A 71,703-nucleotide genomic window follows, 5' to 3' on the forward strand; every position below is an offset into this window, starting at 1 on the left:
TTGAAAAATGAAAAAGTATATACCTTCAATTCCTCGTAAAATTCTACTCTAAAACCAACATGGTTATTAATATTGCATAATTATTACCCCACCTTAAACACAAGGATTTCCCTTGAGCCACCAACGAAATTTGGCAGCGTGTTGAGGACATGAAGACAAATAACATTCTGTAATTAATAACTTTTCGCTACTTCAGGACCTGTTTCGGCTTTCTATCAGTCCTCGAAAAAACACATTTTATCCTGTATGTATGTAGCCATGCACTACAGATTCATCGTTGCAAACATACATAAGAGCCGCGGTAGTCTATTCGTAGAGCGTCTGACTGCCACGCGATAGACCCGGTTTCGATTCCCAGGGTGGGTGATCTAAGGTTGGAATTTTTCTGGTCTTGTCCTCGCAAAAAGCCGCTCTGGGGCTCCACCCATCCTGAAATAAATGGGAACCCCTGGGGACAACCCCCGGAGGTAAAGGCAGCTGGAGCATTGTGCTGATCACATCACATCCAAAATGGCTGAGATGGAGAATGTGTAAGATTGATTGATTGATTTGGTGTTTTAAGTCCACTTTATGCGCAGTAAGGCTAATCTGGACTGGACCTATATCCGAACCACTATGTGCTTCCACCGGGTATCGAACCAGGGAATCCTTTATTACAAGGCGACGATGATACCACTGCGTCATCGGGGAGGCCCAGAATGTGTAAGAGCCTACCCCCACATCTCCTAAATGTGCCTTCATGACACGGTGCTATATGCACGGGGAACTTTACCTTTACCAACATAGAGATATTATTAGTACTCTATGGAAGCGGGATTGTGCTGGCAGAAAGACATTCCTGATTTTAACTTACGCTCAATTCACTTACTGTTGGTTATCGTTCTTTAGTGACTCGCTAAGTTATATTAATATCCTGAGGGCGGCCCTTTCCTATCTATCTGTAGCATACTAAAAATTTCTTAGTTTTCCGGTAAAAATGAAACCTTATCGACTTTACATCAAGAAAAGTCGTTCACATTGATGTCCTCTTCATGCTGTGAAAGGTTGTCGGTGGTTCGCAGCAACAGCCCATGTACGTACGTATATATCCATACACGAAAATAAATATTTGTGTGTTACTTAAAATCTTTACCAATGCTCTACGTGCAGTGAGGAGGTATTCTCCAGCTAAATCCCTTTGCTTATGCAAAGAATCCCCCCAACTACCCCCAAGACTCGAACAAAATCCCCCACCTATCACTTTCTACTACAAACGCTATTCTTTACACATGTGTGTGGAAGTATAAATATTTGGTATGATATAATTGAGGGAAATTCTTTTAGAGAACACAATGTAGATTACCTCTCAGATAAAATGTATCCCTCACGTCGTCAATTCCATGTGTCGCCAAGGCCAATGACGTTCACCCACATCATGTCATAATCCTCATAAAGCATTTAATAAGACTGCGTAACTATCTCATAACTGAAATCACTTAGCTTTACACTTTAAAGAAATTCATCATTCCGTTCACCTAACGAACTAAATATGTTTGCACCTGGATTCCCTTCTCCCCCACATCATTGCACATATTGCATCATGGTGCCAACTTGTAATTTTTTTTACATATTACAATATTAGAGATTACATATATTAAAGAAAAATGTGTACTGTTGAATTTTATATTATTTTAAGAAAAAAAATCACCCCCAAATTCGCGTATTTGACATGCGGTGCTCACCATTATCATAGAATGAACCCACATCTGTGTGCGCCCTGGTCAATCCCATAGTTAAAGTCAAATTTTGACGCCACGTAAGTTTCTGTCAATAATCTGGCGAAGGAGGAGAGAACATTGTGCTATTTGAAAATTTTCCAATGTGAGGAATTTCAGTTAACTGCTCCTGAAGCATTGGGACATTATAAAAAATAGAAATACATTTGCTCCCCTAAGAGCAAAACATTAGCAAACAAAGGACAAGGTTCTTCGACCTTTACTTTCCCGCGAAGTGGGCGAAAATCAGGTCAACTTTGACTACAGGGGGATAGAGAAACCAGAGGGGCAATTCACCCTCATCCACTCTTCAAATACCACTTGGGGGTTAGCCATTTTTGGTTCATTGGCATAGTGGTAAAATCCGCGATATCTACAAATCCCCGCCACTTCCTTGGGTTCCAAGGAAGTAGAAATAAAATTATCTTCAAATCTTTATTTCTATTTAGCTGCGGATCCGTTCACACAAAAGGCAAAATGCCGACCGGGACAAATTCCCCATCCTCTAATTTGGGGCCTGGGCGCATAGAATTTTCAACGGAAAGAATCACAACGATGCCCCGATGCCTGCACTCTATCGAACAATAGGGTTTATGACAGGGAATCGGTACAAGGTTGGGACCACAAACAAGGAACTCCACTGCATAGACTGCATACATAGACACTGTTAGCTGTTAGCATAGCTGTTAGTACTGAACTTTTCTTTTCACAGCGGGCTCGCTGTCCCCGTTTTCTACTAATGTAGCTTCTTCTCTTTTATTTTATCTTTCTAATGTGATAAATTTTTCACGTGAAATGAATGTGAATAATAGAGTCAATAATATTAAATATCTCGAAGTGCAAGGCCCTGTGTGGTGGCACGGTGGCACGCTTCGCACACCCCTAACGGCGGCCCTGACGTGGGCATTCCTCGTCTGACACCAGAAGAGTGTTTCTCTAGTGTTGTGCGATAAAGGAGACTCAACTGAGCATAATACTCGCAACAAGTGAGCAACGAAACAATTGACAAGTACCAACATTTTTAGATGGCGGTGATGGAATCTAATGTAAATGTTACCACAATTTGTTTCCTTGGATGAAAAGATGAGAAAGTTTATTTTCCAAATGAAGTATAGTTGTGTCTTTATGTGATTTTCGTTCTTCATGATCGTAGAAATAAGGTAAGGTTACAAACAGAGTTAGTACCGGTAGCCTGGGTGCGAAATGATTGAAGACTGGTGGGGTGAGGAAGATCTTAAACACACGCAAATGTAGAATTATTCTAAATTATTTATCATATTCATATTTATAATAATATTAAATGTAAAAGTAAGGGCAACAGTTCCGTATATCGGAAACACGTTAAAATCTGATATATTGTGTTTCGAATGGTTCGTACTTACCACTTGTGGGTAAGTTTCTCTTATCGGACAAACTGATTAAATTGGTAATTGTTTACTATCCTTCGAACATCTATAACTACTAAGTTTCTTCATTTTTTGACATTCGTACTTACGTATCTGCTTCGCGGAACATTCCTGAATGTGTATCAACATTCCTGAATGTGTATCAACGTTGTTTTGATGAAATTAATTGCAATTTTTCACATTACCAGTAAGTCTTTCTGATAGGCCTTTTTGCTTGCCTGAGACGAACTAACCTAACCACGCGCCAATGGTTCGTGGGGCTAGCGCCAATGGTTCGCAATTATTTCCAATTTCTAGATCCTGATACTAACACGACACCAAATTTTAACTATGTTTCCTAACCTAACCACGTAGCCCCACATACCATTCTCTCTTTACTAACGGATAAAGATGTCAGATATTACACAATAGTTGAAATAGTTTTATTTTGTATAACTGCTTATTTAGTTTTTGAGTTCTATTAATATAAATTAATTAGAATATTACCGTTTTAATCTCAGAGAAACTTCTCAAATTCGTTTTTCTTATTTTTCACATTGGTACTTAAATATTCGGCATTGGTGAGGATTTGTGAAGGTGGGATTTTGCTTTTTTCATGCAAATAATCTCAATTTTCCACATATCGAGTAATTTTTGTTCATTTGTTTCTTGCTTGCTTTACACACAATATGGCAGAGAAATGTTGACTAACGTTGTCGATGATCAGTGGCCATGCAGTGTTTCCAACCTTCTTCACTGAAAAATACCTACTTTCGTGTTACTGATTTTGTATTTTTTTCCAGGTTCAAAAACCCCACGAACCATGCACGGATAGCCCCACACACCATTTATTGATAGCTCCATGAACCATGTATGTAGCCTCAAACACCATTTACGGATAGCCCCACGAACCATGCATGGCAAGGTTAGGTTAGGTAAGCATAGTTCAAATTGTTACTCAACATCAGAAAAACTCAAGATAATTCATAGTTACAAAATTGTATGGTTGGAAACACTGCCCGGGGTTTACGTCATGAAACGCACGCAACATTTGTTTTACGTAGTGGAAGGACATAGAGGCAGTGATCAGAACGCTACATTTTAAAAGTAGCTTCGCTACAGCTACGGCTACTCTTCCAAAATGTAGCTTCGCTACAGCTACAGCTACATTTACCAAAATGTAGCTCGCTACGCTACTCGTTCGATACTCGCTACTATATGCGCTACTTCTGCATAAAAAAAATAAAAACAACCATATGGGTATTAAAAAATCTCCTACTACTGGTAAATAGATTCTGATATTTATTATCATGATTCCAGTCATTCAATAATTTTGATAGCAGTGTTACTTCAGTTACTTATTTTTACTATAGTTTTTGAGAATACCATATCTATGCAAGTGGCATATCAATTCAAATTTGATATATGAATATTGCAATTAGGGTGTTACCCAAATTAATGATTACAATTATACATAAATCAAATTTGGTAGGATTATGTATTTATGTTCACATCTACATATTTTTCTTGAGAATAAATATTTCATTTTTATAGACTGATATGAAGGCAGCATTTTGAATGAAAAATACCTGAAGCCCTTCGACTACAAAAGGGCCCAAGTTTCGATTCCCAGTGGAGGCACATAGTGGTTCGGATTCAGTCTCGATCAGCTTATCTATGCATAAAATGGACTCAAAACAAAAAGTAGGAAAGATGCCAAGTTTGGAGGATGGGATCCTCCTGCTCCTCCATTCCCCGCATTGCTCATCATTCATCATTCTTCCTCGTTCTCACAATTAGCCGAAAGTGGCAGAAAGCGACTATAGGTAAGAGAATATTTAAATAAACCATTCATCCCCATTGTCATGATTGTGAGAAGTGGAAGAATAGATGAGGAGGTAAACAGAAGAAGGCAAATGGGTGGTGGACTATATCAAAGCGTTCGAAGATTAATATGGAACAGGGATGTACCTATGAAATGCAAGAAGGTAATGTATAGCACATACTATGTGCCAATAATTACGTAAGGAGCAGAGACTTGGACAATGACAGAGAGAGACAAAAGAAAGATGCAGGCAGTAGAGATAAAATTTTTAAGGAGTATATTGGGGAAGACTCTAGGGGATAGAATAAGGAATGAGGAGATCTGACAGACAGTGGGTGTAGTGAAGCTTCAGGACAGTATAGATAAGGCACAGATGACATGGTTCGGACACATGAAGAGGATGGATGCAGAAAGACTACCAATAAGAGCTTAGAATGCACAAAGAGTGGGAATAAGGTCAAGGGGGAGACCAAGATGTTGGTGGAAAGAGCAGATAGTGGAGAGTGTTAGGAAAAGAGGACAAGATTGGAACTCCGTGGAAAGAGAGGAGTGGTGGAAGACCAGGAAGAAATGGAGAGGCTTGACTTGTATGCTGACCCAGCCAGAGGCAGGAAATGGCAAGGGATGATGATGTCATGATTAGCAAAAGTTACAGAAAAGTGACGCAAAAGTAGGAGAAATACATAAATTTGAAAACTATGTATATGTATTAACTAAAGATTCTGTAGGAAAGTCAATAACTCGTACATACTTTTTGCAATATGATAAAATTATTGAGGAAACTGTCGTGTAAACCTGACTGTTCTAAACGTATTGTAATTTTAAAATTTGTGAACAAATACTATCGTGAAAATGATTGTAATTCCAGAAACTCTATCATTCTTGTAACAATAATTTCCTGCTGGTGAGATCCTATATACTGACGATGATCAATGCTGTTACCGTACTGAGCCATTTATTGCTGGCACTATTCCCTTGTCAGTGCAGTGGAAAATCCATCACTTGTTTTTGCACTGCAAAGTTGTGTCTCACACAGCAATTAATGACATTTTGGTGTCTTTTACACCATGAATATCCACAGGATTTGTTCTGGGGGTGACACAAACGAGGCACTTTTTTCCAGTGGTGCAGCAAACGAGGCATGTTTATCCCCAAAATAGCGATGCAGCTAAAAAGACGTAGCTGTTAGCAGGAATATATTCATATATGTCAGTTAGTTATCTGGATATCTGAATTATTCAGCTACTAATTAAATAAATATGCAGATATCTATAATCTACAATCTAGATAATCTGTACCTTCATGTAATAGACTGTCTTTATGAACCTCCTGCAAAATTAAGGGTTATTGTCGATTTTCTTCTGACACTGTTGCCACATTCAAAATTCACTTCAAAATGCTGAGAAAAATGTAGCTGTAGCGAAATTTCCGCTACAACTACAGGAATTTTGTAGCTTCGCTACCGCTACAACTACAATTTTCAAAATGTAGCATCGCTACAGCTACAGCTACAAATTTTGTAGGTAGCTACAGTAGCGACGCTACAAGTAGCTCGCTACTTCTGACCACTGCATAGAGGCAACAGCTTTTGTGCATCGGAGAGACATTGATCTTGAAAAATACATGATTTACCGGCCAAATAAATTAAACAATGGGAAAAAAAACACTTTGATGACCTTTCAAAAGTGCACGGAAAGTCAGTTCGGTAAATACTTTCTCCTGTAAATTTGAAGAAATATGTTTCTCGGAGATATAAACAATAAATGAAATATGGGTATAATTTAACAATACAGGGAAAATCTCCAATTTGTTTGAAATTTCGGATACTTACTAATTTGGGTCTCCTAATCACGAATCTGCACTTAAAATTTGGCGCTCACGTATAGAAATTCCTGAATTATGGCTAGCCCCACGGACCATTGGCGCTAGCCCCACGAACCATTGGCACGTAGTTAGGTTAGGTTAGGAAACAGTTAAATTTTAGGGTCGTAGTAATATCAGGAATATATATATTTCGTTCTTTAAGTATTCGAAACTGAAAATCTTGCGATAAATATTGAGCAATTGTGCATTGTCGGTTGCGATGACTGACCCTCTTATTTTGCAAGTTCGACACGTGAGCGCCAAATTTTAACTTCAGATTCGTGATTAGGAGCCCTAATTTAGTGAGTATGCCGAATTTCAAACAAAATGGAGAAATTCCCTGTATTGTAAAATCGCTCCGAAATATGATTCCTACTATCAAAAGGTATTAATTATAATTATAAGCCCAGTATGACTTCCTGAACAAAGTTGAAAATGGAAATGGTTCGTGGGGCTATGTAGGTATTTTTGGTTGGAGTGGGTTGGAAGCACTGCATGCCGACTACAGTAATGAAACTATGACCGCCATTTAGCGTGTTACCGAAGGGAAAAAGAAACTTAGAAAACTTACCTGATATGTTGCAAATAAAGCTTATTTCCGTGAAATAAGCAAAATGCCACCTTCAACAATGTTTCTCAATGCAGAATACGTAAGTACGAATATTGAAATTAAATGAACTAGCAAATTTCAGCCGTTTTCCGGATATGTGAAATTTACCTAAGATTTTTCATCTGTCCTCATATTGTTCATGAATGTAAAAACATGCCCAATGGGGGTGGATGTACCAGGCAAACAGAACATCATTTCACTGCTTTCACAAGGACATCATACTTTAAACAACATGCCAAGAATCTACCCATTTATCCGACAAGTAAACCTATTTTTTTCCAGTTTTTTTTGGAGATATATTAAGATTTCTCATGCACATTGTCACTGATCATACATCACAACAGATCGAACAATTTTGTTTCTTCTTCTGAAGTAGAAAATACTCTTATCTGATTAGAAGTATCCAGACACCCACCTGTAAATGAAGTAAAAGATTGGGTCGCCCTCCATCGAGAATACTGGCAGTCAATACGGTGTTGGCCCAAACCTTAGCCTTGATGACAGCCTTCACTCTCGCAGGCATACTTTCCATCAGGTGGCAGAATTTCTCGTAGAGCTCCGAAATGAGAAGAGGTATTGATGTGGGTTGGTGTAGTCTAGCACGAAGTCGGCATTCCAAAACATCCCAGAGATGTTCTATGGGATTCAAATCAGGACTCTGCACAGACCAGTCCATTAGTGGGACGTTGTTGTCATCAAACCACTCCCCTACAAGCCCTACAGGCTGGTAGATATCGTTCACCAGGAATTCGTCACACCCACACCTTACCATGAGATTGGCACATTGTGTACCTTGATTCAACACTCCACACAACAGTTTTCCACTGTTCTATGGTCCAGTTTCGTGCTCCTTGCACTATGCGAAGCAGCATTTGGCATTTGCCTGTGTGATGTTTGGGTTGTGGGCAGCTGCTTGCCCATGGAAGCCAAATTGCAGCACGTTGCCCCAAACAGTCATGGTGCTTGGTGTAGATCCTGATGCAGTTGGGAATTCCTGTGTGATGGTGGCGATGGATGATGGACGATTACGCTGTACAACCAACCCTCTTCAACACTTGAAGGTCTCTAGAGGTCAACATGGGAGATCGGGCTGCATGCTTTTGGGTTCTACACATGCCTTCACGTTTCCACTTCACTATAACATCGGAAACAGTGGACCTAGGGATGTTTAACTTATTAGTACTTGTGGAAATACTGTTGTGAGTATCAGACCAACTATGTGTACTCTGGAGCAGAACCCCTTAAATTTCTCTGTTCCACTATATCTAGTTTCCCATTTTTCAAGATATTCGAAGCAAGTGCTGTAAAAAGGTATCAACAATGCCTAGCATGAAATGTCTCTCAACTGTAGACTTGGTTTCTTGGTTTTCAAGCTATGTCCTAGACTAATATAAAATGGGACAAATTGTTTTTTATAATAGTGACGGGACAGCCGGGACATGACTTTGAAACAAGACTTTCTTCTTATAAGGCGCTACAGCTCTCTATGGGCTTTGGCCTGCTCAATTACATCCTTCCACTCTTCTCTACTCAACGCACATTTCTTCCAGTTCTGTGTCTTCAGTTTTCTTATGTCATTTCTGACATCGTCTATCCATCTGGTTTTGGGCCTTCCTTGTGATCTTGTACCAATAGGTCTCCAATTGTAAATTTGTTTCACAATTCATTCTTCGGGCATTCTTTCAATATGACCCAACCAGCTCAATCTTTGTGTTTTGATAAATGTTCTTATATTCTTACTCTTTATTAATATTTCGAGCTCTTCGTTTGTTTTTATTCGCCATATATTATTAGATTGTCTCGTTGGGTCATATATTTTCCTTAATATCTTTCTTTCAAATATCATTAGTTTTCGAATTATATCTTCTTTCAGCACCCAGGTTTCACAGCCATATGTAACCACAGGTCTTATTATGGATTTATACAGTTTTAATTTTATTTTTCTGGTAACTAGTTTGGATTGGAATATCCTCTTATTCGCATAAAATGCTCTGTTTCCAGCTGCAATCCTAATTACTATGTCGTCTGCATATGCACAGACCTGTCTTATTCTTGTTGAAATGTTTCCTCTGATTTCCAACTTCTGAATTATTTCATCCATGACTATGCTAAATAAAATTACTGATAATGGGTCTCCTTGTTTTACTCCTCTATTTATTGGAAATTTCTGACTAAAATCATTGTTTCCTTTTACTACTGCTGTAGTGTTTTGTAATGTCATCTTTATTAATCTTATTAGTTTGTTTGGAACATTAATTTTCTTTAGACATGTAGGAATTATATTTCTATTTACTGAGTCAAATGCTTGCATAAAATCTATAAATATGTTATGCAGTTCAATATTATATTCATAACATTTTTCATATATTTGTCGCAGTATGAATATATTGTCAACTGTAGATCTATTTGGTCTAAATCCCATTTGATATTCGCCCAATATGTTTTCTGTAATTTTGGAGATTCTATTTTGTAGAAGAATTGCAAAAATTTTGTATGCGACATTCAAAAGCGTAATTGGTCTGTAGTTATTACACTGCAACCTGTCTCCTTTTTTTAAAAATTGGGCAAATGATACCATGTAGCCATTCTTGTGGCATTTCCTCTTTATTCCATATGTTGAGTATCAAATTATAAATTTTATTCCTTATCATATAACCTCCATGTCTTATCAGTTCTGCTGTGATATTATCTGAACCAGATGACTTATTCATTTTTAAGGATTTTATGATTTTATTTACCTCCTCATATGTTGGTATTGGAGTTTCAGTATCATTTTCCAATTTTTCGGATATTTCATCTTCAGACGGTAAGTGTTCCCAATTTAATAGTTCCTGAAAGTACTCTTTCCAACGGAGTAATACTTTTTTCTTTCTCAGATATTATTTCTCCAGATGCATCTTTACATAATGAAGTTGCATGAGTGTAGTTCCCTACATGAGATGTCACAGCCTTAAAAAAATTTCTTGAATCCTTTCTTCTATGGTATTCCTCAATCTCTCTGATTCTATCATTTATCCATTCTTTTTCTTCTTTCTGGATACATTGTTGGCAATTCTCCTTTTTTTCTCATATTCTTCACAATTTGCCCTTGTGTGTCTCTGTAAACATCTTTGTCGTGCAGCATTTTTCTGATTTATTACCATTTTACATTCATCATCCCACCATTCATTCCTTTGTTTTCCATCTTGCTTTTGTATTATTTCAGTTGCTGTTTTCAGAATGACTTCTTTGAGTTGTTTCCAATCTTCATTTATATCTTGGGTATCAATAAAGTTTTCCAAATTTTGGCTCATTTTTTTTCTATATTGTTTCAGAATTGCTTTACTATGCATATTGCTTTTATTCCATTTTATCTGTTGTCTTGGAATACTTTTTCGTACAGGTATTAATTTCTGTTTAATTACTGCCTTGACCATTAAATGATCCGAATCACAATTCAGACCCCTCATTGTTTTTACATCCTGCACCATTTCCTTTTTATGTTCGTTTACTAAAACATGGTCAATTTGGTTGGTAGTTTTCCCATCTGGGGACACCCAGGTACCTTTATGTATCTTTTTATGTTCATACTGTGTACTCATTACAGTCATATTATTTGCAATAGCATAGTTGCATACTAATTCTCCATTATTATTGGTTATCTCATGCAATGTATGTTTACCTGTTACTTCTTTATATGCATCCTCTTTTCCTATTTTTGCATTTAAATCTCCCAACAGGACTATCAGGTCATGTCTCGGGGTTTTATCTTGCACTACTTGTAGTTCTTCATAAAACTTATCTTTAATGTCATCATCTTTCTCTTCTGTTGGAGCATACACGTTTATAAATGTCACATTACAGAACCTTCCCTTCACTCTAAGTTTAGATATTCTTTCACTACACGGTTCAAACCCTAGTACATGTTTTACCATTTCTCTCTCTACTAGGAATCCAGTTCCGTGCTGACCCGTAGTTTCTTTACAACTGTAATACGCAGAGTATTTGTCTTTCTTGATTTCTCCTTGCCCTTTCCATCTTACTTCGTGTAATGCGACTATCTGCAACTTTGTTGCTAAGACTTGATCAGCTATTTCTTGCATTTTTCCCGGTTTTAGCATAGTCATGATATTCCATGTTCCTACACATATTATATCTTTCTTATTCCTTTTCATATGCCTAGGTCGTTTTCCATTAATCCATCCGGCTTTCTGTAATTGAGCTCTTTTAGCGGAAGGTTATTTTTATGAGACCAGGGTGCTGGCCTAGTGCTCAACCCCCATTTCTTTGGAGGACCAGGATTTTCTGTTAGGGTTTACTCCCTTAGCTGATAACACCCAGTTTAGGTGCTGGATACTCGCCTTCACCCTCCTCCATCTGCTACAGCATCGGCCCGCCAAAGCGGGCCATATGAACTTTTTTGCTGCATTGCCCAGGGGTCACGCAGCTAACAGCCTTCGGGGACGTGGAGGTACGATTTGTTGGTAGTATTGGTAGTTGTTATACCCAATGGCGCTCCTCAGTATTTATAGAGTGCTCATATCAGCATCCAAACACTCCATGAGACCATACCAACCTTTGACCCCCTTGAAACAAGCCTGTTGTGGTCAAAATGGAACGTTTGGTCACCCTATTTATGCACAAACCACAAATGTGCTTATTTTGTTGTAATTTAGAATTTTATTGACTGAAAATGAGATCACCTGTGTAGATTTTTAGTGTCTAGATCAGGGATGAGCAGTATATGTGAAAATGGAGAAAAATAAACCTTTTTTTATTTTAAGGAGCCAAATTTGTGGTAATCTTAGGTGATTTTCTAAATTTGATCTTCTTATTGGTGCTGGGAAAACTGTTACATATAATAGAATTTATACCAGAAGATTTCAGAATATTGTCTATTATGGTGATTTGTTCACAGGTATTGATGAATAAAAGAAAATTGTTTACAATGGCTGCTCGTGACACAAGGAATAAAGGGACCAACAGGAATTTGGAGCCACATGAAATTGAAGAAGAATTGATGGACAGGGAGTTAGAAGGTAACTTATGTATATTGGTAATATAGCAAATATGCTGCTGGACAAAAAAAACCGGACACCTTAATATTTGACATCTGAATTGCAATTACTTATGAATTACGCTCTCAGTTAAGTATTGAACAATTGAACATTCATTATTGAACATTTTCCACAGTTTTCCGTTTATTATTTATCTATTTATTTATTTATTTACTCGTATTTACTTATTTGGAACACTTAGTAGGCTCAAAATTTATTTCGTGCAATTTTGTTTTAATTTATTGATTTTCAATTCCTGTTGATGTTATTTTGTTTAATGTCTAGAGAGGCATGAATTTTGGTTCATAGTAACCATGGTAACATATATTATTGACATTGTCATTGCTGGTATTTTTCTTGCAAGTGTATTGTAAGTTTGCTGCTAGCTTGAAAATGAGACGTGAAGAGGTAGTGTAAAAGCAGTAGCTCTTCGCGATGATGGTCGTAGTGTACACTATATTGCTAGGGTGCTAAATATAGCACGAAGTACTATCCATGAAGGTCTCAGACGGTATGACGCAACCGGTTCCTATGGTAGAAGACCGGGTTCTGGTCAGAAACGATGCACAACAGCACGGGAAGATCGTTTAATGCGTATCATAGTCTTAAGAGACCGTCGTACGACTTCAAATATTGTGGCACAGCATTTGAGAAATGTTCATAGAGCTGTGGTTTCTTCACGAACAGTTCATAGAAGACTGAATGAAAGTGGTTTATCATCTCGGAGGCCGGCTGCAGGTCCCAGGTTGTTAGCACGTCACCGGAAGCGAAGACTGGAATTTTCTACAAAACACTTACGTTGGAATGTGGAGCAGTGGGAAAAGGTTTTATTCTCTGATGAGTCAGAATTCAACCTACGTTCATGAGACGGGCTTGAACATGTGTATAGAAGACCTAATGAGCGTTATGCACAATGTTGTTTCGTTGAAATAACACCCTTTGGAGGCGGTGGTGTCATGGTCTGGGGAGGTATCTCTTTACAAGGACGTACAGAGTTGGTTCTTGTAGATAATGAGGCAATGGCAGCTTGCAGGTATATTACAGAATGTGTGGCAGATCATGTAGTACCATATGCACCATTCATAGGCCCGGACTTTGTTTTTATGCATGACAATGCGCGTCCTCACATTGCAAATATTGTCACGGAGTACCTGGAAAAGTTGGGATTACGCGATTAGAATGACCACCACAAAGTCCGGACTTAAATCCGATAGAGCACGTCTGGGATCAACTGAAACGACATATCAGAAACCGCGCAATAGTTCCAGAAACAATTGAAGAGCTAAGACTTGCTATTCAAGAAGAATGGGAGCAATTGGACCAAGAATTTATTGCCAACCTTATTCGAAGTATGCCACGGCGGTTACAAGCTGTAATTGATGGCAGGGGAGGTAACACCCGCTATTAGACCCCACCAGTACCAGTTAACAATATTAAAAAAAAATATTGCTAAGATTTTTTTTGGTAGTTTTCTGTAACTTTCGTTTATGTTCTAATTTAACTTATTAACAATAAATTTTAATTTGCTTTCTGTTGAATATATTCAGGATTTCTTATTTCCAATAATTTCTGCAACATTTACTTAGCCTTCGAATCAGAATTTATGCGTTATCACAAAAAATACAAGTGTCCGGTTTTTTTTGTCCAGCAGTATAGAAATAATGGAACTGGAGTTACATTGTTAGTCTGCTTCTGCAGCATATGCATCTTTCTTTAGTATAGAGAGAGTAGTCTGCTTTTTTCTGTTTCGTCGCTAGGATTTATGGGCAGTTTAAATTTAAGTAAATAAAAGGTAACGGTTCTGATTGTTGTATGATTTTTTTGAAATTCTCCTAGCAGGAAAACTAATTATCGGAGAATTTTGGCAATCATTGTCACACAAAAGTTCAACCTTGCGTAAAGTAATGAGCACTGTTTGGATTTCAAAAAATGTTATTTATGTTGAAAAAAAAACTTAAAAATTACCTTAACATGGACAATGTATTTTTTCAATGATAAGCGACTGTAAGTATCGTAGGCTAGTGGGAATTAATGTAGAAGTAAATCGGAACCTCAGGGGAATGCATTTAGGCACTTTATTTTAATGCTAAGAGAACCAAATCTTGCCTCCCTAACCTAACTACGAAGCATATATTGAACAAAATCTTAAGTAATCGCTAAAACTCCTCCATCTGTGTTAACAGACATAAATCAAAATCGAACCATGTTCAAATTGCATTTGTAGCATGATGAAATCGCAATAAAACAAAAGGAACTTTGGCCAGAGAAAATAACAATTAGGTTAAATGCATTTTTTATTTAGTGACTGAGTTGTAATTGGATTATTACCTGATGTTTGGGCAATGACTTTCTGAATACTAATTTAATTTTTTGTCAGGATAATACATCTCTCTCTTTCTCTCCTGTGCAGCTCATGGATTGCTGGAAGATGGTATGACATTGGAGGATAAGAAAAACTACCTACGTGTTATCAAAGAATCCAAAGATACAGCAGAAATTGAAGAGAAGAACAGAGCCAAGAGAAAGAAAGGTGTGGAATGTACAATAACTTCAGGAGATGGAGATTCTGAGGTATATTATTATGTTTTTCTTCTGCGATGTAGCTGGAGTGTGTATTTATTACAACTGATAGTAATAGTTTTGCATTGAGTGAAATATTCTTGAATAGAAGTACTTAGGATGTTAATGTAAGTGCATGGTAAAGGGGGAAAACAGGCAACTCAATGCTCGTCAAATTCCATAAAATTAAATTTTATTTGCAAAAAATTACAATTTGACAAATGAAGTTTCAAATGCATGAAACGAAGGATCAAATGTAAATTCCAGCAGAGCATCAACATGGCAGGAAAAAGAAAGGCCCATGGATTGTGTGATTCTTAATGAGTTGGGGACCAAGGGAATTTCACAGTTGCATAATTTTACCTACTTTAAAAATTTTTGGTCAAATATTTTAATGCAGTTTATTTGTGTTTTTTTCCCTAAAACATCACATCATGGAAGAGTGCAACTAGCATTTGAGAAGTTGAGAATATAAAATAATCATGTATATTTTGTGATTTTAGATGCAAAGAACAAGACAGAATTTATTATTTTGTTATGTGAGCATGCAATATTTGTATAGTAATTGTATGTTTTTATTACAGACTCTTTCATCCTCCAATCAACTGAATCAGAAAAATGTTGACAATACAGAGGAGAATCCTAGTAATCAGAATGTGAAACATGATTCTGAAGACAATTTGAAAATCAGTTCGCCAAAGGGAGGTGCAATTGATGACAGTACACCAGATTTAGATATGTTTTTTGTGGAGTCATCAAGTAAGAAAAGTGACTTGGCAGAATGTGACAGACGGTCTGTAGCATCTAGTGAAGATGATTCTGTGCCTTTAAATAATATTGTTAGTGTTGGAGACAATTGTGATAGTGAAGTTGATAAGAATGAGATTGAAAAGGATGGGGATTGTCAAGAAATAGAAAAGGCTTGTGATACCAGTGGGAACAATACAGAAAGCCTGTTGTGGCTAGATAAAGGGGTTGTTGATAACAAGATCATTGCTCGTAGTGTACGTGCTTCTGCAAAAAATAAACTGTCACTAAAACGGAAATCATATAAGGGAACTTTATTTGAATCTTGTGAAATAGAAGAAGAGGAAGAAGATAGAAACAATCATGAAAATACAGAAGTATCAGATAATAGTCAGTGTATAGGTGATGGTCAAGAAGAGGGAGAAGTGCAAAAGTCTCCAACAAACTCAACTTCCATCTTCCAAAATAGCCCTCTAAGGAAGGAGCAACAAAAGCGTGATCTCAAAAGGAACATAAATGCATTTTTTCTAGACAAAGGTTTTGTCGATAGACCATTGCAATGCAATCGAGCCCAGAGAGCATTAGAAAGGAAGCCATATTATTTTGCCCCCAAGGGGAAAAATATAAAGAACTATTCTGAAGTCATATGTAAGGACATTGAAAGCTATTTAGAGAAGTTAAGTGGAATTCAAAAACTAAGTATTGAAAGATTACCCTGGGGGAATCCAATAGTTGTAGGAAGAAACAATGGAACTCTAGATAAGGTCAAGAAACGGTTTGTGAATGAGACATATGACATTGAGGATGACCAGGAAGGTGATGAGACTAATAGCAAATCTTATGGCAAACGCCGACATGCAAGCAATAAATCTGAAGTTGAAAGTGAGAGTGATAATGATATATTTGACAAGAAGAGGCCAAAAAGGAACATAAAAGGTAAAAAGGAAGATGCTCTATCTGCAAGTGAAGATGATGTGCAATTTCTTGATGATTTGGAGAAGAGGTGCGTTTCTCTCTCAAAGCCCAAACCTGTTAACTCCGAACTTGTAGAACTGAATGATTCGGATGAGGATTTTGAACTCTCGGTATCCGCATTACGGTCTGTTAGACGCAAGCAGTATAATAGAAAGCAGGATAATGCGTGTGCTTCCACCTCTGTTTCACAAGATAATGAAGCCGAGATGCTTAGCGAGAAAGAAGAGGAAAAAGTTAAAATAGTGGAGGAATCAGATTCTGAATCGATCTTTGGTGAGGATGCTGCTAAGCCGTGTGCACCTAATGCAAAGTCACCACCTTCGCCAGAGCAGAAATCTTCTGGGCCATCACCAAACAAACAGTCCATGTCTAGTGTTGAATCTACTGTACCTGAGAATGCTGTTCCATGTGAATCACCTAATAATTTGGCTAAAAATGTTGTAGTTAGTAATAGTGCAAGTATTAGTGATGAGCAGCAAGCCAATTTGCCAAGTACTAGTTTAGGTGAGAAATGTAGGAGAGACTCAACAGGTTCACCTAACAAGGCTCCCCAAGCTTCCAGCTCAAGAGGACCAAAGGAACATATCATTCCAATTATAATCGAAGGAAATGAAGATGATCTGTTAGAGGTTAGTTCCAGTGCTAATATACAAAATGTTCATGGTTGATAAGGTAAATACGATTTAAGTGTTGCATAGTTAAAGTTCCATGTTCTTCCTCCTAGATGCTGTGACCAACTAAGGCAGTAGACCTTCAAAATTAATCGAAAAATGCACAACACCTGCAATGTGGAAATATGGAACTTTCCTATGCAATACAAAATGTGGTTGGGTATGCAGTTTGTCTAACTTTGTTATGCACAGATAGTCTAATGAAGTCAGGATTTCACTTAAAATTTATTGATGCTAATGTTTGAGATGCTACAAAATGAAATATCTCTTATTAATCTAATATAAAATTCGTAAGTAGGGAAAATCAAAAATATAATTGCTTAATAATTTAATGCAGATCTTCTGAATGTTTTTGTTCAGAAATGAATTAAGTAGTACAGTGGCAACCATTCTAATTCCCTGACGACTGGGAGGGAAGCTTGTCCTTCCAGACAGCTGTGGCTGTGAGGCTGTTGCTGGGGACAAGCCGAGACAGGTGGTTTCTACCTGTCTGTTACGTCACAATGGGCATCGTGCTACGACGAGCTCACAAGCCCCAACTGCGAAGTTGCAGGAAAGAAATGAAAAGATGTTTTAGATGCATAGCATATTATGTTTGCACATTTTGGCAAGGGGATAAAGACCGCGCCAATACATACTGCATTTAGGGCATTTTAGGTGTTCGTTTCTGATTAAGACTAAATTAGTATTATCAAAATAGAGGGTCAGTCTTCTCAAGTAATCCTGAGTTCGAAACTCGACACTTTTTTTTATTTTTTTTTATTTTATATATTATTAACCTGTATTGACTATTGAAGTGATAACAAAAGCAAACAAAGAATCTTGCAAGGGATGGCTTAAAAGCATGAGAATAGTGAAGTTAGTGGATATTTTTTAACATTTTCGCCCATCTCACTCTATATACACCTACATACGAAATCATTTCTCAATTTGGTTCCTGCCTTTCCCTATTCATTTCAATTTTGATAAGTGTAAGTTTTATTAGCACATAATATTGACTTAGGGGTAAAGATATCTGAAAAACCTGTAAATATTTCTTCTTCTTGTTTTGGTGACTTTTGATTCCTATCTGCGCTGTGAGTTGAATGGAAAAATCGAAATGTTATTCAAACTGGTACAATATGTTCAAATTATGGCCATTCTTAAACACTTTGACATTTACTCTGAGGTAATAATTTTCCCAGAAGCAGACGTTTCTGGGAATATTATTAAGTTCTGTTTGTGTACTCTGAAATACACATTATAGAAAATGAAAAACTACTAATTCCCTAAAAAATATGTATGTAACCGGTTCCGTCTTTCTCATAACACTGATGATGCAGCGATAGAGTGTGAAAATTCGAGTTTTTTCACTGTGTGGTGAGTGTTTCCTTTCTCCTTTGCTTTGTATTTAGCCCTTTTGACCATCCTTGCTTTTATTTATATATAATAAATCTGGGTTTGGTTAGACTTGAATTTTATCACTCATTCTAATGGCTTGAACACACAGGTAGGAAAAGACAAAGAATTTGTATACATGAAGGCTAAACATAATATTATACCTTTGTTGCTTATTCTAATCAGTGTCTTTCCTGATGTGTAAGAGAGAGGGGTTTAGTTTGTCATTGTTATTCCTAATCAATACAAGTGCAGGGCCTCCCCAATAATGGCATAGCAGTAACATCGTCATCTTGAGTTCGATACCTAGTGGGGACACATAGTGGTTCGGATCTCACTTTAAACTGTAAATCAAGTCCGTGATTAGTAGCAAATTACACACACGTATTCATATTAATTTTGCAGAAGTCATAGTAATTTATTTCAATATTTTGAAAAAGAAAAGGATTATGTCTCTGGAAACACCGATCCTTCCAAAAAAAAATTTATCACTCTGAAATGCCACCTAATATATGAATTTCAGTAATTCTTTGTTCTGTATCAGTGGACTTCGAATCTTACTTTTATTGCCTTTTCAGACAAAGTGAAGGAATGCTACGGAAGAGAATCTGGAAGATAAAAACAAGTACAACGTTGGGAAGGCTTAATTAAGGTCCATGTGAGGAGGGAGACATTCCCCCACCTAACTATGGGATAGGCTCTTTCCCTGTTTCGATTTTTCACTAAGGATGGCAATTTATACTTTGATATGATGACAGGGAAGAAGAATTGATAAGGCCCAAATGGGAGAGATTTATTAGAATAATTCGTAAATGACAAGAACATGTTGCTTTCTATTTTCTCTACATTGCTTCAAATAAATGATATTATCAGCTAGGAGAGGCATTCAAGTCAAACCGGAAGGTTTGATTTTTCAGAATAACTGAACACATTTGGATGTATAGAAAATACTTTTTTTTCTCATGTGATCCTCCTCTAAACTAATGCACTCATTCCACCGTTGCACCGGTGCTTGGATACCAACAGTGTAGAAAGATTTGTCGCTATCTCTGGGCCTTGATGGGGCAAAGACGTGAAGTGTATTTTCCAAAATTCTGTTAGTTAGGCTTTAAAGTGTGCCAATAGCAAACCATCCTTCGAGTATCCAACTGCTATAACAATTCCAGCTAAAAGTATCTACATTTGTTGCACTTATCGTGGACACAAAATTGGTGATGTCATAGCTTCAGGCTAAACTACACACTAAACATGACATTTTTAATTGCAATCACGAGTGGTATTATAACACTCTTGTGTGCTCCTTCTGTAAGCTCCCAAGAATGTAATGTAGGCAGTGATTCAAAATGTCCAAACTGACCAAAATTTATAGGTGTGTGTGTGTGTGTGCAGGTTTGTTAGTAGAAATTTTGCTCTCATCAAAGCAAATTCAGTCAGGGTTTGAAAGTAACAAGTTGCATATAACAGTTACTTTCTGCTGTACGTAGTTTCTTTGTGAAACTGTGCCTCGGTTATGTTTTCAGGTAAGGAGCATGGGCGTCGTGAGGGAGGATCGAACAGGTATGAATGCCCCCTGGAATTTGGCTTTATTCACACAAAGTTACATGAAGTTTGCTATTGTAAATGACAGAAATAAAGTTCAGTTAGTTAGTATTCGAACAGAACAATAAATCTAAAAGAGGCATTGTATTGAAAATATTGGGTGGTAAGTCATGTTTTTTCAAACTACCTTTTCATACAAAGAATAAATTGTTCCACAGTTTTCTTCCAAAATTTAGAGTGTTAAGTGAAAGGCAAACAACATAACAGTGTATGAGTATAATATCCATCTAATTTTTAAAGCTTTCTCTTGGACGAGGTGTCAAAACGTTAAGAACATAGCAGAATAACTGTCCATTTCAGTGCACTGTATGTGCAGGATATTGTTGAATATCCAGTTGTGCTGGATATTCACTCATCTGGTAGATCAAGTAGAAAAGTCACCACAATGATAATACTAATATTAATGAATATGGAATAAAATTGGTATATTTTTATTAGTATATAATAGGTATTGTGTAATAATCATAACCATGATGATCATCATTATTATTTCTGGGCCTCCTTGATGGTGTAGTGATTGCGTCCTCGCCTTGTAATCAAGGGGTCCTGGATTTGATTCCCGGTGGAGGCATTTAGTGGTTCGGATCCCACTTTAAACTGTAGGTCCGGTCCCGATTAGCCATTCTGGACTTAAAACAACAATACAATTCTATATTATTTCTACTATAGATTGCCTGAAACCCTCCCCCCCATCACAAAAATTTCTGGTGATGACAATGGTAAGGGGTTTATTAATAAAAAAAACTATGATAAAAGGTAATCGTTATGTGTAGAGCCCGGAAGTTCAGGCATTTATTTTTGTTAAAATAGGCAGGCAAAAAGGCATTTATAATGTGGAAAATAGACACTAAAAAATGAAAAAAGGCAAAATAAACCTAAAAAAGGCACATTTGGAAGTTGCTTACTTTTATCTATAATTTCTGGCAAAATGTTAAAATCTAAATTGGGAAGAGCATTTCAATTTTCTCCGTCTTGATTGCACAACTACAAGGTGCTTTTTAAGTTCTCAACATTCATTGATAGTCGTCTGTCAGAGAGAATGTTTTTCATAATATAAAATGATCTTTCTACTTTGACAGAAGTTATTGGAGCATACATAAAACAAGCTAATGTAGCTGGACTCATTTCGGTAACAGCATTTTCACCTTTAAGAGTATCACAATTTTTTTTCAATTGTTGCAAGTCCTCATTTGCACTCACTACCCGTTTGCACTTTTCCACAACAGCTGACCCCTTTTCTCCTGGCACTTCCATTATCTGCTGCATAGATTCCTCGAAGATTTTCACTCGTGCTGCGACGCCAAGGGTCCCGGGTTCGAATCCCGGTCAGGCTTGGTTGTTTGTGAATGTCCATTCATCAATTTCATCATTTCATCACTCATCCCCATCTTCGCAAATTAGCCAAGAGGCACAAAACGCGAAGTAAAAATAAATTAAATCAAATCAAATCGAAGATTTTCATGGATGCTATAATTGTAATTGTCTCTGGCAATGCACCATAATGTGCAAAAATAAACTTGAATAGCACAGGAGTTTTTTCACTTGACGAATTGAAGCCGCTTCATTTTCTGGAAGAGCATCGATCACCTCACTGATTTTTTTGAAGGTTGTTAGCATAATATATAGCTGCTGATATCCAGGTTCTCCAACTCGTCAAGACTGGTTGCTGAGGTAAACTAAGCTCAATTGCTACTTCATGAAAGTTTCGGGTTCGAGAGGGAGATTTGAGAAATATCTTCTTTGTGTTCGAAATCAACCTGTCCACTTTTGCAGTTAATCATGCACAAGGAAATGTTAACCGAAAGGCAATATCCTAACTCATCATGAAATACTTTTTTCTGACACTTTTCTCCTTCAGCAATGTTGAAACATGCGTGAGTTCAATATTACTTAAATAAGGCGAAAATTATTCACATAATAAACGGAAGAAAAATAAATGCCAACAATGTTTTTTGGGAGAAAAATAATTTATATACACATTTTTTTAAAAAAAATTGTGTCAAATTTCATTGAAAAAGGCAAAAAAAGGCATTATAGTTTAAAATAGTCCGTGGGGGTCCCAAATAGTCAAAATTGGCATAATGAAAAGGCTTCCAAAACATTCGAAACAACATAAGAAACATATATCCGGAAAAAATTTATCAATACATGCAGTAGATAAAAAGAGGCATTTTGCCAAACTTCCGGGCTCTAGTTATGTGTATACATTTGCAACGTGGATTATTTTGGATGATGGGGTAATTCCATGTCAAATCAACCAATGCATAAACCTTTGATGTCATGGATTTGGGTAAATTTTGGTATACATGTTTCTTGTCATCTGAAATATAGAAAATATTTTTTTTAAAATTATTTTTCATGTTGCTGGTTTTTGAGTTCTTGAAAAAATTGCCCAAATACCGCTCACCGCTGAAACTTTAAATACAATTTGCAAGAGACCTGTTTCAACTACAGGGCTGGGCATGATCTCATTTTAAACCTTATGAAGAGATATACAACATGCTTTTTTTTTTTTGCTTTGCTTGCGAAAAACAAATTTTGAAAGTTTTTCAAAATTTTATTTTATAATTTCCAAAAAACAAAATTTTCAAAAATTTTACACATATTAGTACATATCTACTGAAGGTTCAGTCAAGATTTCAAGGTGGTATCTCTTTGGTATCATGAGTGAGAGACAGTTAAAGCTCAAGTGTGAGTCATCCCTTTCCTGCAGTGACTTGTATATTCCTGCTCTCCTATGCTTCTTTGTCCAACTCGTTCAGTTGTGGTGTAGCTGTCAGAGTGTGTACATCTTAGTTAACTTCTGTGCTGTGAATTGTTTGAAGTTTGCTTTATTAGTGTCTACATTTAAAAAAAAAATCTTGATATGGATGGCAAGAACTGATCCATTTACTGTTGTAATCCTATGAAGAGAAAGGGACATTGGTGTAGTAAAGATCTGAGGAATGTGGCAGCTTGGATGATTTCTTTAAATTACGGAATTGAAGAAAACATGAAAATTTGTACTTCCTGTAGACTGCAGTTGGGGAAGGAAAAGCAGGCTGTCATTCCAGAAAAAGAAAATCCTTCAGGGCCACATGATAATGCTGGTCCTAGTTGCAGTAACCAAGGTTCAGAAAATATGGATGTTGATACAGAGTGCAGCTACAGTACTTGAATGCTCTTTGATCTCTCTTGGTGAGTCTCCAGTGAGTAAGAAGAAACTGAAGAGTTCGAAAAGGTATTGCAGAGAAAAGATAAAAAAATAAGAAATACTTATACTCAAACCCTTTTCAATGCATAAGGTGATAAAGATGAAGAAGAATGCCACTGTAGCAATTTAGAATCGGAAATCTTTGAGCAACTTAAAAGAGAGATTTGAAACTGCAAATTAAAGTGAAAGGTTCATGATTTTGTCTATTTTGTCCAGAAGTTGGTCATGTGGAAAAATTGGAAAGGAGTTTGGTGTTAGTAGTTACATAGCAAGAAAAAAAAACTCATTGAAGAGAAGGAAATTTTGTCCTCACCTGACCCCAGATCTGGAAAAACTTTAACAGAAGAAACAGCCTCATTAGCTAAAGATTTTTACTGCAGTGATGAAGCAAGCAGGCAAATGCCTGGCAAGAAAGACTTGTTTCCGTGAGCGACACAGATGGTAAACGTATCCACATTCAAAAGAGATTGATCCTGGGAAATCTGAGAAATATTCAGACTTTTTAAATCTAAATACCCTCTACTTAAGATTTGTTTTTCAAAATTTGTAGAATTATAACCAAAAAGTTGCATAATAACAGGAGCCAGTGGTATCCACACTGAATGTGTTTGTACTACTCATGAAAATGTTAAACTAATGATAGCTGGAGCTCACTTAAATAAAGTAACTCTCCCAGGACATGATAATCCATTAAAAACATACCAAGATTGTCTTTCAAAAATAATGTGTAGGATACCACAACAGAAGTGTTTTCTGGATGAGTGATTCCTGTCCCAGCATAATTGATTTCAAGGAAGCCTTGAAGAAGAGATGATTGAAAATATAACCTACAAGGAGTGGATATCAGTGGATCGCTGTTCTTTTGAGACAATTACTTAATCCACAGAGGAATTTGTTGAAGATTTTTCAAATCAGTTGATCAACCTCAGGAGACATGATTTTATAGCCAAACAGCAATCAGTATGTTTTTCTGAAAAGAAAAGTTCTCTAGTGCAGGATGAAGCTGTGGTGACATGTGATTTTACTGAGAATTACTAATTTATTTTGCAGCATGAAGTACAAGGGCTCCACTGAAACAACTCAATGGCAACAGTCCATCCATTTGTAGTATATTTTAAGGACAAGGAAGATATTCTAAAACATGAGAGTTATGTCTTCATTTCAGACTACTTGATTCACAACACAGGTCTTGTCAATGTTTTCCAAAGAAAGCTTTTAGATCTCTTAAAAAGTGATTGTGTGCCAAACGTACAGAAAATATATTACTTCTCTGATGGTTCAGCAGCACAATATAAGAACCGCAAAAACTTTGCAACCATCATAGAGATTTCGATGGCATTTTTGTGGAACAGCACATGGTAAGGGAGTGTGTGATGGTGTTGGAGGGGCAGTAAAGAGGCTGGCAGCCAAAGCTAGTCTCCAGAATCCTCTTTCAAACCAAATCATGACACCACTACAGCTATTTGAGTGGGAAAAGGAAAACATTCCATCAATAACTTTCTTTTATGTGACAAATGACGAATATTTGGAAGAAGAGAGACTTTTACAGACACTGTTTGGTGAAGCTGTAGCTGTAACAGGGATTCAGAGGTTTCATGCATTCGTACCAGTAAGCACAAAAACAGTGGAGACTAAAGTGTTTTCTGCATCTGAAGAAACTTTGGTACATTGTGTTAAAGTTAATGCAGATGTTCAAAATGTACCCTTTGAACACATCACAGGTTTTGTAGCATGTGCGTATGATGCCAATTGGTGGGTGGGATGTGTACCTTTGAAAGATGATGTAGAACATGAAGTGCAGGTATCTTCTTGCATCCTTGTGGTCCAGAAAAGTCATTTAGTTATCCAAGGCAACCAGATGTTCTTAAAATCCCAAGACACGCAGTCCGTTGCAAAGTGAACCCCGTAACAGCCACTGGTGGAACGTACCAGCTGAAGCAAGAGGAGATGACACAAGCATCATACATTTTATCAAAGAAAGACGTTCTGTATCACTAAGCAGTTTCTTGGTATGTATGCTTCTGTATTTATAATGTGGTTAGGTATGTAAAATATGTTAACTTACACCATCACATGGTCTTGAACGGAATTCACTTTTCATGTGATACCAAAGAGATACCACCTTGAAATTTTGACTAAACCTTCAGTAGATGTGTACCAATATGCATAATTTTTTTGAAAATTTTGTTTCTTTGGAAATTGTAAATTGCAAATTTTATTTGCAAATTGTATTTGAAGTTTCAGTGGTGAGCGGTTTTTGGGCAATTTTGTCAATTTTCAAAATTCAATAACTCAAGAACCGGCAACATGAAAAATAAAGAAATAATTTTCTATATTTCAGAAGAATCGTGTATACCAAAAATTAGTCAAATCCAAGACATCAAATTCCAAAATTTATTTTTTCTTAGTTGATTTGACATGGAATTGCCCACTGTGGTTATTCAGGTTCACTTTGAATTTTATGTCTATTTTCATAGGCATTTATTATAATTTATTGAAATTGAATGTTCACTTTTGAGGATAAAGTCAAGGAAAGTCTGCCTTCAGTTCAAGCATGTTACACGTTCTAGGTGGTTTAGCATATCTATAAATAATGTCGTTACTCTTTAAAGTAACAGCAAACTCTGCAAATAAGTTGCATTCCATAAAAAAATAACTGTCTTAGTCCCTTTTTGGGCAAAACACTACTGGCTTACTTTTACGAAGTAACTTTACAACAGGGTGGCTACTCACCGGGAGTTCCTTGAATTCTGGGAATTATGTGTGAATTATTGGCTCTGGGAATTATGCATGAATTCTGCTTGAATTCCTTCTCCGTTGATGTGAAAAATTGCAACTTCTATTAATCGAAATTCCATTGAATTTATACATAATTATTAATGCCCTGAGGTAAGTTTTTCACAGTTTAGCTTTTATTTTTATTGAGGAAGGAAAAGAAAAGAAAAAGCTCTGTGGAAGATAAAACAGAATCCTCTCAATCCGTTTGTTTTGTTAGTGTCCTTTGCAGATGGAAGATTATTGCAAGATAAGATATCTTGAAGTTGATTAGGTAAATTTGAAATTATCGTACAATGAACAATATTTCGTAGATTTTGTGACCTGTGTTTGTGTTTCTAGTCTGAGTATGTGAAGTGACAAATGTAAACTCCGCACCTTAAATTAAATATATATACCGTTCGATTGAATTGAATTAGAATTTTTGGATACATTGGAATCGCACACACCCTTTATATTGTTAGTATATTTGTGTGTGGGTGGTGAGAGGCAGTAATATACGTAAGGTTGAATAGAGAAGACATCTGTTGTACCCTTGAATTTTTGGAAAGTTCGCCTTGAAAACTGGGAATTGTACTTGAATTTTATCATGGTCCTATAGTGGCAACCCTGTACAAAATCTGAAAGCAACAAGCATATAATCTTCATCTGTCTGTACGCTGAAGAGGATATGTCACACGGAAAATAGTTAACTACATTAAACTTTATACTTAAAAATACTTGTCCAGGGAGAATCAAACTTACAACGAATCGTGTGATAGCTTGATAAGTTGTTAGCTCAAAATACTATAGTATTTCACCTTTAGCAAAGTTGATCTGTTACATTACGTGCATATGCTTCATGTATACTTTCCTAACTTTGTGTTTTAACTATTGATAATAATATACGAGGGAGAATCAAATGAAAACCGCATTTAATTTTTTTCCACTATTTTAATGCAGGGATAATGTTTGATTGTACATTATTTTTCTATATAGTCCCCTCCCACTTCAATGCACTTACGCCATCTGGTAGGTTTTGCTTCAATACCGCGTGAGAGAAATTCTTTCGCTTGACTGTGTAGCTACTCGTGTACTGCTGATTGGATGTCTTTATCAGACTTGAACCTCTGCCCTCCAAGGTGCTCCTTTAATGGACCAAAGATGTGGAAATCAGATGGTGCCAAATCTGGTGAGTATGGCAGATGTGGCAGGCACTTGAAGCGTAGGTCATCGATGGTTTTCATGGTTGCACGAGCAGAATGAGGACGGGCGTTATCATGTTGAAGCAAAACACCTGCACTCAGCAATCCCCTTTGCTTTGTGCGTATCGCTGGCCTCAAATGGTTCTTGAGAAGGTCGGTGTAGGTGGCACTAGTCACTGTTGTACGTGGGGGCATGTAGTGTTCCAGTATAGGACCTTTCTTATCCCAGAATAAAGTCAACATGACTTTCCCTGCAGAGGACTGGCTACAAAACTTTTTTGGTTTCGGCAAAGACGAATGTCGCCATTCTTTGCTTGCTCGTTTTGTCTTGGGTTGAAAATGATGCACCCAAGTTTCATCCCCGGTGACAATGTGAGCTAGAAAATCCTCACCCTCCTCTTCATAACACCTCAGCAGCTCTTGACATGCGTCAACCCGATGGACTTTCAGTTCCTGCATCAGCTGTCGAGGAACCCACCTGGCGGACACTTTTCTGCAGCGGAGTTCGTCATGCACTATGTGTTGTACTGAACTGAAGCTCATATTCAGCAAGGGAGCCATTTCAGCCAGGGTGACATGCTGTTTTCCTGAATAAGCCGCTCTCCTGTAGCTATGGACTCCTCTGTCACAACTCGATGAGCCTGACCCAGACGGGGAGCGTCAGTCAATAAAGTCGTACCTTATGCGAATTTCTTACACCAATCGTAGACTTGCCGCTGTGACAGACAGGCTTCCCCATACTTCGTCTGCATTCTCCGATGAATATCAACCGGTTTCACACCTTCACTCCATAAATACCGAATAACTCCATGCTGTGCCTGCTTGGTGCAACTGCGTAGTGGTGCCGCCATCTTGAATCAGCTGTTACTCACATCCAACCCCACCTAACAGCACTGCTTTGTACTACCAGCTCGGAAAGACGTCAAGGATTGTGTCTTCAAATTTTCAAATGCCTAGAAAGAAAAAAATATTTTTAATGGCACTTTTGCTGTTTTCATTTTTGACTCCCTCGTACTTGGGGAATAATGCAAATTAACAAGCGCTTCTCAGGTTGCCGCCTGGTGATTTTGTTGAATTACCGTGTTGTGTAATGTATGAACTTCCTTTTCTAAACATAAAAACAAATTGATGATATTGAATAAAAATGACCATTTTTCACAGGACTCATGAAATGAATAACGCCCCTCTAGTCTACTGGCAGATGCGTTATCAATCTTGACTTGACATTCCGCACTCTAGTGTTGATTTATAATTGTAATTTTTTTTAAATTACATAGTCACATGTGCTTTAAAAGTAATAAATACTTGATCCCTCTTGAAATCCACGCTAATGTGTACTACTTCATATATACTCCCTTTGGTGAATGCTGTTAGAGGAGTGTTGTGAGTATACAAAAAACGGTTTTGCAGCTTGCCTGCAATCTCATGCGTGCCAGGTGGGGGAGACTGTTTATTGTATACACCACTTGGCTTGTACCCAGCAACAGCATCCTACCTGTCTGAAAGAAAAACTTCCCTGCTGTCTGGAAATACAAATGATTCCCACTGTACATGTTTCAAGATTTTTCTGAGAAAATATTGAACTTTTCAATTAACATACTGTGAAAAATAATTGTAATTAACTTTGCATCTTGTAAAAAAATAAATTTCAATTAAAAAGAGCTTCTATGAGGAATTTATAGAAGTAACATTGAGTTATTCAAGGAAATAGACCGAACATTGTAGTGAAGTAGTAATCAGTCTTAGTAAAAGAAAGCAAGAATTAACAACCAGGAAACTTTTGAGAGTTTTATATGTTTTTAATATGCAGTATATGGCACCAAGATAAAAACTATTTGTGCATTCTGTGAAAAGTGGTCTTACTCCATGTAAATAATAAAATGAATCAATCTGGAAATGATTATTGTTTTTAATTGCATTAAGGTTTAAATGTTTGTGAATGCATATCATTTTCATATTTCAGCAACAAAAAAGACTGTACAGGCTGCATTTCTAATGTCTAAATAACCAAATGAAGTCACTAGTTGAGAGAGAGAGAGATAACAAATTGTGTGTAAGAAGCAAATTTAATTGTACTGCATTTAAATTTCAGGTCAAGGAAGATGCCAAGCCACGTGAATGTTCTCCAGATATAGTAGAAGAAATTGATGAGTCTACTTCAGTTGCTGAACAGAGTAATGAAATTGCATGTCCAATTTGTAACAAATTGTTTCCAGCAGAGAGGATAGAGGTGTGTATTTCATGTGAATACATATTCAGTCACATATCTTAAGTAAATTTTCGTGATATTGTTCAATACTTCTCGCTAATATTCTTGTTTGTGATGATCATATGCACATGTCAATAATTAGATGAAACTGGCGAATGGGCAAACATAAAGGAACACTCATGAGCACATAAAAATTGCTGGAACAATGTTAATTCTTTTCTCACTTTTATTGTTATGAATAGTTATTTCCCATGTGAATTTCTGTGTTCTATTGCTGATCAATACTGCTAAATTTTCACCCTTTCAGATACTATTTTCTTAGTTACAAATGAGTAAAGTATGTGGGGAACTAGACAATCAACTGCAATTTTTGGAGGGGATGGCATGAATTGCTTTTCATTAGAGGAAGTAGAATGCTTACTTTTAGGCTGCTTTTGCACTAAAGTGACATGTAACTTGTGTTGCAGTATGGGCTTGAGAATTAAGTAAGTGATTTGAGAATTTTTTAAAAAAAATTTAAAAGATGGGAGAGGACCTACATATCAGCCATGAGTGCAACCACACAATAATGTTCTCAACCCCTACCTCCCACCTCCAGTACTACCGTTGCCCCCCCCACCCTCCATCCAACATCCTACCTGCACCACTTGCAGTTTTTGACAAGCCTGCGTAGAGAACCAAATTTTTTTGGTACCATCTATAACTTTTTCTGGATCTGGCAACCTGCACGTCACACCATCACTTCCATTATCACACTTCATTATTTTTTCTACACCTGAAAGGATGGCTCGCGGCCACGAAAATTTGAGTTTTTTCTGTCTCTGATGAGTGTTTTCACTTTTCCTGATTTCCAATTTCCCCCTGATGTGTTTCCATGATATTTCTCTCTGTGGTGGTGTTATTATTACATGTTAGTACTTTTGTGCAAAATTGACCACAATTATTTAACACTTTAATGAACTGAACTTTATGTAGTTTTGGACATGGAAACCGAAACAACAGATTATGCTAAGTTATATGTGTAAAATTCAGAAATGAGGAGAAAGGGAATTGTTTCCTTTTGGATGCACTTGATAGTATGGTCATCATTAGGGGATAGACACATTTACCCTAACAATCAGCAAAAAGAAAAAGTGCTATGTACAAGCAAGATATTCATGTATTATACTGTTCCAACAACCCATTTGAGAGTTTGAAAAACTACACCCCTCAGTCCAACATCACTTGTGCAGCCTACAGACTGAATAAGACTATCAAATTTTCTCCTGGGCTTAATCGCCGGTAATTACCTTCACCATTCTTCTTCATCCTTGCTATTAGCCAAAAGTGGCAGAAGTGAAACGTTAAATCAATAATTTCATAACTTTCATACCCAACTTGGCATTCCACTCTAGATTTTTTTAACTCTACCGTAATCTTTTGATGCATGCATTCTGTTGTGTAATACTTTTTAAAATAACTAGTTCTGTTGGTCTAGTCACTAGTTTGATGACATTTGCTGACACCACCAGCAAATTATGCAATCATTTTTCAACTTGGATTTTTTTTATTATTGTTGTTAACTGCTTTGTTTTCAAAATATTTGCATGTGGCACATGACTTGGAATACATAGAATAACCTGAGAACTTTCAATTTATATATTTTAGGCTCATGCTTCTGAGTGTGATCAGTTTGCAGCAGATGATGGTTCATCAGACATTGAGGAAATTGATGATAAGAAGTAAGTCTATGCTTAATTGACTTAATGGTAGGGGGGCATGCTTTTTTTTTTAAAAAAAAAATCCGGTATCTTTAGAAATTTGTTTGCTTCACACAAAAGTGATTAAATTATTTGCAATGTTGGTGATATGTATGATGCACAATAGTCAAATTATGGTGATGGATGAAACATATTGTCATTGAATGTTTTTGCCCATCACATAATACAGATGGCAGATGTTTGTAAATTATGAAGATTTTAATTTCTGAGTAAAATTAACTTATTACATGGAAGCAGTGCTTTAAGGTTGGGGTTATTTTGGGGCAGGAGGGGTTGGGGTTCTCCATTCAGCTAGAATAATTTGTGTAAAGCATTCCTTTACTTGTTTCATTTTTACTGTGCTGAAACTATCAACATCATCTACCTAGGAATTTACATTGCATTGACAGTTTTTACTAATAACTAGAGGCAAATTTAACTACTAAGTCCAAGGACTAAAATTCCTATACACTTATTTTAGTTATCGAAAGGTTGGTGCAATATGAATGCAAGCAGAATGATGAATAAGTAACAACATTTTTTAAGTGATTTTTTTATTCTTCTTCATTCATACAAGTAACAGCATGCAAATATTTGAATATTTCTATTGTCTTGCAAATTTCACCATCATTTCTCAGATTCTGAGAATTTTAAAAGTGTTATTTCTGGTGTTGTTAGCTACATGTTCAAACAAAATAAAATATCCTAGCACAGGATGTTCAAAATGCATCATAGTTAAAACTATAAAATAGTTTATCCTTTCTTATATAAAGGACTGGATATATTGGACTAGTATGTTGGAATGCAGTCTGTTTTGAAATATTTTACCCACACTGGAAGCCTATTCCAGCATGATGTCTATCAGTAGCCATACATTTTGGAGATGAACATTAAGACAACCACCGATTCAGAATTTCTGGACAATTGAGAATTATGTGGAAATTTTTGTCAGGGTTGATTTCAGTTAAAATGGCCATAATGTGCTCCTCTAATTTACATATACTGCTGGTAGTCCAAATTTTCATGTTTGATTGCATACCCAAATATATGCTTATTATGGAATGCATAATTTGTGAAGAATTCTGTTTAAAGAAAAAGTTCATTATAAGGAATCTTGCAAACTAATATGCAACTTTGTGATTTCTCTAATTGAATGAATTTCAGTGAGTCGTGGAATTACTTCGTACGATGACAAACATCCATCAAAGTGAATACTGATTCACTCACATTTATTGTAACTCAGCTTTGCTTGTGGTAAGTGGTAATATCATTGTCAAAGTAATAGTCCTGCAGAATATTCTAGTTTTAATGAAATCAATTATTTTGATTTTTGTTATTTAGCATCACTTTTCTGCCACTTTTAACTAATTGTGAAGATGATGATGAATGGTGATATGATGAAATTGTTGAAGGGACACTCACAAAGAACATCTATGACCATGCCGGGATTTGAATCTGGAACTCCTGGCATTGTTGCACGCTGTACTAACTAGACTGCCATGGAGGCCTGCCTTTAATAAAATAAATGTTACTCAAGGTTAATGACTAGAAAGAGATATAAATTAATGATGAATTTATATTAAAACATTTAATAAAAGAAACTGAAGTCGTGAAAAAGTGTTAATATAATTCTTTTGAGAAAAGGGAATGCATCAAATAGGAATAAATGAACATTTCTTTCTTTAATAAGAACTCTTTTTCTCTCTCTCATTGTACTTGATTGCATGCAATTTAACAATTATGTGGGAGGTTCCTATTAAAACCCACTGCTCGTCATATGACACAGAATTTTTTAAGGTATGAGATGTAAGTAAATACCCGTTGGAACGGCCTCAAATGTTAATCACTCTTACTTTTCCGGTATTTCGGTCTTTTTCGGGATCTTCAAGAATACCACGTGAAACATTTGCAGAGTCAAACAGATTTATATGTAGTAAAAATGTGCTAAATATGTAAATACATATTTAGTTACTTTCACCAAAATATGAAGTTAAACTTGGACTTAAAATTGTAAAAAAACACCTTTCATTTCCTGTTTCCAAAACAAACAACAATATTTTGTTGTAATTGTTCAAACGTGAATTTGATTCTGTTGTCTCTTAAGATGGATTTATATCGGCTAAAACTGCATTTGAAACTGTATTTCAAATTTGCAATGTCTGCTGGAGTGTACGTTACCAAAATAATGTTTGTAACAACCAGGAGCTGATGCTTGAGCCCTCATTCTCTATTGTCGACAAGAATTGTAAATAAAAGGAGTGTCAAGTGTTTTTCGATAGCAAAAGCAAACATTTCGGAGGTGTTGATGCTTCAGATGCATTGGTTTCCTGTATAGTAGCCGAAAGCAGAGCTTGTAATGCAGGCCAGCAGGCTGCTGAGGGAGTTTGCAGTCATAAAATTTCTCGAAATCAAGTGCCATAGACTAAATAAGGCAAAAAACATTAAGTACATTGAATATTTTAATAGTGCAAGAAGTGCTTGCATTGTTTGCATTATATCTTCGCCACTGATATGTTATTCTTAGAAACAATGCATTTCTAGAACACAAATGAGAAAACTATACTTAATTTCTGCTTTCAGATGTATAGACAGGCATTTTTTTGGGAACTGATCTTGTTATTACTAACCATTGTATACTTCTTTTCAGATAAAGTTGAACCCTCTTTGAAACTCAGTTTAGTGTGCCACTTTTTATCTGAACAGAAGTACACAGTAATACTAATTTTTTAAAAATGTACTCATTTCTTGTAAATTCATTTACTATTTGAAGGGCTCGAGTGTAAAACATGGTGACATAATACAGTTTCGAGATATTGAAAGTTGATGTTTCAAATATATCTGAGTTACAAAGTAAAATAAATTTCTGAACTATTTACAACAAATGTGATTCACTTGTATGTTGACTATCATACAAACAAGATATTTCATCCGAATTATTTTTTTCTGTGATGCTACATGGGATTTTTTTAGGGTTGTTCAAGGAATTGTCATACATGCGATTTTTTTAGGGTTGTTCAAAGAAGTATCGTAGTTATCATGCTTTACATGAAACGATATTATCAAAATAAGTGATCAGATACCACTATATTCAAGTTGACTCATGCTGTCAGTTCAATAATATTTTGACATTAGACTTTTTATAGCAACCATAAAAATTTGTAATACAAAAATGAAAGCCTTTCATAATTTTATTCAATGAACAATACCGTGAACTACTTGTTGTAACAAGTTCTTCTTTTCCTATGTCACGATATTATGTTTTGTCTATGACTGAAATGAACACCATTAGAGAAGTATATTTCTTCATTTTATTACGTTAGTATTTAAAATAATAAGTTCTAGTTGGTTGTGATTAAAAATAACTTCATTATCTCTATATGAAGATCAATATTCGTAAAAATGTTTCTATATCAACGGTTTTTCAGCTTCACATATCTACCTCGCACACAGAGGGTTAGAGGCTCTATTAATTACCCAAGCATGCCAAGCAGAATGCGATTCTTGAGCCTCTCTTGATACAAAGCTGTGTTACGTAGACTCTCCAAATTGTGAACAATGGCAATATTACATTTTTTTTTAACTTGACATATTTGTAAAGAATGATTTCAAATGTACATAGGGCTTACGTTTTTAATAATTTTCAATGAATTTAGCTCTTACGGATTAAAATAGTTACAATTTCGATCCAAGAAGAACGCGTTTTGCAATATCATCAATAAAATAATTTGTTTTCATCAAAGTCACAAATATCATAAATACGAAAGTTAATTAAATTACAAATACGTAATTAGGTCCACCATGAAAATATCATAACTTCTAAAATGTGCATTACAGATTTAAGAAAGAAATGTTTAATAAAAAAACTGAACAGTTTCGAATAATTGATACAATTCAGATCGTATAACATATTCCTCAAGTGTAATACATTTTTGACGCATGTAATGCATGGTATCTTAAAGCAGCCTGAAAATGTGCATACCCAATTGAAAATAAAATGAATTGCTATGTGACTACAGTTATGTATATCTAGTAGAAGAAAAGAACTACAGTTATGTATATCTAGTAGAAGAAAAGTAGTTCTTCGAATCGAAGATGCCATCGAATCTAAGGTGCACCTGAATTTTTGCCTAATTTTTTCAGGAAAAAAAATTCTTCGAATTTAAGGCACAGGAAAATGCACAAGGACATTTATATTTTAACCTTTTGCGGTATTTTTTTAAAAATTTCTAAGGTGCATGTTTATTTGTTTACAAATATCTATATGGTACTTTACCTTGCAACATCGGTAACTTCTGTTTTTACAATTTTTTGTTTATTTAAACATCTATAGGGTACATGTTTATTTGTTTACAAATACGGTATACGGTACTTTACCTTGCAACATCGGTAACTTCTGTTTTTACAAAAAAAATTTCTATTAGTCTCTTCACTTTTAGCATCACTTTCACCATCACTCTCACCATCAGCAGTAGAATCCATTGCAGGGCTCAGGTCAGAATCAGGTTCACTTGTATCCTCCCACAACAGGTTGTCCTCTGATCCATCGAGAGCATTGGTCAGGCAAAACTTCTTGAAAGATTTTATTATGGTATTAGCAGAGACCTCTTCCCAGGCATCGGAAACCCAGTGAGCAATCGTGGAAGTAGATGCCCTTCTGATCTTCCCTGATGGTGTGAAGGTGTGGTCTTCAGATGTCAACCAAGCTTCGTACCGCTTACGCACATTAGCTTTGAATGGTTTGTTGATTGACACGTCCAGGGGCTGTAGTTGGCTCGTCATGCCTCCTGGAATTACTACTAAGTCTACACCGACTCTCAGCTAACAAAGTTTTCATGGCTTCTGTGATGTGGCCCTTAAATGAATCCAGAACAAGCATGCTTCGTGTGCACAGAAGAGCTCCAGGTCATCTTTTCCACACTTCACCCAGTCTTTCATGAGTTCCTCTGTAACCCAAGCATTTTTTTGTGCACAGACGATTACATCCTTTGGGAACACCTCTTTCTTTGGTATTGTTTTTCTGTTCAGCACAATGTGCGGCCGTAGCTTATGGCCATCACCGGTGACACAAAGTAAAACAGTGGCTCTCTGTTTCTCATATCCAGTTGTTTTAATACGGACCTCACGGGCACCTCTGTCATTAATTGTGTAATTTCATGGCATGGAAGTTAATGAGCTTATCTTCAAAATCAGCTGGTAATTTCTGACAAATTGTTGTTCTCCTTCTCAGAGCTAGCCCCGTTCTCCTCATAAATTTGTCACACCAACCACGAGTTGCTGTAAAGTCTGCACGGCGAATGCCACGTGTTCTTGCAACATCCAAAGCTTTAAGTGATAACGACTCGCGAGTTATGTTCAAACCTGCTGATCTTTGCTCCCTCACAAACTTCAGGACAGCTTCATCAACTTCCAGATGTCGACCTTCTTTTGGTCCGGAGAATGACTTTCTCGTTGCTATGCTATGCAACTAAATAACTGTCCTCGCTGACTTCTCCAATGACGAATGCACACTTCACTAACAGTAAATCTTCATCCAGCTGCACGGTTTCCAAACTCCTCTGCGCACTGAATAACTTTATGTTTAAATGCTGCATTGTATGAGTGGCACTTTTTCTTTTCCATATTTATCCTGTTACCGGTACCTTACTACAAGTGCGTCCTGTCAACGAAACCTGACTACCGGTATGTACTGGGAAACATAGAGATTCTATCTCCCGTGCTTTCCCGATTACGAAACTGATAACAATTGAATGACTATTTGTTGTAAAATGTTCATTGTTGTCCTAACACAGCAAATTTAATGGGGAAAATTTCTTTCAGCATTTTCTTATCAGGAAAACGAAATGTTGATTATTGTATTGCAGTTACCGGTAATTTTAAGGAAAGTTAAGAAAAAAATATTTACTCTTTGTAACTATTGATATTAGAGACTGCAGTAGATTCTATGTTGTACGTGCATGAAATACGTTTATTGTACTATATACATCGAATTGAAGACTCCATTGAATCTAAGGCGCACCTGAATTTTGGACGTCTAAAATCTGACAAAACCCTGCACCTTAGATTCCAAGAACTACGGTATATGCTTCTTTACTAGATCGCAGTTCACATCCCGGTATGAGAGTAAAATTTATTTCGAAACTGCCATCACGAGCACTGCTGTATGTAAACAGTGGTATCTGCAGTAGATACCATGTTTTACATGAAATAAAATATATGTGACCATGCACAGTTTTACTCGCATCGGCATCCTCTTCATTCTCCTTATTCTTTTTGGTGGTACATATTCCGGGTTTTTTGGGAATCATATACACTTCCTAACTTGTTCTCATCTTCGCTGTGGCCTAAGCACTCCGAAACTTTCTAAGAGACAATGCAATTCAGAAACCGCCGTTTCGCCGCCATCTTTGCTACTTACCATACTTTACATGAAACAACTGGTAGATACCATAACTTGCAACTCGTCAAGCTCTGTCATCTGTTGACGAAATGAAACACTACGAGTATGATTCGATTTCATTTATGATAGACTACATGATGCACTTTGTAACTCAAAAATGACCAAAATGTCACCATGTTTTACACCCGAGCCCTTCATTTTGCAAAGAAAGTCCAAAAGAAGCAATCAGGAAACATTGGCAACAATAAATAATGTTTGCATGCTTCATAGAAAATCAGTTGGAAATTGGAAACATTGAAAAACAAATTGAGGTGTGATCAGGATGTTGCACAACTTCTTTTTTGTGTAATATTTATGATTCCTTCCTGCATAATGAAATCTTTGGAGCACACTCACATGTCTTGACGGGGACTTGAAACTGTGGCAGAGGCATACAATGCAAGTACAGTAAAACCTCGTGAATCCAGACTAATGGAGGGGGATAAGTTGACCGGTTTAACGAAAGTCCAGATTAACTGAAATAAGCTAAAATAACAGTATAAAGTGCATTACAGCTCCGTTTATATCTTATTATGGTGTATTTAAAGGGCATAGGCCTAAATACACTATTCAGTACAGTACAAAGTCTGCGGGAAACAGAATTTCATCATTGGTTGACTGCCTTTTCTTTTGGAAGTTCTCTTGTTGACTTCTAGCCACATTTAAAACCTTGAATTCTGCTTATTTTTTCCTCCGGATTGAGCGAAGCCCGGTTTATCGGGGTCCGAATTAACGAGGTTATACTGTACTATAGTAACTGAAGGATTGAACTTAACTCTGGAAGATGCATTTAACTCCGCTGTTGTCTTTCGTAGGAATAACATTTATGATTCTGTTTTCTGTTTCTCAGTAGCTTGGTTGCTGCAATACATACTAACAGGTCTTCTATTTGAAATGTGGTTGAGCCATGTGCACCTTTTTCATATTGGCTTATTCAAAACTAACAAATTCTTAAAGCTTCTTGGATGGGCTGGACCGATACACCTACACTCTTCTGTGAGCTGGCTCTCACACCCTCCAGCTGCACACGGCCACTGGCAAGTTTACCCTCCACCCCAAAGGGACCTGCCACAACTCAAACTTGATCTACATCCTCACGTGCAACATCTGTGGTGATTTTTACCTGGGGGAAACATCTACCGCCCCCAACCTCCGCATCAATAACCACCGTGCCTCCACCCACAACCTGAACTTCACTGTCGCCATCCATACAAACAACCACAATACCCCTTTCAAAGACTACTTCTGGGTAGCGTTCATCCATCTGTTACCCCAACCAGTCAACACCTCAGTTTGCAAAATATGGGAGAGGGCTTATATATCAGTCATGAGTGCAACCATTCCCCCTGGCCTGAACAAGGCCACCCAGTAAGTGCCCCCCTCCTCTTCTGCAACTCATTCCTCCCATCCTACCCTGCCCTCCCACTCACAGTTTCGACGAGCCTGGAGACTGAACAGTGTTTTTTCCGTTCAACGAAATACTTCTTCTATGATCGAGACCTGGCAACTCTACCAGATCTCCAACTTCCGGTTCCGTCTTATTTCTTACACCAAAGATGCAGCGTTAGACTGCGAAAATTATAATTTTTCCACTGTCTGGTGAGTGTTTCCTTTCTCCTTCTTTGATATACATACACACACACACACACACATACAAAAAGCAAAAAAGGAGAAAGGAAAAACTCACCAGACAGTGGAAAAATTCTAATTTTTGCAGAATATCGCTGCATCATCAGTGTTAGGAAAAAAAACGGAACTGGAAGTTAGAGACCTGCAGGGTTGCTAGGTTTTGATCAAAGAAGTAGTAGTGTGTAAAATGAAAAAAAAAACACTGTTCTGTCACCAGTCTTGTCGAAAACTGTGAGTGAGTGGGTGGGCAAGGTGGGGTGGGTGAAGATTGGGTGGGGCTGGTGGGATGGGTTGGGGAGGGTTGAGGGGTGGGATGATGTGGGGAAGTTACTGGGTAGCCTGGTTCATGCCAGGTGGAGTGGTTGCACTCATGGCTGATATATAGGCCCCTCTCCCATCTTTTGCGAACTGATATGTTGGCAGGTTGGGGTAACAGATGGATGATTGCTACCCAGAAGCAGTCGTTGAAAGGAATATTGTGGTGGTTGGTATGGACGGCGACAGTGAAGTCCAGGTTGTGGGTGGAAGAGCGGTGGTTATTGATGCAGAGGATAAGAGCAGTTGATGTTTCCCTAGGTAAAAATCACCACAGATGTTGCAGGTGAGGATGTAGATCAGGTTTGAGGTGTGGCAGGTCCCTTTGGGGTGGAGGGTAAATTTGCCAGGGGCTGTGTGAACCTTGAGGTTGTGAGAGGTAATGAGAATGGGGCAGATTTTACACCTAGGGCGGTTCAATTTATGGGCAGGGAGATGTTGGTTGTGTGGTGAAGCAGTGTTGTGGACCAGGATGTTTTGGAGGTTGGGGGAGCATTTGAAAATCACTATGGGCTTGTTGGGAAATATGTTTCTGGTTTCAGGATCACTTGGGAGAATGGGGAGAAGAGAGTGTAGTGTGTGCCTGATTTTGTTGAGGTGGGGATGATATTGGGTGATGAGTGCAGGTGGGTTGTTGGCAGCAGGTTTCTTGGTGGTAGTGGTGTGTGAGACAGCTCTCGCTATTTCTTTGGTGACCAGGGTGGAAGGATATCCATGGTTAACCAGGGCTTGGTGTAGGCGGAGGTTATAATTCTGGCGGAGGTGGGTGAAGTGATAAGGTGCTGTCCCCAGAAGGCCAGGGAGAATGTAAGTCTTTTTTGGTGTGGAATGGATGGGAGCTGGAGAAGTGTAAGTATTGCATGTGGTTGGTGGGTTTTATGTGGATAGAGGTTTTCAGATGTCCTCTCTCGATGTGCATGTCCACTTCCAAGAAGGTGAACTTGTTGGGGGAGTGGGTCAACTCTTGCTCAAGTTTGCCCATGAAAAGGTCTGTGTAGGATGGGGCCATTCTGGTATCCAAGACTGTACCTCGGATCTGTAGGAAATGTTGGTTTTCAAAGGTGAAATTGTTACATGTGAGGACAAGGTGGGCTAGGTGGGTCAGGAAGTTGGTGCTGGGGTTGTGAGGTTTGGGTCTGCTGTTGAGGTAGAATTCTGAGGTACAGGCATGGGTAGCAGAATGGCCCCATCCTACACAAACCTTTTCATGGGCAAACTTGAGCAAGAGTTCCTGGATACCCAACGCCTCAAACCCCTCCTCTGGCTCCACTTCATCGACGACATTTTCATTCTCTGGACACATGGAGAACCATCCTTATCAGCCTTAATGGACCAGCTTAATCACTTCTGTTCCATAAAGTTCACCTGGACCCACTCTCCCAACCAGATCACCTTCTTGGATGTGGACGTGCACATCAAGAAAGGACATCTGAAAACCTCTATCCACATAAAACCCACCAACCACATGCAATACTTACACTTCTCCAACTACCATCCATTCCACACCAAAAAAGACATTACATTCTCCCTGATCCTCAGGGGACAGCACCTTATCACTTCACCCACCTCCTGCCAGAATTATAACCTCCTCCTACACCAAGCCCTGGTCAACCGTGGCTATCCTTCCACCTTTGTCACCAAAGAAATATCACGAGCTGTCTCACACACCACTACCACCAAGAAACCTTCCGCCAACAATCCACCTGCACTCATCACCCAATATCATCCCCACCTCAACAAAATCAGACACCTCTCTTCTCCCCATTCTCCCAAGTGATCCTGAAACCAGAAACATATTTCCCGACAAGCCCAGAGTGGTTTTCAAATGCTCCCCCAACCTCCAAACCATCCTGGTCCGCAACACTCCTTCAACACACAGCCAACATCGCCCTGCCCATAAATTAAACCATCCTAGGTGCAAAATCTGCCCCATTCTCATACCTCTCTCAACCTCCAAGTGCACACGGCCACTGGCAAATTTACCCTCCACCCCAAAGGGACCTGCCACACCTCAAACCTGATCTACATCCTCACCTACAACATCTGTGGTGATTTTTATCTAGGGGAAACATCAACTGCTCTCATCCTTCGTATCAATAACCATCGCTCTTCCACCCACAACCTGGACTTCACTGTCGCCGTGCATACCAACCACCACAACATTCCTTTCAACGACTGCTTCTGGCTAGCGATCATCCATCTGTTACCCCAACCAGCCAACAAATCAGTTCGCAAAAGATGGGAGAGTGGCCTATGTATCAGCCATGAGTGCAACCACTCCACCTGGCCTGAACAAGGCCACCCAGTTACCTCCCCACCTCATCCAACCCCCTCCCCAACCCATCCTACCAGCCCCACCCAATCTTCGCCCACACCACCTCACCCACCAACTCAGTTTTAGACGAGCCTGGTTACAACAGTGTTTTTTCCATTTTACGCACTTCTTCAATCAAGACCTGGCAACTTTGCAGGTCTCCTCTATCTTCCGGTTCTGTCTTTCTCCAAACACTGATGATGCAGCAATAGAGTCTGCGAAAATTCGAATTTTTCAGTCTGGTGAGTTTTCCTTTCTCCTTCTTTGCTTTTATATATATATATATATAATATTTACACAATATTATTTTGTAAGTAAAACATCATGCAGCGATATTTACTCTGATATAAACTATAAAAGTATGAAAAATATATAAAAGAATATAAGAACAAACTGAAAACACACCTTTCAAATAAAAATATCTTGTGACAGCTACGTTCAGTTATTACACAACTACGAATTTACATAATATTGACAGTAATCCAAAGACAATAGCAGAGTGGGAAATGTGGTATTGTAGAGCAGTGGAATCTATTACATTTTCATGTTCTGGTCAAGTCATCTGTTTTTGTTTTTCATTTTTTAATGAAAAACTCTTTAATATAAATCTTATTCTTGCATGCTAAAGATGTTACAATTCCATTATGAATCTATATGCTTGCTTATGTCTTTCACTTTTTCAACATAAATGATTGAGGGTTGTCCTATTGCAGGCCTAAAGACAATAATATAATATGTTACATCTGTAACACATTTTTGCCTGAAGGTCCTACATATCAGGATCATGTCCAAAAGTGTCTTCTACGAAAGCAACATCTGGCTTCACAAAGCTTGTCTACGTCCATATCACGAAGACGCCCATTACATACATACAGTACATCTAAGTCAAAGCCTGTAACGATTGTAGACACCACCAGTGATCGGACTGCAGATCTGTTTGATGACTTGGAAAGTTGCGAGAGGCAACCAGTAGAAGGTAAGTTTCAGGGAATTATCTGGAGTGAGGTAAATGTTATTTTGCTAAAATACCCTCTCCCTCCTCTTGGTCTTTCATTTCAATGGGTAAGTATTGTAAGCAAAGGAAAGGAGCGAGAAAGGATATACATCTCAAGTTTTCTTTGATGGCTGGAATGTTTTTCTTTGTTCTTCTAAATGCACAATAGTAGTTTTGTGTGCCAATTGTGCGACATTTATGAATGATATTGAATTTTGGCTAATAGAGATCAAAAACTGTAAAATATAGCTCTTCATGCTATATATATTTTTAGGGATGATGATGCTATTTACTGTATGGTAATAAACTCGGTACATTATTTGTATGTCAGTTATGAAGTATGTCTGTGTTATTAAGTAATGGGTTGTGCTCTCGTAAGCAAAGAACCAATGTAGTTCCTCCTCAGATGAGAATTTAGCCTCTCACAGATGTTTGAGCAATTGTAAACTTCTGGCAAGGATGTGTGCCATTACATCACCTGCAGTTATACCCAAAAGCAACTTAATGGGACATTTAGATGATTAGTTCTTTTGGAATTCAAGATTATGTATTTGGGGTGTTCAGTATGCTCTAATACCAAGAAAACAAAATACTCTAAGTGATCAGAAGTATCCGGACACCCACCTGAAAATAAAGTACAAGTTTGGACAACCCTCCATCGGGAACACTGGCAGTCAATACAGTGTTGGCCCACCCTTAGCCTTAATGACAGCGTTCACTCTCACAGGCATACTTTCAATCAGGTGCCGGAAGGTTTCCTGAGGAATGGCAGCCCATTCCTCGCAGAACGCCAAAATGAGAAGAGGTATTGATGTGGATCGGTGTGTTCTAGCACGAAGTCGGCATTCCAAAACATTCCAGAGATGTTCTATGGGATTCAAATCAGGACTCTGCGCACGCCAGTCCATTAGTGGGACGTTGTTGTCATCAAACAACTCCCCCACAAGCCCTGCAGTATGGACGGTGCTCGGTCGTGTTGAAAGACACAATGGTCATCCCCGAACTGGTAGGCAGCATGAAAGCTGCTAAAATGTCAACGTAAGCTTGTGCCGTGACATTGCCATGTAAAGCAACAAGGGGCCAAGTCCCCACCAGGAAAAACATGCCCACACTGTAACCCCGCCACCTCCGAATTTCACTGTCGGCACTACACAGGCTGGTAGATGTCGTTCACCAGGCATTCGCCACATCCACACCCTACCATCGGATCACCACATTGTGTACTGTGATTCATCACTCCACACAACGGTTTTCCACTGTTCTATGGTCCAGTTTCGACGCTCCTTGCATCACACGAGGCGGCGTTTGGCATTTGTCTGTGTGATGTTTGACTTATGGGCAGCTGCTCGGCCATGGAAACCAAGTTGCCGCACCTTGCGCCAAACAGTAATGGTGCTTGGAGTAGATCCTGATGCAGTTCGGAATTCCTGTGTGATGGTGGCGATGGATGATCGATGATAATGCTGTACGACCCTCTTCAACACTCGATGGTCTCTGGAGGTCAACGTGGGAGGTTGGGCAGCACGCTTTTGGGTTGTACACATCCCTTCACTATAACATCGGAAACAGTGGACAGAGGGATGTTTAGGAGGGTGGAAATCTCACACACAGACTTCCTACACAAGTTTCACCCAACCAACTGATCACGTTGAAAGTCTGCGAGTTCCTCAGACCATCCCATACTGCTGTCTCACACTGTCTGCAGACTACTGAGTTCGCTTACTATGGGTTCTACGCAGTAGATGGCAGTACAGTGTCGCCCTCTATGATAAACAGACGTTTCGCGGTGTGTCCGGATACTTTTGATCACATAGAGTATCACAGAAAAAAAAAGATATTTTTCAACGTAGTCTCATGCCATTTCAATGTACTTTTTCATCACCCTTCCAAGGCTTCTGTGCCCTGTTGGAAGAAATTTTTTTTCCTGCTCATGAAACCATACATTGACAGCATCCATGAGGGGGGGGGGGTGACCTATCAATTCGAATTCAGCAGCTCAAATAGCAGCCATGTCAACACCTAACCTTTGGACAGGATCGTTGTCCTGATAGAGCAGCACACCATGGGTCAGCAGCATTCCTCCCCTCTTGTTCTTGATTGTGGCTCGCAATTTTGATATCAGCTACTGGCCCGTGATTATGGCTGCATGTTCCAGATACTAACAGCAGTATGCCATAGCATACCAGAATATCTTTGCGATAACCTTTCTGACTGATGGTTGAACCTGAAATTTCTTGGAGAGTTAGAGGTGTGCTTTCACTGTATTGAGCTTTATTTGGATTCTAGATCGAAGTGGTGGACTCTTGTTTCATCCACCATCACATATCTAGATAGAAAGTCCTGTGGATCTGCTCAGTGTGTGTCTAAAAGTTCCTTGAAAGCTTCATTTCTGATCACAAGTCAGGTTTTGGGGAACCCATCTTGCTGACACTTTTGTCATACAAAAATGTTTCATTAATATATTGTGCACTCTACCCGTTGATAACCCTGTATACTTTGCGAAATATCTAATGGCGACTCCTTTCTGCCATCACAATGTCATGAATCTTGTCTTACGTTTTCTTGGATGGTCACTGACACTGGTGTGCCATCTCCGTGAACATCTTTCCACGACTCTGCCACATATGAATTCACGGTACCATCTAGTAACAGCAGCAGCGGCACCAGGATTATTCATGTAGGGGTGCTGAGGGGGCGTGGAAAGGAATTTAGGGGGTGCGATGCTGAAAATAAGGAAAACATGAAACATGCATGCAACCTTTCAAAAAGGGGGGGGTCAAGGACAGTTTACTTTCCCTTGGTAGATAAGGTTTAGCATAGTGTGGGGCAATAATAACAAAAAACGGGGGGTAACTGCACCCCTAATCGCCATAAATTACTGACTGAAACTAAATTATAGGTGTGAAATATATAACTTTAGATTGACATTCATTTTCCAGGGAGGCTGTGCTCTCCTTGCCCTGCCCCTGGACGTCCATGATGATATGTATTAAGTCTTCTACTCCAAGAAAGTGGTCATACAGTGTAAACATTCACATACATGTTGCAGTCTTATTGAACTATGTAGTGAAATAAAGGTAAAAAAAGGTAAAGTGCTCCCCTGTGCATAGCACCATGCCATGAAGGTGTATAGGGGGTGTGGGGGTAACGTCCCACACTTTCTTGATCCGGTCGTGAGTGGGGGTGATGTGATCAGCATCACGCCCCTGACTGCCTTTACCCCCCAGGGTTTCCCCCAGGAACCCATGTTATTCGATGCTGGGTGGGTGCCGGGGCCGCTTCCATCGTTAGAAAAGTTCCCGGATTTGAACCGGCCGGGGATCAAACCCGGGACCTTAGCATGGTAGTCAGATGCGTTACCAACTGAGCCACCGTGGCCACTTATATGTAGTGAAATACAAAATTAAATTATCCTTGCCTTTAAAACACAATTTTTGAACCTTTTCAATGTAACCAATGGAGGTACAAAATACATAGTACATTATATCTTCCGTCTGCCACAAGACAAAACGTGAAGTGCACAGCAACTTCATCTTCGTTAAAATCCCTTCTGCAGCACTATTACCAATAACGAACTGTAAAATTTATTCGTGAACATTGGGCCTCTTCCTAACAGTTGTTGAAAAAGCCTGAAATGGTACATTTACTAGACATGTTACGTGGAACAAATACGAATTGTACTAGGAAAGTTTTGCAATATGGCGCAACCGAAGATCGCACTTTGCAACAAGTTGAAGTGAGTCGAGACATGTTCAAACTGGCACTGTACCCGACAGGATAACCTTTTCGTGTTAGTTGCTCATGAACTGTGGCAGCGAAAAGAACTTGCAATGTCAGCTTGGTCAAGAACTGAATACTGGTCAATTTTGCGCTACAACTTTGCACGCAGTTTGAGTCCTGAGCAGTGTTTGGAGGAAATGACTCCTGTGCTGGGAGATGATTGTCCTCTTCGTACAGATACATTCAGGTGGTATCATGAATTTCAGAGAGGAAATTTCAGCATGGAAGATGCTCCGAGATCAGGACACCCAGCCTCGTCTGTCGCAGTGGAGAACATTGCTGCTGTCAGAAAGATGCTAAAGTTCAACAGGCCTGTGACGTATCACAAGGAAGAAGAGGGTTTCTACATTCTTGCACCAGCAATTCATACCATCCTGCACGACCACCTCAAAGTAACAAAGGTTTGTTCCGTTTGAGTACCCCATGCCTTAACCATCGAGAAGATGGCACGACACGTTTCATGGTGCTGCGAAATGCTCAAGAACTTTGAAAATGGAACATCTTGCTATGTCAACAGCATCTTAACAGGTGATGAAACCTGGCTTTACTATTACGACGTGCCCATTAAAGCCCAGAGCAAAGTCTGGGTCTTTTAAAATGAAAACATACCACTGGCTGTGCGAAAATCCTCATCCATTAAGAAGATAATTGTGGCCGTCATCTTCACTGTAAGGAGAGTTGTGCAGCATGTGGTGCTGGAAACACGAAAGACAGTCACCACGAAGTGGTACACCGAGGAGTGCCTGCCCAGAGTTGTTCTAGCTCTCTAAAACATCCGTCCACTCTCAAGGGCAGATATGTGGCTTTTCCAACATGACAACGCTCCTGCCCACCGCTCCAAAGTTTGCACTGAGTATTTGACAGATACAGGCCCGAACGATTGGAGCATCCTCCCTACAGTCCAGACTTTGTTCCATGCGACTTCACTTTGTTCCCTCACGTTAAGAACAGGCTAAAAGGGTTGTGGTTTTCCAACAAAGAGGACCTTCTAAGGAATGGAATGACGAGTGTGCCCAGCTTGCTGAGGAAACGTGGTAGAGTTGGTTCAATGAGTGGTTTCGAAGGATGAAGATGTGTATAGAGTATGGTGGAAAGTAATTTGAAAGATTGTGAAAATTATTGATGTATTGCAAAACTTTCCTAGTCCCCTTTGTACATAGAACACGTTAACAAGAAAACCACCCTTCACGTTACAACTTGCATTAAATAATTTTCTGAGCACGACTTGGTGATACATTGAAAGCAACTAAAATTTTTTTCTCCAGTGCGAGGAAGAAACAAGCAGACGGAAAATAAACCATTTATCAACAATGCAAGAAAGAAAAAGAAAAAAAAAAGATATAACTCATATTAAGCTATAGGCAATTATTGAAAATCACAAACAGACCACTTGAAGAAACAAGAGAAGAAAAAATGCATAACAACTATGCTGACGAAAGAAAAGAAACTACCACTGATCTTTGTAGAGGCTGCCACCAGTGCAGAAAAGTTTGTATATTGGCATCTCTTTCAGTGCTTGCCTGTTGCATACAATAATAACGGTTTTACTTCATTACCTAACATTCAGCGCTCAATCTGATGACATGACATAATAGACATTTTAAGGGTTAGTGTTTTCAGTTGAATGTAGGGGGTTCTTAAGGGGGTGCGGAAGACAAGCACCCCCTGAGTAACAGTAAGATATGATGGAGAAGATTGTCCTATAGTTTGTACCAAGTTCTCATGAATTTCTTTTGACTTGAAGGTTTTTCATTTTCAAGTATTTGGTGACAGCATGAACTTCACAATTTTCCATTTTCACCACCTTCCTACACATGCTCTAATTTGTCAACCTGTGTGTTAGAACATGATACATTTTTGCATATAATCGTTATAAGGTAACTACTTTCTAGGAATAAACCTATGATATTATGAGGGCAGGAAGGGGGACAGTATTAGAGCATACTGAACGGCCCTTGTATATAAGGCTTGTTTTTTTTTATGAGAAAATTGTTTTCCTGAGAAAGATTTCAGTGGCCAAGCACATTAAGAAGTTGATTTTCAAACTCTGCACCAAAGTTCCCAGGTTTGAGTTCCAGCCAGTGCATGGGTGTTCTTTGTGGGGTGTCCTGTCACCACTTTCATCATTCATCTTTATCATTGCAATTAGCCAAAAGTGGCGAAAAAGTGTTGTTAAGTGACAAAAATACAAACAAAATAAGACTGAGAAAGATTATTTAACAATATTGATGAAAGTTGGTAAACCAAATGCTAGGAGGTTACATGCAGTTGTGCCACCACACATTGTAAGAGAACTTATTGACCATATCCTTGTTGCAGCATTTTTCATTGCAACTTTATTATCTAAAAACAGGTAGTTTTTCAATAAACATATTTTTTTATGCTGGTATTAGGCTATTATGCGAAATTGTACTATATTTAATTCCATGTGAGGGCACGTGTAGTTGTTTGGATTCAAATTTAAATGAAAAATACCACCTCTCTGCATGATATTGAACTCTTAGGCTTGATTCACATCTACAATTGGGTCACACTCCGCTCACGGTCTGGTCAAATATAGTTAAATGATTTTTAAGTAGAAGCATTCACACCAAGTGGTCCGGTCAAGGTTCACTCCGATTATGCTGCAGTCACGATCAATTGGAAAGAATATTTGACCTGAGCATGAGCAAAGCTTGACCAGACCGAAGCTTAATCGCTGATGTGAACGTGTAATGCTCAACCTCTGGATGCATAGCCCAGTTTGGTGCTTAGAAAATGAACGGCCATTGATTTATGTGGCAATGAGCATAAAATCCCAAATTATTTTCTTCTCAATAATTGTGGAATACTTTCATAAGCCCGAGTAAAACAAATTTAAGAAGGAAAAAAAAAAACTGACTGAAACAACCAAATTACAATTACAGCCAATGCAAAACTTTCAATGAGGAACTAACCACAAATATGATCCATGAGTAGTAGTTGTTATGACTTTTTTCAGCTTGTTGCATCAATTAAAATCCTTAAATCAAAAATCTATCCTATTGAGGGTCATACTTTCCTGGACAACCATGTTGTCATTTTTTGTGTGCAAAGGGATAAGAGATGTTGGTCAACACTCTGCCATTCACTCTTGATATCTAGTTCCAAATCAAGATTATCAACAAAATTGTTCTTATTTTACGGAAAATTATACAAAATTATCCCCAGCCTTTACTTAAACAGAAGGAGGGGACTCTTCACAGGATGTGCGTAACAATTTGGTGCTTGAAACTAGGCTTACAACCTAATGTATATTTCTCATGTACTGTGTCAAAAACTTTAGAATAATACAAAATGGTGAACAATGTCGATGTGAAACGATGAGCCTGAAAATATTCATGCCAAAACTACACCGACAAAGTAGCGTTTACCATTGTTCATATTTCCAGTTTTACTGCAAATAAAAGTTTGCCGATTTCAAATCAAAATTTTAACATCAATAAACAGTATTATATTTATAATAGCCGACATCCGTGGCTGAGTGGTTATTACAGCACGCTACTACACCAGGTTCCCCGCGGTTTGAATCCAGGTCTGGGCATGGATGTTCTCTGTGATGTCCCTTCATTAATTTCATCATATCATCGCTCATCCTCATCTTTGCGAGTAACCAAAACTGGCCGATAAGTGAAGTAAAATAAACCAAATCAATAAATATCTCCGCTTTCGCAATCATTTTTCTTCTTTTTCATTTTCTTCTAATGCTAGTGTTGTAATAGCCAAGTTCATTGTTGAAAATCTCTTAAACATTGTAGTTAGCACAATCGGCAGTCTCTTTATACCAAAAAAATCTGTGTATTCTGTCAAGAAACCAACACCAGACTGACGATGATCGTACCTTGACCGCTAGTGTGGATACCCCTTGACCTTGAGCGAAGTGTAAGCAGACCGTGACCTGAGCATTGCTTGAGAGTAGATGTGAATGAAGCCTTACAGTCCAGAGATTTCCACAGGCAACTTGCAAGTTTAGATTATTTAGGAATTTAGAAATTGGAAAAAAAAGAAACATACAGGTAAGGAACATCATACCAATAGTGAAGTAAAGAATGTGAAGCTGAAGTACATAATGGATAAAGAAAAATCGTGTTCTTGCCTTGAAAATAGACTAAGTATGTGGAACATAGGGAGACTATATTACAAAATAGTAGAGATTTGTCCATGTGTAGAAAAAAGAAAACAGGTGCCCCTTGTATAAGTAGATGGAAAATACATAACAACCATATAAGTAGATGCCATTTATTTTTTGTTCGGACATTAGCATTCAAAGGAACTTCATGTGTGTCTCTCTAACATGTGCCAGATGTTTATAGAGACTGCCTCTAGTTGTGACCAACATGGTTTTAATGCAGTACTGGATTTTGTAGTTCTCTATTGTAGCCGTATAAACAAATAATCATGTGCATCTCATGAGATTCATTGAACAAGAAGTCAAAATAACACTGAAGATGGAATAAATTAATTGAGTGAATGCTATACATTAATGCATTCAAACTCACTTTTCTTGCAGCTTTATTTAATTTGTCATCAGTTGAAAGGTCTCCTGTCAAGACAAGAGGAAGAACAAAATATGAGTGAGTAGGTATTTTAATAGTTTGTAAGCTGTTTATTAATACATGTGTGCATAATTATATTAAAAAAATGTTGAATAGATTTATATAGAGTGACCACAAACCAAAGAACCTTCAGCGAAAAGTCTCCGTGCACCTCCCCTTTCTTCCATTCAACTCGGGCCATAAGGAAGCATGCTCCACTCCTGCACGTGGGAGTATGGTGCACAGGAGTTGCGGGTCTGCGCAAGCACTATAGCATATTTGGAGATTGAGCTTTGTCAATTTATTGTAAGCCTGAGCCTTTCTTTCCCAGATATTGTTGTGGGTATTATGTATAGAATTGAATGCATGGTGTATGTTATGTAACAGTTGTTATGTTTTGGAGGCTAAAAGAACTTCGTATATGTTCTGAGTTATGTTTATGAGTTATGCACATGTGCATAAATTATTGGTTTCAGTAACACATTATGGGGAATACTTAAAGTTATGAAATTTTTGAAGTCATTGCAATAGTACAGAATACATTACTTCAAAGTTCTAGAAAAATCTAATAGTATGATTATTCTCCTAGTTGTTTAATGTTGAACCGAAATGGTAAAATCAACTAAAGGGTATTGAATATTTAGGGATAGGGAAATTCCATGTGGAGGCTTTCAAAGGGCTTGGTACAGAATTAAATTAAATTCCCACTCAATATTATTCATAGCTTTAGAAAACAAATGCAACACAGGTTCAACACAACACTTGAAATGGCCAAAACTAAACACTTATTTTGGTGTCATACTCGTACTTGCTTGCAGGCATTCATACACTGCTTGGCAATTGCTAGGGAACAGTTGAAGTTCTGCATGTGTCTGCTGCGTATGTGCATAAATTATAGGGCACTAGTGAGTAGACTTTACCATTGGAATAGAGAACAATGCTATCTGAGCTCACGTAGCAGGACAACTCAGCTAAAAGTCAGTCTGCAGGCCATAACCGAAGTAGATGGTCGAACATGGTAGTGGTTAATTTCAGTGAAATACTGTTGTGTAGAGTGAATATTGTGTTGGAGGATGACTGAAAGGTTTCATATGAGTGATTATGAAGGGCAGTTGGTAGGCTTGAGACAGGCCAAAGTGTCAACAAGGTTGTGTTTGTGATATGGGAGTGTCAAAAAATGTGATTTGCCAAAAGAAGAAAGCTGCTGTTCTGTTTCCAGAGAAACAGCCACGCATGTGCATGGTGGAGGTCGAGTAAGGAGTACAACAGCCCAAGAGGATCCCTACTTAGCCCAAGTGGCGAAAAGGAACAGATCTGCTACTCCTGCAAAGATTACTTCATATTTGCAAGTGCTTCAGACATTTTGTGGCATCTGTCACAATATGTGTTTGTTCCTTAGCAATTTTCAAGCAGTGTGTACTTCTTTAAGAAATTTTATGAATTATTAGGAACGTCAACTTCACAAGCAGCCCTTAAGGGTACTTGTGTTTGTACCTAACAAAAGATAAGCATTTATGCTTGTTAAAACAGACGTTTATCTTTATTAATGATACTCTCGCCTTTTTATACTGACAAAAGGTGAGTATTTTTATTTATTATTTTTGTTTTAGTATATCTGTCTTATCCTACACAATCTTTCAAAACTTAATTCACAAGAGTAGATTCAGTTCATTTGACATCCTTTTGTAAATGCACATTTCAAGGGTCTGTATCCACTGTGAAAACAATTTTTTCTTTATTTTATTGCAATTGCAACATAGACAGTTGCATTAGGCATGTTAGTATTGCATTTGCACTTTTATCACAAACTATCAAGCATGACTGAATTATTATTTTTCTATACATTTTTACATTAAGGGTTCTGAGAATGGAAAACTTTCAATTGCAACTCACTAAAGAGTCATTCCATACCAAATGAACACAGCCTTTGACCTGACCATCTCCGATTTTCATGAAATTTGGGGAGTTGAAACTATGCATGGAACTTAGTAACTATGAAAATTTTTAGTCTCGTGCGTCTTGTAATTGTTAAAATATTCAAGGTCAAAGTTTGCAGAAATTGCCCTTTTTGAGCCCGCTTAGATATACTAAATCTGCTGTAACTCCGCCCCTATTTTGCCTAGGAAGCTCAAATAAAGCTTATTGTACAGGGAATTGAATAAGCTTTCCAGTGATATATAACAATCCTACCTTTGGATAAAAATATAATTTTGTCACGTGACCTTGACTTTTGACCTTGAATATCTCAAAACATGTCATCACCAAAAATCGTGAAAAAAATATATTTGGTCCCTCATACCATACTATAAAACATACCAAAAAATCATTCTGGGACTGCAATGGGATCAGAAGATACAAAATAATATGTGTAACTATGTGACTGATAAAAGCCCCATTACATGAACTATGAAGAGCCAAATGTCCCTTAACACCCCCTACAAAATGTGAAGGAGTTATCCTGGGTATAATTGGTCATGAAAGAAATAGGTTAGGCACAGGGAGATCCCTAGCCGTGTGTGTCAAGTGCAGATCCGGCATATTGTTGACCGCCATATTGAATTCAACGCAAAAATTTCAAAGGAAAGGGGGTGATGTGATATATCAAATGAGGCTAGAATTTCACGAGAAATGAAGTGACGAAGGTTTATCCAACATATATTTAAGTAGCAAAAATTTATTACTGCATGCTTGTAACCATTTTCTCCTGACTCTAAAGCAAATTTTGAAGCAACTTTAACCCCACACCCCCTATACGCCTTCATGGCATGGTGCTAAGCACAGGGGAGCACTTTACTTTTTTTTTTAACTTTAACTATCTTAAAGTATTGTTTACAATTTGTGATCATTCCTGTATTGCAAACTACATACTTGTGAAAATTTGACCCTTCACACATTAATTACAGGGAAAGTAGTTTTGGTGTTGGGACTTCCACTAGTTCCTTGAAGTTTTCATCAGTACAAAGATTACAAGGTAAGATAAAAAACACTTCTTACAGTACATATTTTTGTTGCATTTAGTGGGATGATATCTGTACATATACCATTAATTTGAGGGTTTGCAAGTGCAGTATTTAAATTTTGTTTGTTTACATGGTGTTAATTTGTCTCGTATGTACGTGTATACAGTGAAATATCGATTTGTGTATGTGTAAGTAATCCTGCATGTAGATCCATGTGTAGCTTGATGATGAAGCATGTTAAGTATTTGACCTGCAGTCTCACCTGGAAAGTTCTGTGTTCAAGGTATGGGTATTTCATTGTTGTTTTTTTTATCTAATTATGATTTATTCTTATTACTATTAACATAATAGTAGTAGAAAAGTTTCATTAATGTGCGATTTCTGGTGGGTCAATTATTGTGTGGATGTGCATGTAGATACATACATACATACATACATACATACATGTACAACATACATGACCAAGAACAGAAGGAAAATTAATTTGACAACATGGTTTATTCTTAGTTGTCCATTTAAAAGGAAAAACAGATATCACTGTACTTGCTGAATTGAAACTCAGACAAGTCATCTCCAGTTACTTGTGGTTGCTACATCAAGGACAGCACCATTACATGATGGTTATAAGTTGATGATACCATCAGTGAAATCACAGATACTTTTTCTTTTACTTCCTTGTAACTTTCTTTCTAAACAAAATTTTCTTTTTGTGTCCTAAGCCCCAAATACAATTTCGATTTAAATTTAGGTTTGTAAATACAAATAATATGTGATTTTTACACTTTCTGGTGCATATTCAGTTGTAACAGTATTCCAACTATTTCAAACCGTTTGTATCAGGTGAGATGACGAGGATGATAAGTCTGATGTTGGGCTTTTGTTTTAGCTCTAAAACTAGCATTGATTATGCAATGTTTTTGTAAGCAGTTCTTTCTGATCTAGCAGTTGGTTTACGTGTTTAATTTTAAACCAACAACTTCTTGTGTACTATCTTGTATTTACTTGTGCAGTTAACAGTTTTTTCAGATAACTTCATGACAGCATGAAGAATTGTTCTTTGAATACATTTATATAAAGATGCTACGGATTTGTTGAGTTGTGCACCACACCTAAAGCAGGAACAGTTAGTTTCTAGGACTCTGGGTACAATTTTGGATGCACTGGCCCATTCCTACATTTCACGCAATCCTTTGACATGACCAGAGCCATTGTAGTCCAGGGATTCTATGTCTGAGCAAACCTCCAATCGGTGGGTACCTGGGTGGAGTAAATGGATCCAGGGTATGGTGCTGTTCACATCACCTCAAAAATGATTTAGAATGTATGGGGCCCTACTTCCACACCCTCTATGCATTTTCATACCACAGAGGATAGCTTTTCACATGACCTGTAATGATTTTAATATATTCAGAGGTGACGTGAACGTTTTACATTTTATTGGTGTTGAATTCTTCCTTTCTGGAAACCCCTTTCTTAAATTATATTATCTGTCCTGGCCACTTACTTCTTTATAAAATTAATTGACGTTGTGCATCCTATATTATTGTTCATACCAACAGTAATGACCACAGCTGTAACTGTTAATATGCATTTCTATCCATATACTTACAGTAGTAGTAATTCAGGCAGTGAATCCATGCCTGGTCAAAATCACACCTGTCTTGTTCACTAGAACAAATGTTACCACTGATACATTATACCTCACACTTCAGTCTCAGTAAAATACATTTTTTCTCTTTTCAGCAAACCAGTCATTAAGTGAAGCTCCTCTGTCACCAGTAAAATGTTATGTTCCCATCAGTTCTCAGAAGGACTCTTGCATAAACTATCACAATCAGTTTCCAAGTGCTAGGAATGGCATTCAATCCAACCAGTCTCGTGGCATAAAGCGAAAGAGAACTAGAAGTACAAAATGTAAACGATCACGAGCAAAGAAAAGGAAAGTGGTTAAGAAGAAAACAAAGGTTGTCAAGAAGGAACCAAAAGTGGTCAAGATGGAACCAAAAGTGGTCAAGATGGAACCAAAAGTGGTCAAGATGGAAACAAAAGTGATTAAGAAGGAATTTGATGATTAATCATTCCATATCTTATTCTTCAAGATTCAATTTGTAAATAGTTGTATAGAATTTTATTGTGGTGCCTTGAACTTTGCAATATGAAAAATCCATGCATATTTTTTATTCATGTTTTTGTATATATGCATATTAGTTTTGTATCTATATGAAATGAAAAATGTGTGTTTCACCTCTCTTTTGTATTTGATTGAGGCACCACACTTGTTAGTTACCAGTAGTAGTTCTGTGTACAAATTTTTGTATTTTAATATATTTTGAAGAAATAGATAAAAATGAATTTGGCCTATAATTAATGTATTATTGGATTACAAGCCAAAAGATTGATGGTAAATAGAAATTTCTTATCTATTTGAGACAATCCAAATCAACGGCTCCCAGGTTTGATACCTACCATAGGCACAAAGTGGGTTGGTTTGGATTGCAGTTAACCTATCTGCATGAAGTGGACAAACAATCTGAATCTTCAAAATGATTTCATCTAAGGGGGAATTTCTAAATTCCTGAAAATTCATGCATTCTTCATCCAGATCAGGAATTTTGCTACTCCCAACCCCAAGGAAATAATATTTGCACTCTCTTTCCCCATGAATATTAACCATAAGATAAACATCCAAACTGCCTACTTTTTTATTTGCATTATTTCATTCTAAATTGTTTATCACAACTGCATCAAGACATGCACGCAAAGTAGAAGTAATAGTCTCTATGGGCCAGCCAAGAATTCAGTATAATTTGGGGGTACTAATTTTCCTTTATGCCACAGTTCTATGGGTGCGTAAGGATACCAAAAAACCATGACTGCCATCTCAAAGTGGTAGCTAATAGAAATGGCGGCCAATCTAAGATGGCAGATGTTGACATTTGAAAAAAAAAAAACATATCTCTGAAACTAATGGTCCGATTTCAACAATCTTTTTTTCAAATGAAAGCTTAAGATGTGTTCTATATTTACTGTTGTTATCTTAGGTTTTTCGATAGCAACAGTTAAGTAGTTAATTACGGATAAATAAAGAAAAATTGTATTTTTTACCATTCATTTTATGTTTATCATTAATTTAAGAAGAAAATGTTCCAAACAAAAATTGTAGCGTAAACACCTACCTTTAATTTGACATATTCACCTCAGGATTGATATAATACTAATGAATTATGTAGTGTGTGCAGCGAATTCTTCTAGCAGGATGTGCCCTTAGTCCTATTGAATAGTAGCTATATTTCAGTTAAAAAAATGCAATAACATTTAATAATAATAATAATATTTATTATTATTATTATCATCATCATCAGTTCTTTATGTACTAACTAGCCATGAATTTTGATTAAATGTTACCAATGTTCATGGAAGAATGCTATGGATTGATTGAAATTACAGTTTTGGATGCATCAGCACTTAGGCTATTTGCAACCATCACATTATATGTGATCAAGCCCCTTACAACATACACAAAAATCACCATGCGTGTCTAAAATCTCCTTACCCAGGGTAGAAACCGAAACTGTATTGGGACACTCAGCACATAATGGGCAAAACACAGGACAACATGCAACAATACTTAGCACATAGCGCTACGATGCCAGGGTTCCCAGGTTCAAATCCCAGCCTGGTCATGGATGTTTGTGTCCATTCATCAATTTCATCATATCATACCACATCCTCATCTTAGCAAATTAGCCAAAAGTGGCACAAAAAGCGAAGTAAAATAAAGCAAATCAATCAATCAACATGCAACCATACAAAGTTAGCATCCCCGATGGCTTAATGTAACGTTGTCGCCGTGTAATCAAGGGGCCCCGGGTTCGATACCCTGTGGTGGCACATAGTGGTTCGGATTCCACTTTAAACTGTAGGTCCACTTCGGATTAGCCTATCTGTGCATTCTATTGTCGGGACGCGCTAGCAAGCGGCGTGGGACCACCCACTCTGGTAGCGACGCGCTGTTGCCGGATTGACCTACTTCAGGATTTTCGCGAGCCCACAGAAACATGAGGAAGGCTGAACTACTGCAGCTCCTTATGTTACACAAACCCCAGTTCCCCATATATCGAATAGACAAGCTTGCAGAAGAAGCGGGACATACGGTGGTCCGTCTCCCGCCTTATCATTGTATGTACAATGCAATCGAACTTATTTGGGCACAGGTCAAAGGGCTGGTAGCACAGAGGAACACTTTGCCACCTTTTACACCGTCTAAAATGTTGCAATTGACAGAACAGGCTATCGGGGATGTGACAGCAGATAGGTGGCGTTCGGCTATAGAACACACAAGGAAGATTATTTTCGAAGCATGGGAAAAGGAGGGAGTTGAAGAGCAGCAAATGGGGGATTTTGTAATTTCACTTGGGCGGGAAGACAACAGTGACAGTAGTAGCTCAGACGAAGATGTTCCTTTACCAACCAACAATGAAGATGATCTTGGGATAGCGCCACTGTAATGGTAGCCGGTAAGCAAAAACAACTGATTATTTAACTACTACTTCTGCTCTTTCATTCATTTTTTATGTTTTTACATACAGGTAGCTCAAAGCATTAATAACACATGTACCAAATGTATCTATCATTAATGTTAAGGAAATCGAGCAATTGCCAAGCGTTTCGTTGTAATTTATTGAACTCTGTATTGTCAGAGCCTGTATTCTCATATAGCTCCCAAATTATCTCACTTCACACACCCACATGCGCCTCCGCGATGGCACAGTGGTAGGGTACTGTCGCCTTTTAATCAAGTAGTCCTGGGTTTGATACCCTGTCGGGGCACATAGTGGTTCGGATCCCACTTCCAACTGTAGTTCCATTCCAGATTAGCCGTAGTGTGCATAAAGTGAACTTTAAAACACGAACTCAATCAATCAATTCACACACAATTGATTTGTTCTTGATAAATTCTTCTCCGTAATACAGTAACTCAGTTCTGTAAAATTTTGTTTTGGAGGTGAATTTTTGTAGGTTCCTCAAAATATAATTTAAAAACGTGTTAACGAAACGAAGTTGTACGTAATTTGTTTATACGTAATTTTCAAGAAATACATTTCATTTGTACGTTCTGAATCTTCAACAATCGCGGCGTGACAAAGAAGGCAAAAAGAGGCGGCATGAAATCAAAGGAGAACGATTTGCCACAGTGTTGTTCATAACAGAAGACGCATTTTCTTTTGTTGGTAATTGTGATACGATACAACATAAGTAAAAAGATGCCGGTAGCTGATGCTTGCAATGTAGCATAATAAAAACACAACAAAGGTTCTTTCAGTGAAGGTTTTCGGTTGCTGTGTAGAGCAGGAAGATAAAATGTTTCATGCTTGCCAGAATGCCCGAGCTTGCCAACAGCTGACTAGCCTGTCCGTGTGTTTGTGCGAACGTGGCAACGTAGAAACCCCCCAGCCACATGGCAGCCAACGAGGAGACAGAATTTGGTCACGTTCTGCCGTTCTGCGTTCTGATTGCACGCCGCTTCTTATCGCGTCCGTACAATAGTACTACAGTTATCCATAGAAAGCAAGGAAGTATTGCAATATCAGTTCTGTGTATGCAAGATTACATAGTTTGAAAAAATTGTGAGCAATTGTTCTATACACAACGCTGTATCTATTTCTTAAAGTTTAGTGTGGTTTATTTGTAGCCTAGGTGATTTAAAATTGCATCTATCTAAAAGGCTCCAGGCAATCTTGCTAGGAAGTATGACTATTTAATTAATGTAAACCTCTTGAGGTGGTGGATGCCAGACTTAGCTCTGTTCTACACCTTTCACATCTTTCTTTATGTGTTTAGCAGCTTCATGAATAGAATAGGGTTCCCCTCTACCTTAGCCAAGATGTGCTCTTCTAATCAGTCCTAGAAGTTAAGGGGGTGTGCGTGGGAATGTTGTCCCCAAAGCTGGTGAAATTTTCGCAAATCATTTCCCAAGCTACCTCATTCTTACCATGTCAAACCCTAGAAGCATGCTCCCCATCTAACTACAAGGCATGACCAAACACTCCCTCACCTAACATTTTCCACTTCACAAGCTGCTTCTAACATGATTTACATCCTCAGATAATTTACAAGTGGCAAATCCTAAGTCAGATTACCTACCCTACTGCCAATACTGGAATAAATTTAGGAGGAACCAAATTCTTGGTATACGCTATAATTGAAACTTTTCTTGACAGACTCTTTTATTTGATCATCATCATCCTGTAAGTATAGGGAGTCCATAAAGTCCTGCAAAAAACTAAAACACTATAACTTGAAAACTATTAAGTTTATTAACAAAATATTTTGTGTGTACTTACAGCAAGGTTCAAAGTTTATTTCCTGCTTGTTAGGTTCATCGCCAAACCTCCAATTTTGCACCATTCACGTCCAAACACTGTTGCAGTCTTTTTGTGAATCCGAGAATTGCATGCTGACGGTGCTCTCCTGGGATATTCAGAATCACCTCTTATTTTTTCTTTTAGGTCATCCAGATTAGCTGGTTTCTGTGAATACACCTCGGTCTTTACATGTCCCCACAACCAATAATCGCAAGGTGGCAAGTCTGGTGATCTTGCAGGCCAAGGTGTGGGCCCTCTTCGGCCAATCCATCTACCTTGAAATTATTCGTTAAGAAACTGCCGAACTTCAAGGGCAAAATGCGGCGGCGCCCCATCTTGTTGCATGTGGATGTCATTGATGATGCCTATCCTATTACGTTCTGGCACAAGGAATGTCTGTAGCATGTTCAGATAGTTGTTGCCATTTACCGTGTCTTCCTCGAAGAAAAATGGACCAATGATGTGGTCCATTGAAATCGCACACCGCACATTCACTTTGGGACTACCCCGAGTTTGCACTTCAAACTCGTGTGGATTTTCAACCCCCCAAATTTGGCAATTGTGCCTGTTCACTTTTCCCGACACATGAAATGTGGCCTCATCTGAGAACAGAATCCGAGACAGAAGGTCACCATCACCTTGTAAACGTGTAAGAATTAACCCACAAAACATCATTCTCATGTCACAGTCTTAGTCTTTCAGATCGTGTACAAATTTTAACTTGTAGGGCCGGGCCTTCACCTTCTTGTGTACGATCTGGTGTAATGTTGACTTTGATATTCCCAGTTCCAGTGATCTTCATTTCAGCGATTTCATTGGACACGGATGCACGCTGTCCTGCACTGACTGAATCACATCGTCACTCAATCCTGGCCTTCCACTGCGTGGCAAATCTGACACACTTCCCATTGCCTTGAACTTTTCATAATATCTCTTCATACTTGAATTTGCTGGGAGTGGTTTCCCATTTGTTGTCTGGAACTTTCTCTGCACTGAAACACAAGATTTTTAACTCTGCAAACCACAGAACACACTGTGCCTTTTCCTGGATGGACGCCATCTTAAGTCACATGATCACGTGATTACCTGTGCAAGCGTCACTGAGCAGTGTGGCCAGAACAAAACTTTAAACTTCCACCCTTCTCACTCAAAAAATGTGTATTGTTAAACGCAACAGTTAAAAAGTTATAGAGTTTTAGTTTTTTGCAGGACTTTATGGACTCCCTGTACTTAACTTTGTTTTGAAAGGAAGTAACTTTGAGGTTCAACCCTAGAATTAAAGAAATCTCTGATAAAATCAAACGCCATAGCTTATAACAAGTCGATTTTCGTGCTTCACTACATTCACCAATATTTTCAGGTTTATCTGGTCTGAATTTGGTATAGGCAAAGTAATAAGATTTATGATAACATGCTTCTGCAGCTAGGATCTCCCATGATTTCATTGTGATGATTTTTCCCTCGCTTCTCTCACTTGCAGTACCATCCAAATTCTTACGAATTCTAAACTCAGCAACTTCAGTGAATCTTTACTTTGGTCTTCACATTCTCTTGTATTTGCTTTATTTGTCACACGAAACACAATTCTTGATGTATATAATGTATTCCTCTGTGAGTGTCCATTTCAAGCGTGTCTGCTTTCAGAAAGTAAAAATCTGTAAGGACAGAAGACGGACCAGAGAAATATATTATATGTATAGGAAGTGCATCCACCAAAAGACCTAGACCGTTTTGTACAATGCTGCCGTGAACAGAAATTTTGATTTATCAGTTTAAAAATTTCATGATATGTATTGAGCCATAAGAAGACTAGAAGCAGATGCTTCATCCTACCACTTGTTTCCTTGAAGTCCTTGCTCATCAAGTATCCTGAGACATGCTTGAAACGGACACTCACAGATGAATACATAGTATACATCAATAATTGTGTTTCGTGTGACAAATAAACCAAATACAAGAGAATATGAAGACCAAAGGAAAGATTTACTGAAGTTGCTGAGCTTAGAATTCATAAGAATTTGCATGATACTGCAATTGAGAGAAGTGAGAAAGAAATCATAGCAATCAAATCATGGGAGATCCTAGCTGCAGAAGCATGTTATCATAAATCTTATTATTTTGCCTATACCAAATTCAGACGAGATAAGCCTGAAAATATTGGTGAATGTAGTGAAGCACGAAAATCGACTTGTTATAAGTTATGGTATTTGATTTTATCAGAGATTTCTTTAATTCGAGGGTTGAACTTTGAAGTTACTTCCTTTCAAAACAAACTTAAGTACTTACAGGATGATGATGATTAGGGCTCGGATAGTTATGCATTAAAAAATGCAAAATATGCATGCAAATATGAACTAAAACAGTGTAAAATATGCACTTTAAAAACCCGTTTAATTTATAAATGCTCTATATTATAAACTCTGAAATATTACATTCCAGGAAATGAATATGCCTTGCTTTGAATGCTCATTCGCTACACAGATTTTCTCAATTAATATGGTTCTGCGTTAAATGAAACCCAATGCATTACAGATCATGATTGCATTTGATAACAACATGATGTCTCACATTTTCGAACTTGAAACTACTCCTGTTTTCAGCTAGAATAGTCTTATATTCAGAAAACACACATTCCACTTCGCAAGATACAAGTGGACTGTGTTTTAGGGCAACAAAGTCAGACACATCAAGTTCCAGATCATCCACACATTGTCCATTTGTATGCAGAATTTTGCAAACTTTCACCATTGTTGCATTCCCACTGTTCTTTTTCAATACTGCATCAAATTTCTGTACATACACAGGATCTTCAACCTGGGCAAGGGCCTCTTTAACGTCTTCTATAATTTTGATGCTTGTTTGAAGTTGTAACTTGTTTGAAGGTGTTGAAAGAAGAATGACAGAGAAAATATAAAGAAAAGAGAAGAGAAGCGAGGAGAAGAAAAATAAATACAGTATATGCTCTGTGTTGGTTGTGGGTACAAAAATATGCACATCATCAACTTCGTTTCATACATATATCCACCTGCATACGATATATGCATTTTTAGTTAAAAATCCTTAAATATGCATTTGCATATGCAATATGCAAAATGCATAATTATCCGAGCCCTAATGATGATCAAATAAAAGAGTCTGCCAAGAAAAGTTTCCGTTATAGCTTATACCAAGAATTAGGTTCCTCCTAAATTTATTCCAGTATTGATGGTAGGGTAGGTAATCTGTAGGACTGAGTCGATATCGATGTATCGATATTGGCCGATACCGGGGGTATCGGTTTATATTTTTGCACCGATACTAGCCGATACCATTAGTTTTGAGTCGCTAGAGGCGCGGCCAAAACCAATTGTCTTTTCCCATTTCAAAGTTTCGTTCACTTTTTCCAACTTACCTTTGGTTTTGAAAAAAATGAAAAATAGTTGTGCATTTGTTAAATGAACCTGTACTAAAGTTTTCAAGAACAGAACAGCAAGTGCGTGATACAAAGATTTGTATGCAGATAAGACTCGCGGTCAAGTATCTTGCAAATCAAGTGAAATTATCCCCATAGGAGTTTGCTGCTTCTGTTTAGTTCTCTTCGAAGTCTACCAGGATTTGTTCGTACAGATGCGGTCTCATGTAACAAGAACCCCAATGATGTCCCGAAAGCCAATGATGCACCTGTTGGTAATCCTTCGACTTTCTTTTGTGTTTGCGGACATCCCTCTCTTTAGTGACCTCCCGCAGTCAAAAAGGTCATAGTCATGAAAGTGGTGGACTTGTCTCAGACATGGTACATAGCATTTTCCTGGAAATTCAAATACCTGGGCTAATTCCCCTTTTCCTTTCCACCTTTAGACTTTTGTTTGTCCCAACTGGGTTTCAGCATTTGTGTTTCGACACAAGGAACTCGGCAGGGGAATAATTTTCTTTGAATGACAGATGACGACAGTTAGATTCTGGAAAGTGTAGTGATAGGTTTGGATTTCCTCCCACCCCAAGCAATAGAACTATGCATTTAATTTTTCTTAGAAATCATTTGCCGAAAGTATATCGAAAGCAAAGTCACTTTGGAATATCACTGTACTGAAGTGAATCTGGTGGTGATGATGATAATAATTATTATTATAACAATAAATTGGGCTAAGGGCACATCCTGCTAGAAGAATTCGCTGCACACATTACATAATTCATTCGTTTTATATGAATCCTGAGGTGAAAACCAACAAGTGTAATATGTCAAATTAAAGGTAGGTGTTTACGCTACAATTTTTTGTTTGGAACATTTTCTTCTCAGATGCCTAGATTAATAATAAATTAATGATAAACATAAATTGAATCGTAAAAAATACAATTTTTCTTTACTAATCCGTAATTAACCATTTAACGGTTGCTCCTATCGAAAAACCTAAGATATCATTAAATATAGAACACATCTTAAGCTTTCATTTGAAAAAACGATTGTTGAAATCGGACCATTAGTTTCAGAGATATGGTTGTTTTTTCAAATGTCAACATCTGCCATCTTGGATTAGCCGCCATTTCTATTAGCTACCACTTTGAGATGGCAATCATGGTTTTTTGGTTTTCTTATACACCCATATAACTGGCACAAAGGAAAATTTGTACCTCCAAATTATACCGAATTCTCGATTTTGCCCATTTGGCCCATAGATTATAAGCTTTGAACTATCAGTATGAATTATGTACCTCTCTGGTACATAACCCTCTTTGGTTAATTGTGGTGAGGGCGATGACTCATGACATCAATGACAGGATGCAAAACACCTCCATGCCTTGAACAGCATTCGAACCTGGGACCTCTGGCTTTGTAGAATGTGACACTGACCACACTGCTGCAGAGGCTGTCATTTTTACTGCAAATGATTAGGTATTGTGTTGTTTTTTTTTTTTTTTTTACATGCTTGTGTGAATATAATATTGGATAAGTGTGAATGTGTAAATCCCAAACGAATGAAAACAAGTTTTCCAAGTTTAAATTTTGTTGGTCAAAATAACAAAACTCCATTTCAGTGGCAATTTCTTCTGCAGTAGTCTATGATTCGATCTATGATGATAATTGTTGATGGTATTGTGCATGAGGAATATCTCGTGTGTTGTTTAAGAAACATCATGCAGGTGCATGGCACATGTTGCCCATCAGAGAGAGTGTGAGTAATGAAAATGGTATTTCCATCACTTTTCCTAAATCCATCAAGTGCTGGAAATAACAGGTAGCATGTCGCCAGTCACAAAACTGAAAACCCTATGATAGATTCTTATTCTTTTTTCTTCCCTGAAATTTGCAATTTGGAAAAAAAAATCTGATTTGAATGAATAATTTCTATATTTTTCAATTGGATTTCAAAATGCAGAAAATCCAGTATCACCTCTCCCTCTGCCAAGTTTGCAGGTTATAAATGAATTGAGGGTTGCACTACTGTTGAAACAGAGTGTAGTTTTGGATTCACAAGAGGGTATGTATAAGTGAAAATAGTTACTGTAACAATATGTGTGTTTCGGAGGTTTTCACTAGGGCCTCTGAGATACTGTGGGCCTCAATCTGCGATGCTACAAAGGATGATGATGATGTCAAAAGACTGCCCTATGTTTTGAGGAAATACATCTATTTGAATGAGCTTTAGTTCGAAAAAGAGTTCATGTAAATTTATTTATTTGTACATAATAATAGTTATAAGCACAAATTCAAATTGATTATATCCTGATCAGCTACATTCAAATCTGTGTGCTTGTATGTAATACAAAATTCAGTTATATGTTGGTGCAAAAAAAATTTGTGTACAACCAGCATGAGGTACGACATTTAAGAATTTGTGAACTAGATGATTGGTAATGTTGAACTTGCAACTACTAAATTGCTTTATTTAACACGAAAAATGTCATTTTGTGATTTGTATGTCCATATTATTGTGCATACATAGTCGGAAATTGTGAAAAGATATTCAGTAAATTCAGTTTTATAGCATGTGCACAATGGTAAACATTACGTGGAATAAATTCACTCCTCACAAAAAGTTTGGAATATTGTTATGTTAGACAATAAGTGATAAGACACGGCCTTGGAATGCAACAACACATTGTAGCTATCTGGTGGACATTCTTGTCTTTTCGCAGACATGTGCCACCGTGCCTATCATCTATTTCCTAATATAATAATAATCTAAACTTGTTGTGCCTAATGTAACAATATTACAAATTTTTGTGAGGAGTATATAATTCCCAATGATGAAGATTTACGACTTCATTCAGTTTTGATATTTCACAAATATAATGTGGATAATTGGTACAATGGATGTTATGTTCTCTCTTTGTAGAATATATCTGACAAAAACAGCAATATCTTTATGATAATTGTGGTATAGCTAATGAACTATATATAAAAAAAATAGTACTTGTGTCACATACCAGCATTTAAGGACAAGCTGTAGACAGGGTCCTAAAGTGAAAATTTACTATTAATGAACAACAAATCATACACTTACACAGTCAGTCATTGTGATTCATGTAACCTATTTGCTTTTTTGCCCATTTATGCTTCATCTGGAAAAGTAGGGAAGAGATATGTCACAAGTGCAAGGGGGAAATATATCAACTTATATGGCTTAATTTAAAGTTATCGACCCAATGACTATCCATCCAGTGGATTAATTACTACTCTTGAATTCATCATTTTGCCCAAATTTAGATTGCAAGGTGACAATCTCTTCACTATATACCCTCCATTTTACATTAAACTATTATAACCAGGGGTCCTGGGTTTGGATTCCAGCCTGGGCATGAGTGTCCCTTTATTAATTTCATGATATCATCATTATCTTCACAATTAGCCAAAAGTGGCAGAAAGCAAAGTAAAAGAAACAAATTAATCAATCAATTAATCTACATGATTTTGATACATCTTTCTGCACAGTTAGAAGTGAAATGATGTTACTGTGGGCTTAATGAAACGTGTACTGACATTTCTAGTTTACGTCCTATATTGAATAACACTGTTGCAACATGTATTCTCTCTAATTTATCCATAATTAAAGTAAGGTGCTTTCATTAATACTCTCAATGAGATTCATTTTCCGTGTGGTCGTAAATCACTTTCTGTTGGCTTGAATTAGTGTAATAGGTCATTTAGGTTTGGTGTTCTTAGCATCCAGATGTTTTTGAGTGTTTCAAGTTTGTACACTTTTGTTTCTTGCCTGCACGTGTCTGTTCCTAGTACTTCATACATAAAACACTTTCAAACAACTTTTCTGTAACTTATGCAACCTAATTTGAACCAGATTTTTCCCAAATTAATAATTTCTGCAAATTACTTACAGGAATTGCATATTTAAAGCTTGAAAACTTACTTAATGAAATTTCAATCTTGCAGACTAGAGTACTGCACTTTTGCTCGCTCATACTCGACAGAATCTCGATGCTCAAATGTGGTACGCTTGAAGAATCAAATATCATTTCAATGTGACAAGGGGGAAATATCAAGGTAACTTAATATATAAGGTAGCGCCATCCGAAAATTGCCGATCATGCACGATCATCCTCTTATGGGAGGATCGGTTATGCTCGGTGCCCCTTCAGTTATGTTCGTTCGGCGCTTGGCCGAAGCAAACGGCCGCTATAATTTCTATGCGAGGTTCAGAGAGGGCAAATGTTTTATTTGAGGAGGGGGAATTATTAATTATGGAAACTTCGGGATGGTATTGAGGCATTCCTTTAATGATTAGTAACATGACTGATTGATTGAGTTGGTGTTTCAACAAGTCCACTTTATGCACAGAAAGGCTAATCGGGACTGTATCTACAGTTTAAAGTGGGATCTGAACTACTATGTCCCTCCACTGGGTATGGAACCTGGGATTCCTTGATTACAAGGCAACGACGCTACCATTGCACCATCGGGGAGACACTAGTAGTAACATAATTGAAAACTCGCAAACGTATTGTGAAAATCCATACTTTTCAAACTTTCTGATCGATGTGTTACAAAGATAGTTGCACATGTTCTCATTTACCATGTCTTCATTCTATAATCATAGTATACTATAATTTTAACATGCTAAAGAAGAATTGCATGAATGAAAGAGTTAAAAAGGAAATGATCGTTTCATAGATTTATTTTGTTTATTTGTTTCACTCCACTTTTCTGCCACTTTGGGCTAATCGCGAAGACAAGATAGTAAAATGTCACGTAATTGCCTTCTAACGACAGTAAAGGAAATTACACTTCTTGAATAAAATGTATATTCCGGTTTTATAACATTATATACACGCGAGCATTGTATGAAATAAATATAATGCCCATTAATGAAGTTTTACTACTTAGTTCAATTTAATATTTCACAAATATAATGTGGATGATTTTGTACCTTTCTACTCAGTGTAAACAATGGATGTCATACTCTCCTTTCGTGGAAAAATTTCTTTAAAACAGTAAGCTCTTTGTGGTGTAGTTGACGAACTATATACTTGTGCCACGAGCTCGGCATATAGAATAGTTTTTCCTGGATATAGACGACTAAAATGTATTTGGAAATTTAATAGGAAAATCCAAGACAAAGTCCAAAAATGAAATTTTACTATTTAACGATTCATACCCTTGTACAGTCCTTCATTGTGATTTCTTGTAACTTATTTGCTATATTTTCATTTATGCTTCAGATATATTATCTTAACCTGTTCTAAATGTCACATGTACAAGGGAGAAATATAATTATCAACATTATTAATCTAATGTCAGTGAACATCAAGTTAAATCTAATTAATGAGTATCAATTAAATGGACAGAGTTAATAGAAAAACTAATCTCTGAAGAATTAATTATGTCCTTTGAATTCGTAATTTGGCCCAAGTTTAGATTGCAGGGTGATAATCTCTTCATTACACACAAAATCGCATGACAAGGTTTCGTTACATGTGTACTATATGACTGTATGTATGCCAGAAGTAGATTGCTGTTGTCATGTTAGGGACTTCATGAAATTTCTACATCTCACGCCCTATCCTCAAAGGCATTATTACTGTTTGATTGTTACCATTACCTGGCATGTCCACCGCAAAGGAATATATATTATATGGAATTGAAAACAAAAAAATGCAGTAATAGTGGCAACATTCTCCTGACTATACGTGAGCTTACCATGTTGTCATTTGCATCTCGCTTTGGCTTTGCTTAATATTATCAATGAGCTAAATTTTCTGTGTGTTCGTAAATCCCTTCCTGTACGCTTGAATTAGTAGGTTAGGTGAATTAGGTTTGGTGTTCTTAGCATCCAGTTTCGAGTCGGTTTGGCTAGTTAAGGGTAGTGCATTCGTATTTGTACTTTCGCTCTTCGCTTGCACGTACACGTATTAGAGCTTTTAATACGCAAAACGATTTCACACAACTGTAACTTATCAGCACGGTAACTTGTACAACCTCACTTTGATATCGAAAATTAACATTTTATGGAAATTACAAACTGGACTTGCGTTTTCAAGGATTGGGGTTTTATTTACAACACACATTTTGTAGCACGAAATGCCAATCATCTTCTTACACTCTACTTCCTCATCCTCCTGTACGTAAAATTTCCGAAAATATGGAACTCGGAAACCCGAACAAAATTAATACGAAATTAAATAAAACAAACTATTAAACAAATTATTAGTGTAATGTGATTTACAATTAGAGAGAGTTCACACATATTTCATCAATTGCAAAACATCACCTAATATACCTGGCCAGCAATGAAATGAATTCGATACCCATCTTCTTAACGTAGAAAGTCCAGGTAAAGGTATACCAACTGTATTTCCCAAATAAACGTAACATTTTTTTGAAACGGCTCGAAGAGTCAACGCTTTGCTTATATCATCTTTAGTCCATAGGGATTTCGTTTTACCGTGTACTAAGTATTGTATTTGAGTGTCACTGAACACTTTTCCCCAAGATATTCGTGAGTTTTTTTTGTTACATTGTCGGTTAGGTTATGTTGAAGATTTTGAACTTGTTTAGTTTTTTTTTTTTGGTTAAGCAAGTTGCAAGAGCTTGTTCTTAATCTTTAACTTATTAATTTCTTTATGTAAACGTGTGTTGTTCTTCTGTAAGCAATGAATAGTGTTTTCCAACAACGAAACATTGCTAGCAGTTTCTGTACCTACGTCTATTTTTATTTTTTCGGCGACAGTATTTTCCTTATTTCACACCTTTCGTAGCGTACATCTCCACAGTCTTGATCAACACATCCTAAAATGATTCATGTTTTAAAGAGGAAGGTTCAGGAGAATTTTCTACACCATATTCTCTATTATTTTGCACTGAAGTAATATGGTGTAATTTTAGTGATGGCACTGCAGTTGGCTTCAGTACTTTCTTTATTAGCAAACACAGAAGTTCTGCTCTTAGATCTCGCACATAGTCTTCTTTACAAAAATGGGCACTGCACACTCTTGCATTTTTAATATTAATATTATGTTCTCGATCACAAGCACGAATCCACTGTTTACTTACACGATTATCAGCTGGAAATCTATGATATTTTATATCACTTCCTTTAGTTTTTTGGTTATAATTCTCACAGCTTGTTACTGCACAATTAGGCATGATTATAGTTGGAAAGAACAAAACAATCTCATTTCAAGAGAAATAATACAATAAAAATAAATCGAACGCTACAAACAAGAGAAATAATACAATAAAAATAAATCGAACGCTACAAAATCAATAACCTGCTTGTTCCTATTTTTGCGACGTGTTAGTAGCTAAATGTAGCCCGCACCAAACTTACTGCACATAGCAACGAGCACCATCAAACCCGATCCTCCCAGATGACGTAATGCATACGTACTTCACATAGCAACGAGCACCCCCCTGGGGAAATATA

General features: G+C 37.5%; 1 protein-coding gene across 7 annotated transcripts; it reads left to right on the top strand.

Annotated features, from left to right (window-relative positions):
- The first annotated feature begins 2,711 nt into the window (after positions 1 to 2,711).
- Positions 2,712 to 56,840, top strand: LOC146003401 (uncharacterized). Of its 7 annotated transcripts, none has more exons than XR_014443824.1 (10): positions 2,712 to 2,914; positions 12,335 to 12,455; positions 14,884 to 15,044; positions 15,617 to 17,383; positions 29,646 to 29,783; positions 31,410 to 31,483; positions 42,909 to 43,171; positions 51,498 to 51,565; positions 54,426 to 54,493; positions 56,226 to 56,259. XR_014443824.1 is itself a non-coding variant. In XM_083141685.1 (10 exons), the coding sequence occupies exons 2-10, from the start codon at positions 12,341 to 12,343 to the stop codon at positions 56,555 to 56,557; spliced, it is 2,982 nt and encodes a 993-aa protein (XP_082997811.1). In that variant the 5' UTR covers positions 2,712 to 2,914; positions 12,335 to 12,340; the 3' UTR covers positions 56,558 to 56,840. The 7 variants fall into 7 exon arrangements, 6 of the variants coding, with proteins under 6 accessions (XP_082997811.1, XP_082997822.1, XP_082997827.1 ...); XM_083141685.1 differs by having other exon boundaries at positions 51,498 to 51,561; positions 56,226 to 56,840; XM_083141696.1 differs by lacking the exon at positions 54,426 to 54,493 and having other exon boundaries at positions 51,498 to 51,561; positions 56,226 to 56,384.
- The last annotated feature ends 14,863 nt before the right edge of the window (positions 56,841 to 71,703 follow it).

The sequence above is a fragment of the Lepisma saccharinum genome, chromosome 1 (assembly GCF_977018435.1).
Source record: "Lepisma saccharinum chromosome 1, izLepSacc3.1, whole genome shotgun sequence".
Taxonomy (NCBI): domain Eukaryota; kingdom Metazoa; phylum Arthropoda; class Insecta; order Zygentoma; family Lepismatidae; genus Lepisma; species Lepisma saccharinum.

What these genes read in the sequence shown, in the direction of transcription:
- LOC146003401 (XM_083141685.1), top strand. Translation starts at nt 12,341, where the DNA reads ATGAATAAAAGAAAATTGTTTACAATGGCTGCTCGTGACACAAGGAAT. An exon ending in TTCCAGCAGAGAGGATAGAG is followed by an intron (nt 29,784 to 31,409) that starts GTGTGTATTTCA and finishes TATATATTTTAG; the next exon opens with GCTCATGCTTCTGAGTGTGA. An exon ending in GAGGAAATTGATGATAAGAA is followed by an intron (nt 31,484 to 42,908) that starts GTAAGTCTATGC and finishes GTCCTATTGCAG; the next exon opens with GCCTAAAGACAATAATATAA.